The sequence below is a fragment of the Accipiter gentilis genome, chromosome 7 (assembly GCF_929443795.1).
Source record: "Accipiter gentilis chromosome 7, bAccGen1.1, whole genome shotgun sequence".
Classification (NCBI taxonomy): domain Eukaryota; kingdom Metazoa; phylum Chordata; class Aves; order Accipitriformes; family Accipitridae; genus Astur; species Astur gentilis.
Window position 1 is genome coordinate 12,278,089 of NC_064886.1, and position 60,948 is coordinate 12,339,036.

General features: G+C 43.5%; 4 protein-coding genes across 6 annotated transcripts in view; 1 reads left to right on the forward strand and 3 right to left on the reverse strand.

Annotated features, from left to right (window-relative positions):
- Positions 1–672, forward strand: part of LOC126040953 (beta-keratin-related protein-like) — a 1,329-nt gene extending 657 nt beyond the window's left edge. The window contains exon 2 of the mRNA XM_049806064.1: positions 1–672. This exon is cut by the window's left edge and continues 106 nt beyond it. Within this exon, the coding sequence (XP_049662021.1) occupies positions 1–277 (277 nt within the window). The 3' untranslated portion in view covers positions 278–672.
- Positions 673–32,179: 31,507 nt separating this feature from the next.
- Positions 32,180–35,271, reverse strand: LOC126041038 (claw keratin-like). The gene is made up of 2 exons (XM_049806243.1): positions 35,186–35,271; positions 32,180–32,713 (listed from the first exon to the last, which is right to left on the reverse strand). The coding sequence occupies exon 2, from the start codon at positions 32,690–32,692 to the stop codon at positions 32,180–32,182; it is 513 nt and encodes a 170-aa protein (XP_049662200.1). The 5' UTR covers positions 32,693–32,713; positions 35,186–35,271.
- A 14,272-nt stretch (positions 35,272–49,543) lies between these two features.
- LOC126041315 (uncharacterized) lies at positions 49,544–50,512 on the reverse strand. Its single transcript, XM_049806802.1, has one exon. It carries the CDS (start codon positions 50,510–50,512, stop codon positions 49,544–49,546), a length of 969 nt encoding a protein of 322 aa, XP_049662759.1.
- Positions 50,513–55,397: 4,885 nt separating this feature from the next.
- Positions 55,398–59,518, reverse strand: LOC126040794 (keratin-associated protein 10-4-like). Of its 3 annotated transcripts, none has more exons than XM_049805694.1 (3): positions 58,966–59,518; positions 56,757–57,799; positions 55,398–56,546 (listed from the first exon to the last, which is right to left on the reverse strand). In XM_049805694.1, exons 1-3 carry the CDS (start codon positions 59,029–59,031, stop codon positions 56,279–56,281), a joined length of 1,377 nt encoding a protein of 458 aa, XP_049661651.1. In that variant the 5' UTR covers positions 59,032–59,518; the 3' UTR covers positions 55,398–56,278. The 3 variants fall into 3 exon arrangements, with proteins under 3 accessions (XP_049661651.1, XP_049661650.1, XP_049661648.1); XM_049805693.1 differs by having other exon boundaries at positions 56,637–57,799; XM_049805691.1 differs by having other exon boundaries at positions 55,398–57,799.
- Between the last annotated feature and the right edge of the window lie 1,430 nt (positions 59,519–60,948).

The following is a 60,948-nucleotide window of genomic DNA, read 5'->3' on the forward strand; positions in this document are numbered from 1 at the left end:
CCAGCCCTGTGTCACCTCCTGCGGGGACTCCCGTGCCGTGGTCTACCCACCACCTGTGGCTATCGTCTTCCCGGGCCCCATCCTCAGCTCCTGCCCTCAGGAGAGCTTCGTGGGCACCTCAGCCCCACTGGAGATAGGCAGCTCCTTTGGCTATGGGAGCTCCTTGAATGCCCAGAGCTCCTTTGGTTCCGGTGCCTACCTGGGTGGCAGGTACTCCTACCCCTGCTATTCCCGCAAGTACACAACTTACCGTCGTGGGAGCTGTGGGCCCTGCTAAGCCCCACAGGGATTCCCTGGGGAGCTGGACCCAGCAACGACTAGAGCAAAGTCTCAGTCCACAAGTGAGGAGCGGGACATGGCTTTCAGAGGGATATCATATCAGGCTGCAGCGGGGTGCTCAACAGCTGGGCACACGCAGCTATCCTGAGAAACAAGCCCAGACACTGTATTTCCCTTCCTGTTGGATTAGGTATCTGCTAACAAAATCCCAACTCTTTGTTTGAGGGGCTGTTTCCTTGAGAAATATAGAAAATGTTTAGTTTAAATTCAAGTGGTTTATAGAAGCCTAAACATCAGTGCAAATTAGATCCTGTATATTCTGGCCTCTGATATGTACTGATGTCATGGCTTTTGAGGTATAGTGGAAAAACTTCCCAAAGCTCCAGTTTGATTGTAACATACTGCAAATGTACTCTGTACTCTCTGGATTGTTATATTCTGCTGCTATGAAGTCCTTGTCCTGTTTCAATTAAAGCTTACATTGCATCACAACATTTGCCTCCTGGTTTCTTTTTCTCTTCAGCTTAAAACTATTGGACAATGATGCTAAAATGATGTTTCTTTTGAGACCTGGGCTCCTCTGTGCGTTAATCAACAGCAAAGGCCAAGATCTGTGTTGTCCACTTATCCACAAGATGTGGACGTCCCTCAAATCCTTTGTAAGGATTCGTGGTGAAAGGAGTGGGATCGAACAATCATGCTAGACTGTTGGATCAGAGGTTATCTTCACCCTCCCTCTAGCTTACAAAGAGAAAGGAGTTGCCCTCAGTTATCTTTGCTACATTTTAAAAGTGTATTTGCTGCTTAAAGTCTTCTGCTAATTGCAAATGCCAGTACTAGGAATAGATTTCCATTTCTATCCAGGGAAAGTCCTGGCTTCATCTTCCGCATGGAGCTGGACCCAAACAGCGCAGAAGCAGTGGTGTGTGCAGTGTGCTGTGGGTATGTATGCAGCATGATTTTCTCTGGCTATTAAGAGCATTCTCTTTGTGCTGAAACTGAAGGGCCAAAACTCTTATTTCTAATGCAACCAACTCCTTGTGACTGACAGAAAACTGCCTTTTGGTGACTACTGGAAACTTACTGTATCATCTGGAAGAGAAATAAGGGAGCTCAGAAGGAAGAGAAGTCTTTTCATTGAAACACATGTAAGTGGAAAACTGAGGTGGAATGAACACCAGGTCAGTGTTATGCAATATGGCTTTTAATGGGCATGAGAAGCAGAGCTAACAGTTGCAATAACACAGAGAATAAAGACAGACACTTCAGGACCCTTTATATCACAAAGTTTGTGATATTAGATCATACATTTGGAATGAGAATTTCTGCTTTCCTTATTGCAGCTGTATAAGTTGAGTTGTATGTCCTATTTCTACCTCTTTACAATATATTCATTTTAAAGCAGAAATACTAAGGCAAATGAGGTATCCATTACTCTTTTATCATAGTGAAAGGCCACAAAACAAAGTACATATTCCTATGACACATTAAACTGAACATGGTTTAACCTCAAGGGTATTGAGGACACCTCAATACTTGCAGTGCACAGATTTTTTTTGTAGCTGAACATCCAGCCTATCCCCAGAAACAGTGCAATAAATACATAGGTGGGAAAGTATAAACAGAAGATGTCAAAAACCTAAAGTTTAAAAGGGAAAATAGTCTTATATGTTGAGCTGCTTATATTTTTCTAATAAATAGCAAATTTGTTTGTAGATGGAGCTTTAGGGCAATGAAAATCTTCAGCTAAAGTGGGGAGAAAAGAAGAGTTTTGAAAAGGAAAAGTGGTTTAAAACATTATGAACTGTTTGACATCTCTCTAAAAAGTTGCTTTTACTCTCTGCTTTAAAATTTAAAAGTTGAGATTTTGAAAGGAATTGTTTTCCAGGTAGATTATTTTTTTTTCTCCTTCTTCCTTGAAAAATTCTTTTTCTTTCCTGAACCCTGACTAAATTTTTTTTTTTTTTTTTTTTTTCATCTGCATGTGTGTGTGTGTGTAATTATACAGTTTGACCAGCTTTACCTGTATGCCTGTTTTTTGGGGCACTGCTGAGAGCTCACAGCTCCTGCTGGCTTCAATCAAAGCAGTGAGCTCTCAGCTCTGCTCTGGCTTAGATTCAGTTTCCCATTCATGATTTTCTGCTGTGTTTTCCACATCCTGGTTGCTCTGTGCAGTGAACTCCCATGAAGTATTTAGCATGGCCTACAGCTTCCTCAGCTGTAGGTGCTATACTGGCAGTAAGAATATGGGCTACAAATTTCCCTTCCCAGTGATAAGTATCCAGAATTGTAAGGTCTGCTGTAATTACATGCACCCCCATAACCATTTGAGGAGCCCCTTAAGCCAACACCATTTCTATAGCCCCTGTAACCAAGACAGCCCCCAGAACCAAATGGGCAGCCAATGCTGTGTTGTCCACAGCTGCCCATGATACTTTCCTGTGGGCAAGAGCTCAGAATCAGTCCCAGGAAAGTCAGGACAATGGGTGGTGAGTAGGTGACAGCTCTGGAGTCATCACAGGATGTCATGCACAGCTTGTTGCAGACATTAGCCAAGGGCTGAGGGTAGGTCACCTCACATGGGCTGCTGTACGGAATGCATAGGTCTCTGCAGTAAGACATCTCTCTGAAAAGCAGGTAAGTCTGAAACACAGGGAGGAGATCAGAATAACACCTGAACCCTTGCAATTGGTGCACAGCTCCTTGCAGTGAAGGCTGTCACCCACCAGCCCCTTCCTGCATCTGGGATGAACACAAGATATGAGTGACAGAGAAGTTTGGAGGGCAGCTGGGTGCTCTGCTAAGGCTTGTGGATAGATTGCTTTCTGTAAAAAGCCAGCCTAAAAAAACCCACAAGTTTTGTCGTAATTCCAAGCTAGACCTGATTCTTTCTGTTTTAAAATACTGTTAGAAATTCTGGCTACTTCAGAGCTCAGCAGAAGTACTAATAAGCAACAACTGTGTGACATTTCTGTGGCCATGCCTGCAGCCAGTGCAGAAGCAGAAGCCTGCCCTCAGGAGCTCTCTAATGGGATGTCCTGTATTTATTAGGTGAGTTCCTGAGTCCCTCAGGGCACTGATTGCAGTACATCTTCTTGCCTCAAGCCATAGATTAAATACAGAATAAGAAGCTTCTTTCACATAAATATGTGCAGTCAAGGAGCCCCCTATAGCAAATATTAGCACAAATACAGTGGTCAATGGCAACAGACAGGGTCTAGAGCTAAAATGTCTTGTTCTATAAAGAAGGGGAGCTGCTATTTGAGATTAGACCTCGGCTCAGCCTAGCTTACTGCTTTCTCACTTACAGACATTCTAGGTTTTTTTAATTTTCTGTAAAAAAAATATTTAGTGCTGGTGCACTCAATTATGGAGTTCTTTTGCTAGGACAAAGCTGTGCCCTATCCTGAAAGCAGGGGCTTTCTATGTATTTCTACCTGCCCGGACCTTAAACATGCACAGGAGACATGAATCTGTGTACACGTGAAAGGAGAAAAAGGGTTAAAATTTTAAACTTCCATAGCTGAATATGTAAGAATGAACATTTGGTTAGATGAGAATCTGGCTAAATAACCATCCTAAAAAATAACCTCCAGTATCAAAGTATTTCTATAATGAGACTGTACAAAGTAGAGGAGAGAATTTACACCCTCACCTACTCAATGCAAAGTGACTAAAACCCATATGGGTCTCTAAGTCCCACATCACTTCCCCAAATCCGCATCTGTCAAAGCCCACAATAGGCTGCTTGCAGTAGACACTTGTTTAGAGCAGACAGCTATAGCAATTCTGAGAGTAACAAAGCTTTACACCAAAGGCAAAACTAAAGATGTAACAGTCAAAAGAATAAGCCCTATCAGACTCACTTGATCTACTGATGAGAGAAAGTTAGGAGAAGTGGGTAAACCACCTTGAGCTGCAAGTGCTTTTATACAATTCCTCCAACTACCTGGAGGCTAGAAGACCTATTTGTCTGTGATTATCTCATTTACTTGCAAATCAGATGTTGTTGCTTGGATCATTCTTTCAAGTGCTGTAATTATCTTTCTTAGGATTAGCTGTTAGTTCTGAGCCCCATACAGTGACCCATCTGACAACTGACTGACGCAGGCTTCTTCATGACCACTAGTTGTAGCTGACAACGTTTCTTTTCAAAGAAAGTGTGCAAAATTCCTCATTAGATTTTGAAAACTTTGGCTAGAATTCCTTGGTCAATATGTTGAAGAAATCCAAATCCTCCAGCTGGAAGCAGAGCTGGAGACTAAATAAATCTGTGGTCTCTCCATTTCTATGGAGAATTATAACTTCTTTACACAATGAAATAACAAGCAAAGTTGTCACCGGAAAAGGAGGGCTTATATCATTTGTACTATATATGTTTAATTAGGAGACCTTAATTTAGCTCACTACAAGGCTGGTTTTCAAACTTTTTTTAAACAATGTAAGCCCAGATCTTATGTAGGGTAATCCTCTTAGGTATCTTTTCAATTGACAGAGCAAATTTACACCATATAAAGACCAGTGGGTTCATAAATTTAAGACTTTGGGTTTAGTATAGCAGAGGAAAAAATTGTCTTCTATGGCAAAGAAAATAACCTCTACCTGCAGAGCTATGAAGGGTCTGCTTTGAAGGATGATAAGATCATGTTTTAAAGTGAAACTATTGCTCATTATCAAGATCTAAAACTGCAGCAACATGTCATTAATATTATTACAGTAGAACTCTGTATCCACAACATGTTAATCACACAGAGGTGCTTTGAAGTCCTTTATTCTGTGGAAAAAATTAGAACAACCCAGATAAGTGTTGCCTAGAGCTTCGTCATAACCATCCCACATAATTTAATCATAACCTATGCCATAAAGGACAGGGCTTAAATTGTTAAGGGTGTAAACAAGCACAGGAGAGGAATTAATTGCATCAAGGCATGTTTCTGCTGCCCAGCCTACACGCAAGGCATTCTATTTCATCCTGCCAAACCAAATGGCAAAATCCCAACTCAGAAAGCTGTATTATCCCACCCATCAGGGTCAGCAGTGGAACTCACAGCCACCATGGCAATGGACCTTATCCAAAGGCTGGGAGAAAAAGACAGGAGAGTTTGTGTCTGGAGAATGGAAGGTCTCTGCCAAGACCTTCATAACCATGGTTATCACAACCAAAGCCTCTGTGAGCATGTCATTTTTGCAAACCAAGACAACTGTGGGTTTGTTATCACCCTTTATTCTTACGTCATGGGGATTCTGCCTTCAGTCAGCCCTAAAGTAGATAAGGATGGTGAGGTACCATGTGCTGTGCCGGGAGTGTGTTAACATCACCAATTACAAGCACCCAAGTTGACCAGCTGCTGCCCTGGGCTCATTCCTGTGGTGATCACCTGAGAAATTAAAAGAGAAGTAACAAAATCATCCACCACAGCAGGCAGAGATCTTTGCAAGGGCAGAAGCTTTGAAGGACCTGTGACTTGTAGACCTAAAACCTGCCAAGCTGGTTAAAAACCTGCCATTGCAGCCAGTGGAGAGAGTGGGACATTCCTCCAAAAATGCAGAAGAGCAGCCAGAGATTGGAGGTCCCAAAACCTCCTTGTCACTGGACTACAGAGGGAGTCTAGCTGTCTGGCTTAGCCCCAAATTAGGTGCTTAAAGCAAATCCCTCCTACATTTTGTCTCACTTAGCACAGAAAGACTTATTTGGGGGAGAGCTGAGTCTCTGTAAGCCTGAAACATGCAGTAAGGAGCTGTAATGATAAAACAGTAAAAATAATGGACAGGAGTGAGTGAATTCCTGACCACTCTTCAATATGGTTGACACCTTTCTGGGGAATCAGCAGAAAATTCCAGATTAGCACTTATGGATTTGTTACCTTATTATGTAGCCTGTAAATCCCAGTAACAGTTATATTGGACAACCTAAAGGGACAGATACTGCACAAATGCAGGCCATGAGACATTGCCTTTTCTGAGGGGTTTACTTCCTATAAGCATAAAATAATAGCATGCAAAATTACAGGAGACAGATTTATAGAACTAGTAGTGATAGTTATATTTAACAATTAATAGGTGCAAGAACAGCAGTGGCTGTTAAGAAACAGTGCTCATGCTAATCCTTTTAAAGCTGACTTTAACAGCATTAGCAGTGCCTTTACTAACATTTCCCTTCAACAGTCCTGCTTCCTCTGGTCAATGGTTTGGTCTCTAGCACTTATGAGTCAGCAGCAATAACAAATGAGTAATTTATAGCATGAAAATACAAATTTAGGGATGAGTTTCCAGTAGTTTTGATGATGGTTTGCTGACTGCTGCCAGGGGAAACTGAAGTTGGTTTTATAATGGGGAACATGTGCGTTGTCCTTCCATATCAGACCGAACCAGGTCCCCCTCCCTGACCCTCTGCATGCCTTGGAAAGGACAGGATGGTCACACTGGTGCATAGCCCCTGGCTCAGGACCAGAGGAATGTCCTGGCATACACCCACAGTTCAGGCTAGATGCTGCAATTGTGTGCAGCACCAAAGGCTTCTAAAGAAAGCCTAAGAGCCAGAACTGATGAACTCTGTAATAACATATTTATTGTCCTCCAAACACCCATCAATTAGAACCGAATAGAGTCACCACTGGGACAGATCCCAAGCTGTCATTATGGGGAGCCTTTAGCCTCTGATTGTCTCACAGCTCTTTCCCATTCCTCATCTCATTCCCAGGAAGCTAAATGGGATCCTAGCTGAGTTTCAGGAACACCACAGTGTCAGAGAAGCAAACACCCTGGCACACCCTCCCAAAGTGCTAGAGAAAAGCAAAGCACAACATTGAAGCATCCTCCAGGCAGCAGTGACATGCAGTGCAGCTTCTTCCACCCCAGTGCTGGCTCCTGGCCATAGCCACCCACTCAGCTGCATGCCTAGGTGAGGGCTTGGCCCATGGAGTTGAAAAAAAAGCCCCCAAAACAAAGTCAAAAAGTTTTGGTTTAACTGACAATGTGACCACCAATTCTAAGGCTTTCAGTCATAACCTCCTTGGGGAAACATCACTAGTGTTATGTTTTGAAGAGAAATGATTAGTCAACACTGGGTTGTCTTACTCCAGCAATTACCAGGATGGTAATAACCCCGCACGTCACCACAGTTAGAGAACCATCATTGTTAACATCTCCTGAAATGCCTGTTCTGAGTAAGCCCAAGACTTTCCCAGGCTGTTGCTCCAGGGATCTTTGTAGTGACTCATCATAATCTAGAGGTCGTTTTGATGCACTGGCAGCAAACTGGTCAACAAAGAGAAAAACAGGAGTGGATTAAGTGTAGAAACACAAATATTCTTTATGGCAAAGAGTGATGAGTAATTCCAGGGCAGAGCTCCATCCTGACCTTTTCCAATTAAGTGCATCCACCATCACAGTGAACTTTGTCACCATCCTGGCTTCTCCGTGTTAATTACACCGTCTTTTTCTCCATCCACAAATAGGGTTTGATCCACATGTACGGACCTTGTTGTGGTTAGATATGGTTTTGGGTGGTGCTCAGCTCCAGATGTGCATGTTTGAAAGAATATTTTCAAGTCAGGTCTCTCTTATTTGGCATACATCTATTGTTTATGCCACTTTAGAGCCTGGTAGTTGACTATTGTAGGCTGGCATAGAATTGTTACAGGGAGGGAATAGTAACTTGCATCATGGGAGGATCTACCTCTTATGCACTACCTTTGCAAAATAGTATCTTTCAGTTTATTAGCATGCCTTACTGACTCAGTCTTTGGGAATGAAAGAGTATTGCCTTGAAGATTTGCAGGGCTGATTCATGTGCAAAGATTAAATCTTGATGATGGATATGGCATTGTGAGCACTGTACTTGCCCAAATGTGTGGTGAAACATTCCTAACTGCTTTGAAAATGTTGTTTGCTCAGAATGGAATAATTGTTGATACTTGCCAATCTTTTTAATACATTCATAGTATTGGCCTTTGTATTGCATTTTATTGCAGCTGTTCTAAAGAATAAACATAGGCATGGGTAACCAAGTGCATTGCTCAGGGCCAGGTAACCTTGAAAAGGAGTAACATGAAGGTGAAGGCTTCTGTGCTCACCCCATGGGGCTTTTGTGGGGCCCCACACAGATCCACAGGGTCCAGACTTTCCAAAGATTTCATAATTAAAAAGCTGTTTTGAAAGTTTGTCACTTACTGAGCATCCCTACCTCAACTGTAAATTTGAATCAATTCTCCTCCCAACAATCTTTTTTTTCTTTACTTGTCTATTTTTTTCTTACTGCCAGGTCCAAACTGTCTGTTATTTCATTTATATCAGGGCAGACAAACATTAAAACGTAGCCATGGTGTTTAGGAAATACTATAATTCATATCAGACGTTTCAAAAGATAGCAACAGCTGAGTCTGATCCAAGCTTCTCCATGAAAGCAAGTCATTTAGCTTTAGGGCAGCAATTATCTTTTCTATAAAAAGTGACATAATGATTACTTACTTTCCCTAAAACATTAGCGATGCCAAAAAAGTGATGAAAAGCAAAACAGCTGGGAAAGTGATAGGCAGCAGACTTGGAACTGTCTCACGGTGTACACAGAAAAAGAGATTAAGTGAAGGGTCTGGCACAGGCTTATCACTGGGCTGATCTTCATCAACAGGCATTGACAAAGACTTTGCAGAGGCCATGGCATACCAGCAGCTCTCCTGGGATTGCGATTGGTAGCAAGGGCTCCAGACAACAACCCGGGCCACTTTAATGTCTGGTTCATGATGACCCTGGCCAGGAGCACATACCTAGACTGCCTGGAGCATGCACCTAGACTTGCAGATAGGTTTTGCAGTCCCTGCTGAGTTGCCTTCACATCAGGGTCTGAGTCAGCCTGAGCTGATTCCACAGGAGGGCAGCAGCCCTAGCACGGAGCTGGGCAACCAGACCTGCATCCCATCTGGGTTCTGCAGCCCCACAAACCTTGCCCCCATCCCCGCTGGAGAGACCAGCCTGCCCCAGAGCACCTCCCCCCAGGCTGGGAAGGGACTTGGGAATGAAGAGGAACCTCCAAATCCTCTGATGGAGACATTTATTAATTGCCCCATCAGACTTTCCCAGCCATGGAAAGATGGGTCCCTGGCTGTTGCCAAGTATCTTTGCAATGGTAGCTTTGGTGGTTTATCTAGACCTGGTTTATTGCTCAGGTGTGATGGGTTGACCCTGGATGGACGTCAGGTGCCCACCAAAGCTGTTCTATCACTCCCCCTCCTCAGCTGGACAGGGGAGAGAAAATATAACAAAGAGCTTGTGGGTCGAGATAAGGCCAGGAGAGATCACTCGCCAATTACCGTCACGGGCAAAACGGACTCAGCTTGGGGAAAATTAACTCAATTTATTACAAATCAACCAGAGTAGGGTAATGAGAAATAAAACCGAATCTCAGAACACCTTCCCTCCACCCCTCCCTTCTTCCTGGGCACAACTTCACTCCCGGATTCTCTACCAAACCCCACCAGCGGCACAGGGGACGGGGATGGGGTTTACGGTCATCACACATTATTTTCTGCTGCTTCATCCTCCTCAGGGGGAGGACTCATCACACTCTTCCCTTGCTCCAGCATGGGGTCCCACCCACAGGAGACAGTCCTCCACAAACTTCTCCAATGTGGGTCCTTTCCATGGGCTGCAGTTCTTCACAAACTGCTCCCACATGGGTCCTTTCCACAGTGTGCAGTCCTTCAGGAGCACACTGCTCCAGCGTGGGTCCCCCATGGGGTCACAAGTCCTGCCAGAAAACCTGCTCCATGGGCTCCTCTCTCCACAGATCCACAGGTCCTGCCAGGAGCCTGCTCCAGCGCGGGGTTCCCACGGGGTCACAGCCTCCTTCGAGAACCCACCTGCTCTGGCGTGGGGTCCTCCACGGACTGCAGGTGGAGATCTGCTCCACCGTGGACCTCCCTGGGCTGCAGGGGGACAGCCTGCCTCACCAGGGTCTTCACCACGGGCTGCAGGGGAATCTCCGCTCCGGCACCTGGAGCATCTCCTCCCCCTCCTTCTTCACTGACCTGGGTGTCTGCAGGGTTGTTTCTCTTACACGTTCTCACTCCTTGCTCCGGCAGCTGTTTCTCTGCATCCCAATTTTTTTTCCTTCTTAAAAATGTTATCACAGAGGTGTTACCACTATCGCTGATTGGCTCGGCCTTGGCTGGCGGTGGGTCCGTCTTAGAGCCGGCTGGTATTGGCTCTCTCTGGAACACAGGGGAAGTTTCCAGCAGCTTCTTACAGAAGCCACCCCTGTAACCCCACCCCTGCTACCAAAACCTTGCCTCACAAAGCCAATACATCAGGTTTTCCTGTTTTCCAGTGTTTACCGCTCTCCTCAAATACCCAATTTGTTTAACCTCTAGGATTAGTTGGGTTTGTGATGGGGAGCTGGGGAGACAAGGTTGCTAGTTGTGAACATGCAGCATTAAGTTTTTCTAGCCTGATAGCTTGGGGCTAGACATGGTTGCTATCTAAGTGGTTTCCCTAATAAAACACTTAGGCTGCTGGGTTTTTAGCTCTTTGAACTATCAAACTCTACTCAACAGAGGGATAAAAACTGGTTTGTTTAGGTGTTTTAAATGTTAAAAAAACAGCTTGTTTTAAAATGTGGTCACCTGGAGAGTGAACTTGCACTTCTGGAACTCCTGAGATGAGGGGTCCAAATGTATTTTGTAAGCCCCTCTCTTAACCTTGGGCTGATTGGAAACAGCCCTATGTCTTGATCTTTCAGATGTAAGGTATCATCGTAAAACAAAAGAAAAGCAACCTTATAGTGAAAATCATCAGTTTACTAGAAAAAAATATCCTGAGAAGATATGGAGATAAACATGTGTGAAAACATGACCTTTTTTTCCAAATGAGTTATTACAGAGTCTTGGGGAATGTAACCCAAGTAATATACTATTAACATTATATTAACATACCACTTTATATGTGTAATACATCAGTGCATGTTTGTGAAGCACCCTGACTCCCTTTATTCTGCGGAAGTCTTGGGATATTTCTGGGTGGCTATAATTGCAAGAATGACATGGTATTTCTTAGGCACAAAAAGACCATGAGTTAAATAAGCAAACATATGTACGTAGCCATTACGGAAGAATGAAATTAACATAATCTTTAGCATAAAAACAGCATCTGAAATTGCTTGGCATCAGCAGGACACACCTGATGTCCTAAATGGTGTCTGCCTAGAGGGATCCACTGCTGGCACCAGCCAGGGAGATGTAGGCACCTGGGGCTTTGACCAGGACATCCAGCAGCAAGTAAGAAACTGGTGCTCCAGGTCCACATGTGACTGTTAACACTTACATGTGAAAAAGAGTTCTTTGCAAAAGCAGGCTGGAAAAGTTTTGATGCAGAAATATGAAGAATATCTTGAACCTGTCTCAGTTCAGTTTGTTTATAGAAAAGAAGGCCTCCAAATAGGACTTGTTATGAGTTAGAACAGGATACTCTAAAAATATAAATTTTGCCATAATCTAGAGGTATATAACTAGAAAATGGAGAACCATGTTTCTCTGTGCATGGAGCTTCTGCTCACTGGTTTCCAGACTGCAACCTGGATTTTACAACTGACATACCGTTTTCACACAGGGGCCTGCAGAGCAGAACCAAATCCTTAATTTTACCTGAGCATGATGTTTTGAGTGGTCTAGGAAGAGTCTCCAAGCCATCTTCTGTTCCTCTATACAAGGCTGAGTGTCACCAAGAGACCATTGCAAATAAGTAGCAGAGGAAAAAGGAGATTCAGAAGGCCAATGGTTTGATGCAGCAGCATTTTAATGTAGATGCAAAGTGGAGTAAACATTTGCAGAAAGAATAATGCAGACTAGAAAGAGCGTATTTCTAGAGATAAAAAAAGCTAAAACCAATTACCCATTCCAGTGTGACACATTTCATCGACATGTTCACTTTCCTCACTCTTGCTGAGTCTGACCGTCAAATCCCTATGTGTGCTTTGTTTAGGTTTTTTAAATGTCAAAAAAACAGCTTGTTTTAAAACATGGTCAATGTCAAACTGGGTGGAGAAAGTTAAAAGCGTAGACATAAGATGCAAAGCCACAAGAATAAAGAAAGCATTAATCTAAGCTAAAGTGCTATATAGGAATTAAATGTAGGGTCCTGGTTTTCAGGGGTGCTTCCCTCTCCGGTAGCCATGCCTCTAAATCACATGCCATATTCTTTCACATCTTTGCTTGCTTGTTTCCCGTGACTATTCTTTGTTTTAAGCTGATTAGATCTTCTTACAGAAGCCCCTCTGGCAAGGATGCTTCCAGTGGGTGGAATAGGTGTAGGAGCACTCTGGCACACACTGGGGAGCACACGGGGGAGCACACTGGGCAGCACACTGAGGAACACACTGGGGCTCGCACTTTGTCGCGAGCTGCGGGGCACACCGATCGATGCAAGGCTCTATGCACTCAGCACCCTTCTGCGCCGAAGCAATCCCCACGGCCGACTCTAAGGAGCCAGCCAGCTCGGCTGACTCCGTGGAGCCCACAATAGTTTCCTGTGGGTAGGTGGTGAGGATGGGTCCTGGGAAGGTCACAACCACAGGAGGTGGGAATATAATCACGCGGGAATCTGGGCAGGTGATGACACAGGGCTCATTGCAGGCAGTGGCACGGGGCTCAGGGCATTTCACGTCACACGGGACAGAGCATGGCTCAGTGCACAGAGTTTTCTCGCAGGACATCTTTGAGCTGTGCTGTAGACCTGCAAGGTACAGGAAGCAGCAAATATAAAACCAAAGGACCCAGTAGGACAGGATCAACACTTGAGCTAAGCTAAGGAGAACCCTGAAGAGACTCAAGTTCTTAGATAGATTGACATCCATCCTGTTCTGCTTTGCTTTGCTCTTCTCCTCTGGGGCCTCTCAGAACCCAATTCCTTCCTGCAGACAGCAAACAACCTCTTTAGGGCTGCTGCTTATATATCATCTGCTTTCTTCTATGTAGTTTGAACTCCAGAGGTGGAATTCAGTAAAATTAGGGTAACACAGCACCAAGAGTTGTAGAAATGGAAAACACATGAGAGGCTTTACTCTATCAAATTTACATATTCTGTGGGCTAAGTAGACAAAGAGCAGAAAGAGGTATATAATCCCTATGTTGTACATGAGGGAGACGATTCCATAAGCATAACAAGTACTATGGTTTTTAGTGCAGTTTGTTTGTAGCAGGTGGCTTTAATACACCACATTTAGTATCAGGCTTACTTAGAAGATTCAACAATTAAGATCCTTTTGCAAGATCACAAGGAAAAAGCTGAAGCCCAGCAAAAACCTGAAAGCAGACCCCCTAAATTTAAATTTCAGAGGGAGTAAAACTGTTCATAAACCTGGACTGAATTCTACACCGTCTTCCTTTCTTTTGAAATAAATCGAAGAGTGGGAAGATAATTTGGAAAATGTCTTAAAACTACATTTCAGGATGTCATTCCAAACTTATCCAAATTCCAAATCAAAGCAACACATGAAGGAGCTAGTTAATCTGTTTTTCAAATTAAATGGAATATTTCAGTTTCAGACAAGGTGATTACTTATTTTTTGTCTAACTGAGCTACATATTAGAAAAGCCTGGGTGGGGCTCAGTTTGACTCAAGCAATTTTTCTTGGATATTTTTTTTTTTTCCTTGTTGTAGACACAATGCCAAAATACTCGTTATTCACCTGAACTTCTGACCTTAAACCCTAATCTAGACACTACCTTCAGGTTCCCACTCTTTCATTCTACTACATCAATTAATTCTATGTTCTTGACTTGATCTGCAAATCCCTCAGCAGAAATAAAGCCAGAGAAAATGGAGACCTGAAAAACAGACCTGAACACATAATGTGCAGTACAAAGCATTTATAGTGCATAATATATTCTTACACAGCCTGTGGAATGTTTGCATAAGATCACTGCTTTGCATAAAGAGAACAAAAACACCCAAAACAACTTCCCAAGGAATATGCACCTTAAGTAGACATTTTCTGGGTTCCCATTTCTTCTGCATAGCTGTACTGACAGACGATTTAGCAGAGCTCTGGCCATTCAGACTGATAGCGAGTGCCCAAGAGGGTCCCAGGTGGGGCATTTCCAAAGTCACACCAGGAACTCTGTAGGGCTACATCCAGAGACGTTGTGTCCTAATATCCGGCTCCAGTCCGAAAGGTGACTGCAGCTATCTCACCATCTCATTATTTATATGGCCTATCTCACTATTTATACATGATACCTCTGTCCAAGATTAGATAAAAATTGGAAGCCACAAGGTCAGAAAACCACTGCCAGATGTATACTGCTGGCTAAGATATTTTAAGGTTACCTAAAGGCTATGTGCATTAAATTTCCATAAAGTAATGGAAGTAGATGTTGTTAATATTATCTAGATTTCAAATGTATTTTTAAACCACAATCCATCAGTGCCTCTGAATGAATAATTAGCAAATGACTCTTTCATGAAAATAAACTCCTCAATATTGTAGAGAATTGAAGAATATTAATCCAAAATTCATCCCTGAGGTAAACACAAAGATTTCAAAAATGATACTTCTTTTTTTTTTTTAGGAAGAAGAAGTTATATCAGAATCCAACTTACTCAGTTCACCGAGGAGAAGTCAAGAGAACCTGCTGGAAGGTTTCTGAATCATGAATGGTTTTATATACCTTCCTGGACCACCAGGCTGATGCAAGAAAATAACGTCATATTTGTGCGTTAGGTTCCATTACTCCCCAAACAAAATTTGACATGTAATTACAGTAATTGTTTTGCTTACTGTTTGTGTTGATTACCCTATTCTCACCAGCACGTGACTTGCACAGTCCTGTCCCCGGATTCCTTTCATTTCATGGTTTTAAGCATCAAACCCTCTCTTGCAGCCCTGACGGTGCAAAGGCAGCCCTCAGGACTGAACTCAGGCTTGCACTGGAGCCCTGTCAGTGCTGCAGCTGGTCAGACGTTCTGCAGGACTCATCCATGCAGTTCCTTAGAAAACAGGAGTTTGTTTTCCTTGCTTAACATCATGACCTCCAAGAATGCATAAGAGCCTAACCTAGTATTAGAAGTAAGTGTGCTTGCTAGTTTAAAGCTTGTTAGGACATGTTTATAGAAACTGTAGTCACTGCATGACTGTAGTGTCAGGATTGCCTTGGAAAGACACTCCTAGCAGAGCACAGCATTGCCCGTGGTGGCCTGGCTCCTCATTTGATGTTCCAGTCTCTTCCAAGGCAAGAATATAGAACAGTGTGAGGGCTTGACCTGGCAGCCGTAGCCACAGTTTAGCATGAGAGGTCTCCTCCTCTGCAATATGATCCCTGGCCAAGCCCAGAAGGAAACATAGGGGGAGAAAGCTCATTTTGGTTAAAGTGGGATGGAGAGAGGGATCCGGGAATTGCTCAGTCTGGTTTGGAATAAATCACTCTATCCTGAGTCCCTTTCACAGTGGTTATGGTCACAGCTGCATCAGAAAAATACTTATGAGCGTGGAGAAGTGTGCTGTGGGAAACTCATGGTAAGTGAACAGTGCTCTGACAAAGCAAGCAAAGATGGTCATTTACTGTTTAACATACAAGTGGGCCAGGAAAAAGAGGAGCAACTGATTTATTTAAGATTGCTCAGGAGGGCTTCAGTGATACAGAGGATTGAGAGTTACAGTACCGATTTTTGCCCAACTTGACCTGCTGTCATGAAGCAGCAATTCATGCCATGTTTGTAGCACAGACCCAAACCCCTCAGGTGATAAGTATAATACTATCTAAATCAACAAATACGCCCTGATTTGGAAAAGTAAATATTTGGCCAACTTGTTTTAAATAGTGTGATCAGGATAATAAATGCAGACCTGGCTTTTAATCGAAAAAAACCCAAAGGGATCCAAATTCCCAAGGTGTTTATCATTGCCTGATTCAGAGAATCACATGGGTGGCCCTGACATGTATATTTTAAAGTGACGCTATGATTCAATACTGTGGAGTTTAATACTGGCAGCCTGTTATTAACATCATAGCGCCACAATACTTTGGATATATAAAACATTAATGGGTGTTTGCAAAACTACCTGAAAGCATTTCCTCAGAACATTTCCAGTGAGTGTTCTTGCCAAGAGGATCCTCCAAAATCACTCTGCTTCCAAGAGATAATTGATAGCACAGGAGTTGCAACAATAATAAGCAAAAAATGTTGTATATGCACAGAAATGAGGGAGGGGAAATGAACCCAGAAACTGTTCGATGTGTGCACGTACACATTGTTTGGGCTGGCAGGTCCCACAACCATGGTGATAACCAGAACTGCTACCCAGCCAGAGCTACACACCTAACTTTTACCCACTGTTCTGGAGCTATGCAGGGGAGATGAGACGTGCTGCTGAGAGCTGATTTGAATAGTATCTGTCAGGTGCTGTTCTTATAGGTGCAGCCCAACACATCAACCTCTAGCAGCTTTGGAAAAGTGTGGAGTGGCTGGCATTCATCTCCAGCTCCCTTCAGCAGTGCCAATCCTGCCAGGCAATTTTTGCCATGACTCCTCCTGCACTCTTGCTAACGTTCAGTTCTCATGACAGCATCCTCCCATAGCTTTTGCCCTGTATTTGGCTGTCTAAGAGGCATTTCCAGTTTCAGGTGTTCATTTTTTGCTATGTTTCTGACTCAGAGGCATTTCCCACAAAGCCCCATGGCAGGAGCAGGGCTGCAGGAGGACCCACTTTCACCCTCCTGGCATGAGCTCGCTTAGCCAGAGCAGATCCAGAGGAAGCTTTTGAGTGAGCCCAACTTTCACATGCATATATGTATTTATTCTCTTATACATATTTATTTATTTACATGTATAAAATCAGTGATAAGTAATTAATTGTACAATTGCTGTTGGTAAAAGATTTCAGACTTCAAACTGGTGAAGTAGCAAATGCTGTTGTGAACTGTTAAATGAAATTAATATGAATTGCTTTAGAAGGTGGAAATTCTTCAGAAACAGTGCTGAGCAATGCCAAAGACTTAAAAAAAATCATTTGGGAAAAAACAGAATTCTAGGAAATCATTGTGGAAGAGAATTGGTGAGGTTGCCCAACTTATAGACTCCTCTGAATTATTCCTGGAAAAAAAATGTCTAAGCTGTTCTTAAAAGTGTTCCAGTACTGGGATTCCATCATCTTACTTGCAAATCTGTCAGCACCTGGCTGCTCCTGCAATTGGAAAGTGGGGTGGATTTTTCCCTAAAACTAATCTCAGTCATCTTTATTGCAATTAAAGATGATGACTTCATCTCCTGTTCTTCCACTGAATAAAGGGGATTTTATTGCCGTTCTCCTTGAAGTAATGTTTTAAGATTTTAGATTCCTTCTTATTAGCCTCTCTAAGATAAACAAATCAAATGTGCTGGATAGTTTCTGTGAAATAAGACCAAGAAGACATTTAAACAAATGCAAGTAACTGCAAGGGTGGCAGGGGGAGATTTCTCTAATTAGGAAACACTGTAATTAGAGAAGGAAGAATGTGCAAGCATTTAATTATAACTATAATTAACTATAGGAATAATTTAGCAGATATGAGTGATTCCTTACTGACTTTAAATCAGAAGTGGGTGTTCAGTCAAAAGGTGTATGATAGTTTAAAGAGAAATTATGGAGTTAAGAGAAAGTACTGGGTAATATTTTCTGGTTCATATTGTCCAGAAGATCCCTCCTGGCCAAAAAATCTGTAGGCACGAAAATAAAAAATATCTATTGTGACTTAAAGTGCGATGTGGCACCAGCACCCAGTCTCAAAACTTGTCGCTTCTATGTTTTTATTCCAACTGATAGAATACCACAAATAGTGGCAAAAGATAACCTATGTGCACACATGCCAAGAGAAAAGAATGTATCACAAGGTTTCTGATTAAATTTAAAAAAAAATATTGAAGGCTATACAATTATGTAATAAACTGTACAGTTATGTCTATATTGACATTAAAATTTTGTCTACAATTCTTATAAACACAATAGACCTAGCTTCAAGTTAGCTAGTGTAGCTCCTTTTGGAATCAAAAGACTTTCTTTCCATGATCTCAAAATCTGTGCAGAGATCTGTGATCCACCTTCCTGCCACTGTTGCTTTCACTAGGCAGGTGAAGTCTGTAAGGACTCACTGCTTTTGCCTTGCTTTTCTCTCCATTGCCTTCCAGACCTTCATAGGCATAGAAGAGACAGCAGCAAATCATATGTCTTAATTTTGTATCTCCGTTTTTGTCTTTTCTCTTATTCCCATTAGGTTTTACACAGATGCCTCTATGTGCTTCATGTTAGTCAGCAGAGTAGACCAACAAGATTCATAAGGATGAGTCATGTTACAGGGAAGTATCTTCATCACAATTAAGAGGAGCAGCGAGCACTAAGAGAGAGCTGAAGGACATGTGTGCACACAAATGTAAATATTCAGTGTTTCTTTAAGAAAAATCTAAAAACCAGAGCCCTTCACATGAAAGAATTATGTTACAATTAATTAAAACTGATATTGTATGTTCCTGTTTTCAGGAGGAGCATGTCTGCCACTAGGTCATACTTCTAGGAAGGTGTCAGCTGACTTACCAGTTTGATTCTATGCCAGGTGACACTACCAGCAAATACTGAAGGATGTGGTGCAAAATTTATGTTCCCCCCATTAAACACAATGTGACAGTGTGATAAAGAGGCCAGATTCTCCACCAGGACACTAACAGATTTCACAGGGCTATTGCTGAATTACCCAAAAGATTACTTGAAAACAAGAGTTACAAGGAAAAAAAAAAAAGAAGTTTGAGTTTGAATGCAACATAGCTTTAATGACAGGGAAGCACAGAATACATGGTGAAGACAGTCACGCAGAGCACAAAGGACATTTCCCTGGGCTTTGGGAGGTGATGCAGCTCCACGCATGCCAGCAAAGTCGATCACTTGGCCATCACCGGGTTGCAGCTTCCCCTGCCAGGCTAGGACAGCCCAGGGCTGCTGGAGCAGGAGACGTTGCCCCTTCAGAAACAACTGGAGCTACAGCTTCCTCCGCCAAATCTCCTGTAACTAGAGTAGCCCCCACCACTCTGAGAGCTGCTCCCACCAAAGCACCGGCCTCCTCCCAAGGAGCCCCCACCATAGGAGCTGCCTCCTCCACAGGAGCCCCCAAAGCCCCCACCATAGGAGCTGGAGCCAAAGGATCTTCCGCCTCTGTATGAGCTCCCAAATGACCTGCTTCCTCCATACGAGCCCCCAGAGCCAAATGAACTACCCCCTCCGTACGAGCCCCCCATTCCTAGGGAACTGCCACCTCCGTACGAGCCCCCCATCCCCAGGGAACTGCCCCCACCATATGAGCCTCCCATCCCTAATGAACTGCTTCCTCCATATGAACCCCCAGAACCAAATGAGCCCCCTGATTCAACAGAGCCCATTGGCCCCGAAAACCCCCCAATGGGTGATGGGAACGAGGTGCCCACGAAGCTCTCCTGAGGGCAGGAGCTGAGGATGGGGCCTGGGAAGGTGATGACCACGGGCGGTGCGTAAACCACAGCACGAGAGTCCCCACAGGAAGTGACGCAGGGCTGGCTCCAGGCATTAGCGCATGGCTCTGGGCAGGTCACCTCGCAAGGTGAGGAGCATCTACTGCTCATGAGCTGGCCTCCTGAAGACATCTTTTGTGATGCAGACAAACCTGCAGCAGCAGATAAAGCATAAGTACAATGCCCAAACGCCAGAGGGAAAAAAACTTGCTCTAACGACTTTCATGAGCATGAAAAACAGGTGGAAGAAGAGCTTTCATCTCTTTCACGCGTTTTTCTGAACATGCATGCACTGACACCTGATACTTCCCAAAGTACTTTCTGCTGCTCTAGAAATACTGGCAATCATGGAGAGCAAAGCCAAACTCCATGTGTCTTGGGAAGCAGCTTATCTTCAAGATTTTTTTGGATTATAATCCATGGCTCTGGAGCTAACTGACATTATTGAATTGATCCAAGTTCCTGTGAATATCCAGTCTCATAATCAACTGTGTCTACAAAGGCATACATTTAAATGACTATAAAAATTAATGTATAACAAAAGGCAAAAGGCATTGCTTAGCAGAAAATGCTTACATTTTCTGCAGAAAAGTAAGTCCTCAGTTAAATACTGAAAATATTTTCCTAATTATTCATAAAGAGAGTGAAGGAGATCCAACTCACCAGGTCTGGAGAAGTGTAGATGAAGAGCTGTCGTTGATGAAATTGAAGCATTCAGAGCGCTCTTATATACCTCTTCAGACCACCAGTGGGACGTGAGCCATGCTTTGTGCAAGAGCTTCCTACGCGTTGCCAGACTATGTTTTGCTGTATGCATTAGTTCTTTAATTGTTCTAATTGTTCTCTTAGGTGATGTGATCACAACTTTATTCTTAATTCCAAGTCACGTTACAAGCATTACACACCTTGTGTTTTGTTTTATACTTTGACCCTGACAAAGTCACCTAGCAGCTGATATTGTCCCTGGCCCTCACTGGAGTTGAAACTGGAATGAGTATAGATGCATGTGGGGGTTATATCAAGCTGATAAACAGGTTTCATACACAATATTCCACCTTTCTTCTTCAAAATCTCTGTTGCAAACAGTTAGGTGGTTAATAGAAGTGCTACTGCTTGCCAGTGGTGCTGAAATGTGAGAAACAGCAACAGTGCCCAGGGTTCTTCGTGTAAATTGAAATTTCTCAACCCAACTGTAGGAAATGGGGAAGATTCACATTAATTTAGGAGTTAACGAAGAATTGCTGACTAGCAAAACTGTCAAATCAAGGGCTGCCCACTGATGCCTGACAGAACTCGTTTGCCTTCTGATGCAAGATCTTAACCATATAAGCTCCCTGTGTTCTATTTTCTAATTGGGCTTGAAAACACCAGAAATCTCGTGACATAATGATATAAACATGAAATAAACATTATAATGGTATAAACATTAAACATAGAATGATAAGTAGAACAGGCTGAAACCCCAACCATTTAGATTCTATAGACTGCAGTTGCTTTCCTCCCACAGCTATGACTGAGAGTCAAAATCTAGCATTACTTGAGTTTGCTTTGATATAGAAACAAAACATTTAAGTTGCGTGTTTGATATTACTGACACTAACCTGCATGATGTTTGTCTGTCATAACCGCACAAAAATATTGATCACATCTAGTGTTCTCACTACGATTCTGATTATTGATAAAGGAAATTTTGCTTAGAGATATCTCTTCCTATTTATGCACTCTTATCTCTGTCTCCTAATATCTGAGGCTTTTAAGTGCTAGTCCAGGAATACTGCTGTGGCTTTATTGATAAAAATAGTCCTTGCCATTCTTAAGATGCTTTTATTTTGTTTTAGGTTAAATCATCTTTATACACTCTACATGCATCCATTCCATATCCAAAAAGACTTTATTTTTTCTCAAATGATGCCTCCTGGACAACAGCAGCGTGTCTCGCTAGAATACCACAGGTCTCCTGAAATGTGACAAAAGGAGAAGGATGATAATAAAATTAGTCCATGTTCTCACATGGTGCTTCCTTGCACTTACTTGGATGACAGTGGGCATTTGATTAAGCACTTTGGTAAGCAGTTACTTGGGTGGATGTTAAACAGGAAGAAAAAATGACCTCTCCCATCTGAGGAACTATAAATCTGCAGTTTTCCCAACTCTGTGAAATTCTCAATTTAAATGGAATCTGCTGCAGAACAAAAAATATTTCTCCTGACAATGCCAAACTGATGTTTTCATCTTGCTTACAGGAAAGACTGATGCCTTTACCTGGCTAAGTAAATGGAGCTCAATTCACTACCACTGCAATTCAAATGAGGTCAGGAGATGGCACTAGTCATAAAATGGATATAAAAACTATTTAAGGATTAAAGTAAGACAAAGGGCGTGTTGCGCATGTTGTATGATGTGGAGCTGATTTACTAATCATTATCAGTTATCAAAACAATTATTACAATTAGAAGTAGCTTATTCAGCAAAATGTTTTGCTGGCTAACTATTATGCCCCATGTACAGAAGTGTGTTGCATATCGTGGTAGCAGTCTGAAGAGGTATATAAGAGCACTGCATTTCCTCCAGGTTCACCAACAACTTCTCTTCAGTCTGGTTTTCTCCGTGAGCCTGGTAAGTACTTTTTCTTTTAAGTTTCTTTATACTAACTGGGATGTTGCTATCAGTGTTTAACTGGGGAATGAAGTCTATGTCAGTACTCTGCAATGATCAGCAATATCAGTTTTGTTTTATTTCTTAAGCAGATAAGTTTTTTGTAGCCATTCAGCAGTAACCATTGGTAGATGCAGGTCTTAAAATGTGAGGCTGTGTTCTTCCAAACCACAAAAGGAAAGTGTCAATTAAATCCTGTTAGTTTAATAAGGAGGTTACAACTTAACAACATACAGCTTGGCATTTATTAAAATATGCGTGTATATACAGACACACACGCACATATACGGCAAGAACCACTGTGGATTTCTGTTTATAACTACAGGGTCTGTCAAACCTGTTTCCAAAAGAACCCAATAGCTGAGATGAATAAATTAGTGATTTGTCTGTAACAGAACTCGAGCTTAGTGGTGGAAGACAATAACATATGGTACCAGAATGAAGGCAGGCAAAGTATGCATTGGAAAGGTATATTCCTTACTGACTGCAAGAGAAGTTGTATCTGTGTCTATATTATTTAGCTTTAACCTCACAGAAGAACAGTATTTCAGACTGGAGTACGGTTAGATATCTCCACAAGAGTAGTTCTCATATTTATAAGAAAATAATCCCTTCTATCAAGAAACATACAGCTTGTACCATCAAGGAGATTGCATAAAGGCACAGAGCTGCATATACATTTTACTTTTACTCCTTAACCCATGCTGCAGGTTTATCTACATCACAAAAGATGTCTTCAGGAGGCCAGCTCATGAGCAGTAGATGCTCCTCACCTTGCGAGGTGACCTGCCCAGAGCCATGCGCTAACGCCTGGAGCCAGCCCTGCGTCACCTCCTGTGGGGACTCTCGTGCTGTGATCTACCCACCGCCCGTGGTCATCACCTTCCCAGGCCCCATCCTCAGCTCCTGCCCTCAGGAGAGCTTCGTGGGCACCTCGTTCCCATCACCCATTGGGGGGTTTTCGGGGCCAATGGGCTCTGTTGAATCAGGGGGCTCATTTGGTTCTGGGGGTTCATATGGAGGAAGCAGTTCATTAGGGATGGGAGGCTCATATGGTGGGGGCAGTTCCCTGGGGATGGGGGGCTCGTACGGAGGTGGCAGTTCCCTAGGACTGGGGGGCTCGTACGGAGGGGGTAGTTCATTTGGCTCTGGGGGCTCGTATGGAGGAAGCAGGTCATTTGGGAGCTCATACAGAGGCGGAAGATCCTTTGGCTCCAGCTCCTATGGTGGGGGCTTTGGGGGCTCCTGTGGAGGAGGCAGCTCCTATGGTGGGGGCTCCTTGGGAGGAGGCCGGTGCTTTGGTGGGAGCAGCTCTCAGAGTGGTGGGGGCTACTCTAGTTACAGGAGATTTGGCGGAGGAAGCTGTAGCTCCAGTTGTTTCTGAAGGGGCAACGTCTCCTGCTCCAGCAGCCCTGGGCTGTCCTAGCCTGGCAGGGGAAGCTGCAACCCGGTGATGGCCAAGTGATCGACTTTGCTGGCATGCGTGGAGCTGCATCACCTCCCAAAGCCCAGGGAAATGTCCTTTGTGCTCTGCGTGACTGTCTTCACCATGTATTCTGTGCTTCCCTGTCATTAAAGCTATGTTGCATCAGTATGTTTGCCTAATGTTTTCTTTTTCACATTTTCACCTATAAACTACTTTGATTATGAAACATGTTGCCAGGAAGCCAGCTGACAGCTGAAAACTTTCTGTCTTGTCTTTAAGAGACTGTCAGGCCCCTTTAGCTGCCAGCACGAATGTGGAGCAGTGGAAAACGTTGCACCTTGTGACATATTGCAGGATTCATGCCACTGAACTGGAACACTGCTTCCTGACCATGTGTTATTATCATACCTCCTACCTGTGGAGCTACATAATGATTGCAAACAAATTATCTAATTGTTTTCAAATTGAGCCTGTTTCTTCAGTCATATTAACATTTTGCTTGGAGCTGATGAGTTTCTTGTCTACAATCATTAAATAAATCACAGATTAAAATTCCTTAACTTCTTTAAACATGGGGAAACTTAATGAACTGCTTAATTGTGTGAGTATCCTCTAAATTCTGGGGTTTTTTTATCTCCAGAAAAGCTGTCAATTAAAACTTTTGTTATTGCCATTTTCACCTTAGTTTTAACAAAGAGATAAAAGTTAGATTTTTCAAAGTAGGACCAGGAATCTATGACAGGGACATTCTGTGTTCCGGCTCTATTAATAGTCCCTGTGCTTCAGTTCATCCTTTTTGACTTTCCAACCATGAACAATTCTGTAGTTCAACATGAAGCAAGGGAAAAAAAAATAAATAAATCTTTCTTTGGTTCCTGATCTCCCTCATGTGTTTTCCAAGTAACATCAAATGGAGTAGAGACAGGTTTTAACACATCTTTAGCATTCAATAGACTTGGAGACTCACCCATTGGTCTTTTTACATTTCTGCTCCCAGCAATAGCTACGGAAAACAACACAAGGCATTATTTCTGGTCTTGTGTCACTCATCACTTTTCTTGCACAACCTTGTGATATGAAAGCACATTATGCTGTCATATAAATGCAGTCCTTTGATGCGGCCACAGTCAAAAGAAATTCCTAAGTGTCTTCAGGTATTTAACACTGCGAGTTCAACGTGACAAATCTCAGAAATCAACTAAGGCTTATGTCGTTGATTTTCTTTGGTTACCATTCACAATCCCCAGAGAAATGTATTTTTATATTGGTTTGCATTCTTTAGGCAGTCTTGATAACATATTTAAGTTGCCTGAACCTTCAGACATCTCCAGGGAACCACGATAATTCCTATAAACTGATTCTAAATGAAATATGGTGACAGAATGGATGAACAGACTCCTTCAAAAGTAAAGAGTTGGGCTATACCACAGAGTGTAAAATAAAAAAACCTTATGAATTTCCAGTCTTCAGCTGACCATGTCTCATCCCTTACAATTCTTTTTTTCTACACTTTTCCCCATCAGCCAGAGAGAGATAATATTAAGCAGCCTGACCTCTTCTGAAAAGGTCTTATACATGTGGCATTTTAAATCTCATTCCTCATTTGACAGGAAATGGAACAGCTGCACTGATGAAAAATGCTTTATCTGAGGGTTGTCTGTGGCAAGTGACTTCTGTTTGCTATCTGTTTATACACCAGCACAAAGTACTGAGTCATCAGCTTCAGAAACCTCTGTGCCCTGTGGAGAAGCAATGCTGAACTGTTTTGTGTGCTTAAATTTTGAATGCTTCATTCAATTGTCCTTTTCACAACACCTCTATTACTTAAGCAATTACTATCATATTACCATAAAAACACATAATTGTTGCTCACTGGCTATGTAACCAACTCTAGGAGGCCTAATGAGCTAGTGCAAAGGATAGGACTAAAACAGTCTTGCAGAGAAAGAAAAGCTGAACAAAATTTGATGATGCAGGCGGATTTTAATAGAAACAAGAAATGGAATACACTGCAGAATGAGATGGCACACAAGATAAAGCAGACATTTCCTCAGTTCCAGGGAAGGGCACCTCATTCACTGCGTACGAAGCGTCCATTTTCCACCAGTTGTTCTTCTCCTGTCACAGTTTTATTGACAATCTCTGTGTCAAGACTTTCAAATTATTTTTTTTTTCTTACATTGGCACAATGAAAATAGGGATCTAGCATTGTGAGATGATTAACAGAAGTTGTCATTAATAATAGAGAAAGTGAAAAATGCAAGAAAGAGGTGTGGGCCCAGTTTTCGGAGGTACTGAGCTAGGGTGACTCCCATTGATGCAATGGGCTTTCGCCATCTCTGAAAGCCAGCCCTGGCTCTGGATCTGGCATTTTTATCTCCTAAGCTGTTGTGCGGGTATTCAGGCTGCCTTAGAATGAGCCACAGTTTCCAAGGCAGGAGCCACGGCAGCTGCTGTAGGACCTCCTGCTGTAACAGCCCCCCATCCCTGAGGACCCCCAGATCCAAAGGAACCCCCCATCCCTGACATGCCCCCAGAACCAAAGGAACCCCCCATCTCATAGTAGCTCCCAGAGCTGTACGGGGTCAAAGCACCATATGGCTGAGGAAACGATGTTCCCACAATGCTCTCCTGAGGGCTGCTGCTGAGAATTGGTCCCGGGAAGGTGAGGAAAACTGGTGGGGCATACACCACAGCTCTGGAGTCCCCACATGATACCACGCAGGGCTCAAGACTGCTGGCATAGGCACATGGCTGCGTGCATGTCACCTCACAGGCAGGCAAGCACCGGGAGCTGATGTTGCAGTACATTGTTCTCAGGGTTTGATGGGAAGCTGGGAAAGACAACATGTAGTCAGGAAACCACCACAGTCCGGTGCCAATGGGTGCCCATCACACGTGACAGCAGTGGGGTTATGTAGGCAGATTAGATCCTTGTTCATGCTTCCTATTCCTCCCTCAAGGCCTCCTGTCCTGTGATCCCTTTTCTTCCTCCCTTCCTACCCCTGTGGAGGATGCCTAATACTTTGTTTATTCAGTAGGGTTTAGCTTTATATTTGCATCTCAAGTTTTGAAACACATAAGAAAAATTAAAGTAACCCTTACATTTTTTTAAATGTAAAATTGATTCTTATCACTGTCTACAAGTTACTGCAGTGAGTTTTCTATGAAAAGTAAGATTTCACTGCGACATCTTACCTCATTGCCAAAATCACAAAATACAGACACAGGAAAGAGTCCTCATTTAAAACTACCACTACAGAGACATGACAGATACAAAATTATTAGCTTAAATCAAACTCACTTACAGCACCAATACAGGAAAGTGAGGAGAAATTTTTAGGAGACTCCTGAGGTGTTCCTGCTTTTATACCTTTTTGCAAGCAACTCTAGGGATGTGAAGCATCTCATAAAATCTCTAACACTTACCAAACTATGGGGTTTACTTTCTGGTTGACTCCTCTAATACCTGTAATTATTTTCATAGTTTCTAATTAGTAAATGATCCACAGACCTACACAATATGACTCTCGAATAATAAATTTGGGCTTTCTATTGTGTTGAAATTGTACAGCCAAATTCCTATGCAATATCACTCTGCTGACTCACTGGATTTACAATGGAAACTGATTGACCCCTGCTTACTATTTTTTGCTAATGATTTACCAAGAAGGGACCCCCAGAAAGATCAATCCTGCAAGTTTGCTTTCATGAATGGCCTGACCCTAATGCTGAGCAACATAAGATAATTTTGAAGTTCAACCTCACTTTTAAGTTTGAGATCCACCTTGGAGAAAAAAGAACTGGTGATCTTTGGTTATGCCCTTGCAGTGGCCCCGCTGGCATACGCATCACAAGACCCTAAGCATAACATCCTAAAGTGAATTTTGACACATACTTGGGTAAAACTACTCAGAGGGCTCAGAGCTTAAAGGAGATGTCATGTGTCACTTCAATCCCATTTACCTGTGTTTTGAAAGATTTTTTTTTGCAGGGCCTTGTCCTGGCCAGCGCTCAAGAATAATTTGCGAGGTCTGATTCAATCATGGTGGTGTATCATCCATTCAGTCAATAGATACAGGCGGGGTTGCAAAGAATGCTGACCCCCCCATCCAAGGTGGGTTGGATGATTCCTTTGGGGAGGCATTATACCTGAATCTAAGGCTTACAAATAAATTGTGGGACTGACACATCAGTAAGCCACCTTCCTTAAAGCCATTAAAGAGAAGTAAACAGAGAGATCAACTCCTGTTTCATTTGGAACCAGAATGATGCCAAAAGGATTTTTTTCCATTATATTTGAGACAAAAGGAAGCTGCTGCATGTTGGAGGCATGGCACTCAAAGTAGGGCTGTAAATGGATCACTAATTATGAATTGAAATGACAATTGCAAGGCTTAGAAGAGTACATTTTTCTTGGTGACAAGAATTTAGTGAATAATGGATGACCTCATATCCTTCCTGTTGTATAAGAAAGTCTATAAAAAGGTAGAGAACTAAGACATCTTCTATTCTTCCAGGTCCACTGACTTATTCCTACAAGACAACAGGGTAAGTCTAACTTCATTGCACTTCTTTGAAGCTATAGGATGCTTAAAACTTACTTTATCTTGCAAAATGCTAGCAATTTTAGAAAAGCTGAGGTAAAGAGAAAAGTAGATTTAGCAAGAATTCTTACAAAATCTGATGGAAAGGGAAGAACAGAGCAAGGAAGATTCTGTTACTTTCCTCTGGAGACTTTCTGAAGTTACAGACAAATCTTCCTGTAGGTCTACTTTGACAAGAGAATGAATGGGACTTTTCTGAACAAGTAATTGTATGAGGATCAGGTAATTTAGTCCCAGGGAAAAGAGCAATATCTTTTGAGAGATTCAGAAGAACAAGAGATATGGATGGTGCACAAATGAAAAAGAACTGAGAAGCATTAAAAGGGGTCAGGAAGGGAATAGCAGGGGAAAAGGAAACTGAGGGAGGGTTGAACTGGGAGTTGATGAGCAGCTGGAGAGGAAGGACAAGGTGCTTCTGGCTCATACTGGGAACCTGTTGGCACCTGACTGTGGTGGTTTCCTGACTGCATGTTGTCTTTCCCAGCTTCACCTCTGCTCCCCAAGAATGATGTTGAACAACATTAGCTCTGAGTGCTTGCCTGCCTGTAAGATGATGTGCACACAGCCATGTGTCTACAGCAGAAGCATTGACCCCTGTGTTGCATCGTGTGGGGACTCCAGAGCCATGGTGTACCCCCCACCAGTCATCCTTACCTTCCCAGGCCCGACTCTCAGCAGCTGCTCTCAGGAGAGCATTGTGGGAACATTGTTTCCCCAGCCATATGGTGCTTTGACCCCATACAGCTCTGAGGACTTCTATGGGATGGAAGGTTCCTTTGGTTCTGGGGGCATGTCAGGGATGGGGGGCTGTTACAGCAGGAGGTCCTACAGCAGCAGCCGTGGCTCCTGCCTTGGAAACTGTGGCTCATTCTAAGGCAGCCTGAATACCCGCACAACAGCTTAGGAGATAAAAATGCCAGATCCAGATCCGGAGCCAGGGCTGGCTTTCAGAGATGGCGAAAGCCCATTGCATCAATGGGAGTCACCCTAGCTCAGTACCTCCAAAAACTGGGCCCACACCTCTTTCTTCCACGTTATGCCTCATCATTGATCAATAGCAGTTTCATATGATGGCTTCTGTCCTTACATTCTTATTAGTCTTGTACTACGTCCTTTCTGGTGGAATGGAAATGCTTCAGAATTTGCAAGCTGGACTTTGCTGCAAAGATTTCAGCTTTACCTTGTAACGTGCAGTGCCTTTTATCATTGACACGATGGTCTGGCTGCCTTGGGACTACAGAATAGACCATCAACGAACTGCACCATTCTATACCGTAGCACTTATTTCATGTCATATTAAAATCTTGTTGAATCATATTACTAGCTTTCTGGTTTTTCTTTTCTTCCATTCTGCTTTACAAACTAGTTGTAGTGAAATTGAACTCAGTGGGAGTCAAAATAGGAGGTGGCGCTCCATGTACGTAAAGGGAAGTAGAATTCAATACCCTCATGCGTGGCTGCATGAAAGCACCAGTCTCACTGTTCTTTCTGTGTAGGGAAGACACACTTTAGTGGCCCTTTTGTCATTCCTGAATACTCATTTCAGTTTGAGAACATTTTGGATAATGTGGTTTGCAGAGGATGAGTGGTAATTGTACCTACATTCAGCTTCATGCAGTTGCACTCACACAGTATTAAGAGGACCACAGTCAGCGATTTTGAGGCTGAGCCAGGAATGTCTATATAAACTACTATACACACACGTGACTTCAATGAAGGTGATGCCTCACAATTTACAAAGGAGAGTTACATCCACACACAGTTCTTACTCAATAGACTGAGGAATGAAACATTGAGTAATGAGAGTGAAAATTGCTGGGGCATTGCTACCACAATCTTATCTGCAGTACGCTAGAGCAAAGTCAGATATTCCTGAGCTGAGACTAAAACTAGAGTCATAACAGCTAAGTAATTCCTTTGTACTTTAGGACCTCAGTGTGTACACACACATCTCTGCACATGTCTTCAAGTGGCTGAGATTACCAATTCTGCACTAGGAGAAAGGATTTATACGCAAATAAAAGCAATCCTGCTTTTTTTAACAATCAAAATATATATTATTACTTAAGTCTGTAGATTATGATCCAACTAGCAGAACATCATTACTTTGCTTGATAGGCTTCTTGTAAAGTAATGCCATTACCACTGGGTGATATAATACAAGTAATTTTCTGTTAATGTGGTGCAGCACACTGCATGCATAAACCCACAATATGACTAGAGCTATTTGAATATTTCACCTAAGATTTTCTGACTGAAAATCCTGTTTCATCAATGGGCTTGCAGACATATTATCTTAGAGTCTGTGTAAGAGATATCAATTTAAAAAAATATTTCAAACCACATACAAAGTTGTGGTGGAAAAATCTGTTTCTCAGGCAGGTCTGGCACTGATTGTGCCAGATCCTTAATTCTGAGAGCTCACAAGGGCATCCATCTAGCTTTTGCCCAAGGGATCACATGGTGATGCTTAACAAGCTCAGATCATTTACTGCATAAATGCTTCAATTAAGTTAACAAACCACAAGGATTAAGATAATCAAAGGAAGGAAATTAATGTTATGCTTGGCACAGCAGCATTTGCTCAGCCTACACACGAGCCCTCTCTTGTCACAAACAGCAACACAATGGAAATGGCTCCTAAAGAAAAATATTGATACAGCTGCTGGGGTGAATTTCTTAGCTTACTTCCAGGCACATCACAGAATGCAAGACTTGCAGTCTGATTCTCAGCTGCATACAAATAACTTCTTCCCATTCCTCTTGGCCCTGCCTCCCCACAGTAGTCAGATCTAGCTTAACCCATTGCCCTTTGCAGTCTGTAATCCGATAAACTATTTTACCAACAAGACTAGATAAATCATAGCACAACTTTGCCTTCTGATGGAGTCAGGACCTGTGCAGTCATTTCAAATCCTACTGAGGGTTAAAACAATTTCCTCAGGGATATTCAGGGAATGACTGGTAATGACCCCAAGTAACTGACCTAGCTTCAAGGTTACCTTGGTTTTGAGTAGGAGCTGTACCAGACCATCTCTGAGGTTGTTCCAACCTAAATTATTCTATGATTCTGTTCTATTTATTAGTATGTATACCATGGTATATATAAGAAAGGGGAAAAAAATACTTTATTCAAGAATTTCTGACAAATTGCACTGGCCATACAGAGGAATTAATTCTTCTCTGATGATAGCCCTCAATTAATGTATAAGGACTGATGCACAAAGTTAACTTCTTTCAGACTGGTTTGTAACTATTAAACTGCAGTGAAATGAGAGCCAGAAGATGGTGCTATGATGCAACAGGGCTTTAATACAAACAAAAAGTGGAATACATTCTTGCAGAATGAGGCAATGCAGAGACAAAGAATGTAATTTCCATTTCAACAAGGACTACAATCAATCAGTCATTCAGAGGAGCACAGGGCTCACAAGATGTTCTTCTTCAGCTGGACACTTTCACAGTCAAGTCCCATTACTTGTTTTACTCTCTTTAGGTTCAGAAAAAACAAAACGTAACATGAGCAAATGACAAAGTGAGGCAACATTGGGATCATAAGCTTAGAAAAAGCGCAACAAGATCCCAAGCAACCCCAGCTCCTACTGACATCAGCTGGAGCAGAGGCTGCTTGGCATGTCTGATTTCCAAGTCCATATGTCAACTACTAGTTTGTATTTTATTGTTCCTTCAGTCATTACTCTTTCTTGAAGATTTAAAATGGCCCATAGTTTCCATAGCGATACCTATAATAACCTCTGGAAAAAAAGGGGAGATAATTTCTACCAAAGCCTGAAAAATATGAGTTTCGGTAAAAGCTTCCCAAACGGCAGATTCCACCACCACACGAGCCCTCTCCACCATATGAGCCCCCTCCCATGCCACCATAAGAACCACCTGAACCATGGGACCCCATCCCATAGGAGCTGCCTCCTCCACAGGAACTGCCAGAGCCCATTCCTCCACCTCCGGAGCCCATCTCTCCACCTCCAGAGCCCATCTGACCCTCAATTTCAGGTATGGCAGTTCCCACAAAACTTTCCTGAGGGCACGAGCTGATAATGGGTCCCGGGAAAGTCACAACAACAGGTGGCGCGTACACAATTGCTCTTGAATCTCCGCATGATGTGATACAGGGTTCATTCCAACAGTCAATAGGTGGTTGCGAGCATCTCACTTCACATGGCGGAGCACAGCGGGAGCTAAGCATCTGTCCATAGGAAGACATCTTTCCAGAAGGCAAGTCAACCTGAAAGGCAGACAGTGCACTAGCCTGGTAGTTATCGCCAGAGGAGTGAAAGAACAAACTGTTATAGTAACGTGGGTTGTGTAGATGTGTTGAATGGTATTCATCTGAACAGATGCAGATACATATGTTTGAGTCATCTACACTAAACTTGAGAGTTAGTGATTAAAAAAAATAAAAAATAAAAAATAATCATTTCTAAGGCACAATCCTTTCTACTCTAAAGTAGACATACGCATTACAGATGTCACCAATCAAGTGAGATGAATCGCTGGGTTGAGGCTTCTAAGTCTACTCCCACTCCTCTCTAGTGCTCCATTACCCTGTAGCTTATTCCCAAAATGAGTTCTGGGAAGAATCTCTCTCTGACCTTTTCTCACATCATTGCCTTTGCTGTCTGGGAGTCAGTCCTATCCTGATAATGTTTTTGGAGTGTCCTGACTTCATAGATAGGTGCTCAATTCGTAGGAATTGCTACCATCCACATTTTTGAAACTCCCATCCATTTTTTCCCTCCACACATGGCAATGCCTATATCCACCCTATTTGCAAGTTAGAGTTTCCAAGTAAAATGTTTTTAGAGAATAAGGTCCTACCCTAAAATAGGGTAGGATATATGACCTCATATTAACACTACCTATAAATCCACATCTATAATTATTAAATGATTTAGTTAAATCAGACTTACCCAGTCACCAAGAAGAATAAGTCAGCAGAGGCAGCTACAGAGACCTGAGTTATGAGCACTTTTATATGCTGTCATAAAGAATAGAAATTGGGAGATACCTTTACGCAACCATTCTCTACATCTTGTGAAACAGAATGTTTTCCCCTGGTGATGCCTGCCTTTATTGCAACTGGTTTGATAACAGCTTATGATTATTAGATAATTTCCAATCCCACACAGCATGATGCGTGCACTTCACCCATTTTGTCTTTTTGCTGAAAATCTCACAATAAATTGAGGTTGGTTTTCCCTTAAATACTTGCTAATACTTGTGAAGGTAGCTCAGAGATGGATAAACTACATGCTGCTAGTAAGCATAGGATTCCAGTTTATCATTTGTCATCTCAGATAGTAATAACCAGTGGCTTTGGGGATTTTTCCTCTTTAAAGGTAGGAAATCTTTTTACATTAAATAGCCATTAGTGTCCATGACCATTGTGTACTCACTCTGGGGGCTTTGGGACTGGAGTTTATGGCTTGGGACTGTCCTTTGGACAGATGTTCTCCTACATGACTATACCACGTCCCAGGTAAGTAGAAAGTAAGAGATACCAAAGCAGTTCATGGGCTTTCCTGTGAGCACTAGGATCAGGTACAATAATCCAATTAGAAATTCAGCTAAGGAGAGGCACCTGTCCAAGCTTTTACAATTTATCATCAGTTCCTCATTTCAAGGAATCATCCCCTTCCAAGGTGCCTTCAGAATAAACACCAAAAAATTACTAATAACTAGGAAAATTCAATTTCTTCATTTCTGAGTGTGCTTATTGGAGGCCAATACAAGGAGAGGAACACTATACACTACCTGTGGGACTACAGGATTCAGAGGAAAGGTTACCTGAAGAACAGGTCAATAACCTCAGCTAGAATAAGTTCACAAGGCCTGACAGATGCCTATACTGTGGTGCACATAATCACATTTACATAGGAAAAAACCCTCTGAACTATGTTCTTATGCAAAATTATTAAAACTAAAGCAAAAAAAATACACATTATTTTGTGTACATTTCATGACCATGAAATCAATACAATGACCAGAGGAACATATGCAGACAACAGAGATACAACAGCAAGCCGCACAGAATAGTATGACTCACATAATCTGTGGGCACAAGAAGTAAGTAATAATTACAGCAATTGACAGCTGAAGCAATTTAAAGGAGTTACCAAACCAAATATTTTTTAAAAGTTAGTAAGGACCATATTGTTTTTGAGGTTTTCCGATGTATAGAAAACTTGTTCAAAACACAGCTTCTTAACAGACACTACAGAAAATCACACTGGCTTAACCATCCACAGAGTTTGCTTTCTGTAACTGGTGCTTTTCCCTAGCAGCTTTAAGTAAGGGGAACTCATGTTTTACATAAGGTAGAAAGCCATAAGAGCAGATACAGTTTTTCAAGCCCAAGCTGTAGTCAGCTCTCATACTCTACAGATATCTTTTTTAAAATGTAAGATAAAAAATGCAAAAAAGTAATTGGCAATGGTCCAACATCCCTTTTCACAACACCTGAACCTCAGCTACCTTACATCAAAGAATTCTTTTAAAGATAGAGAAATAGATACCCTCCCTTACCAGCTGAAAGCTAAATACTTTGGAAATACGAATAAAAAACACCAGAGATTTTGTGGTTTTCTCTAAAGAATTTGTTACTTCATATACAGAGCAACACACTTACATAAACCAGCAATCTGGCCTGGATGAGGAATCCCAGACTTGGTGCTTACAGCTTTAGATTTAAACTCACCTTACATAAAGCAATTCTTTCTTATTTGAAAGATTCCTCATCTTGTTTTTTCTAGCATCATGTTGTTGTTGTTGGCTTTATTGATTTCCTAGTTTTAGAAATCCCAGTACTATGCTCTACTCCTTACACAGCTGCTTTGCATACTAAGATTAAATCTTAAAGAGGAAGCTGGTTTAATTGTTATTGCTCTCACCTGTGCCATGCTATAATTTTCTAAATTGGTCTTAAAGCTCTCTTGTCTGAAAGGAAATAGCCTATATTATTATCACAGATTGTAGCAAAACATTATCCTTAACCTTTTTTTTTTCCACAGATTTTATCATAGCAATTCCAGGCAGATAGTGCTTGTAAGAGAATAGCAAACACCACCATGCAGCAAAACAAATAGGTTAAAATATAGGAATCATAGTGCAAGAGTGTAAATTTAAGGCTCCTTTGGATCCTGGATATCCACATTTTGGCATAGGTTTCCAATGTGGTCTAAGACCTGTCAGCTGGAAACCTATTTCCAAAACTGTTCAAACTGGAGGGTCAATATTGCTGAGTGCTTTTTCATTGCCTAATTGCAAGACTGGAGATGGAATAAGGAACTAAAGAACTAGATCACCACTGTCTGCTCTTCCATTATTTGTATATTCAGTGTTGTTATATTGTTCAAACCACAGCAGTATCTCAGTTTTGTATTTTTATGTTCATTTTAAGTTGTGCATTACATTTACTTGATTCCCTTTATTGACCCCTGTTGAAAAATAATATTTTTTTTGTTGTTGTTGGCAGCATACTCTTCTCCCTGTATTTGGAGCTGTTGGAGATGATTTACTCAGATTATGCTATTTTAAGTATAGGATACCTCATGACTGTGGGCTGAGCACAGCACAAGGCAACAGAAAAAAAATAAGAAAAACATTCTAGATTGATGATAGTATCGTAGTTTTCTGGAAAAACTGATGCTTCCACCAGTTCCCGAAATCAAAGGAACTTCATTTCTTCTTAAAATCACACCCACATCTGCCTTCCATGTCTCAGGCTTTATCTTATATTTATAACAATCTTCTCCAGTAACCATTTCTTAGAACCTAAAACCACTGCTTGCCTGTCCTGTCAGACACTCATGTTTCTCGAAATGAGCATTTGGTGATGGAGTTAAGTATTCTTTATTGCAGCGCTGGAAGCATGGGGGATCGCTCCTCCAAACGTGCTTGCCGGCTGGGACTAATTGTATAGGTTAAATACATCTCTTACATACATATTTATAGAATTTCCGAGAAACTATATACATATTCATTAACTTTCCGAGAAATCATTAGCATATGTAAATGTCCTTTACGCAAGCGCATTGGAGGTCTTCAGTGGTCTTCTGGAGTCCTCTGGTGGTCTTCCATAGTCTTCCTCACTTGTCCGCTGTTTGACCCTTGTTGTATGAGTTTGCGCAGTACGATCCCTTTCTGGGCCCCACAAACAACTTCTCTGCTTATCACCTAGCTTTTGGCTCAGTCATCACAAGAGACAGAACATGTTTTCTTATCAAATAGAATACCTCCTCAAACAGGACATGTTATCTTGTCGTATATTACAGTCACAGGAATCTTGTGCTTTATGTCCTTGGCTTGTCTACATAAATCAACTTATGGAGAGAGTCATTAACCTTCTAACAAATTCCTGAGTCTTTTATTTGGCAATACACTGAGTCTAAATATACGTTCTATTTCTACATCTACTAGGCCTAGTGTCAGTCTCTGCATCAATTCCCCCCTTTTCTTTATGCTTAGGCGGATTCTTCCGCCTATCACACTCAGTAAAGCTAAACAAGTCATTGTGCCTGAAAGTTGGGCTTGTTTGTGTAACTATGTGGTTGGCACAGGAGAAAGGAGGACATAGGGGTTAGATGCAGTTCCAGATTGAGATAGCTACACTTGGGTGTCTGAAAATGCATATCTGAGTTTCTCTTACAGTCAGCAAACACATTTGATGGAGCCTGGCAATCTATCCATTCATTTACCTTTCCATAAGGTAAATGAAGGCTTGCATTTCCTCAATTGAGCCGTTCTGCCATCTTTTCGAAGTACCGTTTAGCTGTCCCTTGAGGACACTGGAAGTTTAGAAACTCAACTGATATGGACACCCTGTATTTAGCCACCACTGTGTGTTCCTGTTGCCATTGGCACCAAGATGACTTTCTTCAATTTTTTTGCCTTTTCACATTTCTCACTTAATGCCCTTTCAGCAAAATTCACCCTGATCCCAAAGGGAATTTGTAGTCAGTGACCTCAGTCTACTCATGTCCTATTTGCATCCCAAATACCTACTCTCTAAGTATTTAATGGCAAAATGCATCTCTCTCTTTATATGGATTTCCTCTCTTATGGGTAGGTTTGGTTACATTTTCTAGCTATAGTGCAGCAAAAAGGTGGTGATTAAATAATTATACACACAAATAATTCTGAAGCTGAAGAATTCTCCCCCACCACTGAATGAGATTTGCTTGGAGCTCAGGAATAATTACACTACTGCAACCTTACCAGGCATCTTTCATCTTAAAAAAACAAAACAGAACTAATGCTCTTTAATATGAGTGCTGCTCCCCTCAATAAAACCTGAGGGTATGTGAAATTGCAGCCCAAGCTGTAACTACATCTTTCATGTCTGTGTATAATTTCACTTTGTATAAAAGCTGGCCAATGTATACCTCTCAGACTGCACGCAACATACCCATTACCCAAACACGTTTTCCAGGTCAGAGGCACCTTGCTTGACTAGCAGCAGGGCTGTAGAACTCTGAAGGCTATTGGGTCATCTGAAGTCCCCAGGTGTGGGACAAGCTGATACAGCAGTATTGATAAGGCTGCTGGGTTGCTCCGTAAATCAGCCCAGCCCAGCTCTGCCCCACCCCACCTCACCCCATAAGAACCAGGATCTGAGGAGAAGAACTGTACCTTCTTCTCTATATCTGAATTACTGCAAAGCGAGGTGAAGGACCTCAGTAAGAACCAAGAGGTTTGTAGAGGTGAGAAGGATGTAGGTGTGTACATTTGCTGGAGTAGCAATTGTGTATTCAGACAAAGACAGCCTGGAATAATGCTTTTGTCCTGTGACAAAAGGAGAGGAAGGGATGTGGGGTTAGCTACATCTTCTTAAAATGCAAATGTGGTAGAGATGTGTATAGACCACTTTCTTAGTAAGATGGGTGCTTGTGAGTCCAAGTTTGGGGTTATTTAGAGTGGAGAGCTTTGGAAGTTCCACCCTTGCAAATAATGCATTTTTAATACTTTGTTAGCATTCATGGTATGTGCTGATACTGCTAGAGTGGATTCATATTCCTGTATCACCTCATGGCTCACAGAGGTGTGGTGCTAATATCCAATTTAATAATCTATTAATTATAAAGCTATTAATTAAATCTTCATTCTGGTTTATTACTTAAGCCTGCTAATCTCAGCAAGAAAAACTGGCAGCTGGCTTTCAGTTCCCTCAAGGCTATTAGACTAAAAGGGTGCTGATCTGGTAGTACAGAACCCTGTTAAGTGAATTTATAGTTGAGCTTAGAGACAGGGAAGGCTCTTCTCACAAAAGGAAAAGCAGAATTCTGCTATCCAGAGGAAATATCTGAATTATGGTGCTAGTTCCTCTTCTGCTGCAAATACCTGTATAGCACTGCTTCTTCCAACTCGGGTCAACAAAGTTAAAACTTCAGCTTGAGTAGAAAGCTGCCACAAAGGCCAGCGTACTCCTACCTTGCTCCCAGTAACTTGTGTCATGATTTGAAAAGGGATTTAAACAGTAAAAGCAGCCCTGCACCAGCACCTTTTCTGGGCATCTTATGCAGGATTCACTCTGCCCCTTCTCCTGTGTCTGTCCCATGTCTTGGTCTCCCTGGTCCCATCATAAATTTGGCTAGCATGCAATATTGGCATTATAATGACAGGTTATAAGTAATAAGACTAATAATAATTGGGTGTGTCTAAGTCTTAGATCCACCCTTATGTACAGAGTGTCCTTAGACAGGTTAGGTGGCTTTTGGGCATCAGTTATCCTGTAATAAGATGATAAATGTCTGTGCCATGCAGGTGTTAAGAGAAAGAAGGTCCGCAAGAAGCAGTGAGAAGACTATGTGGGGTGTTATGATGATAATGAAATGTGGCATCCTTTATAATGATTGAAACGGCAAGGGTAGAGGAACAGCTGGGCTCCCACATGCAAGGCAGTCTGGGTGGAAAGCACTGAAACAACCAGTGTAAGAGAAACAGGTGAAATGTGTTTGTGGGAGATTGTTAAATGGCAGGCAAAGGAGGAAAGACTAAGAGTGAAGGCCAGATTGGTAGAAAGATGCAGTATTATCAGAAACACTGGGGGTTTTGATAGGCTGTTAATGCAGTGTCTGAAGATATGGCTTGGGCAGATGAGTAGAGAATATTGAGGGTTCTTTGAAAATGCGATGTGTCAATACACGCTGAATGGATCCAAATGACAAGCCTGCACCTCAGACAGCAGAGCACTATGGTGCACAGTATGGATATTATACACAAATTTCCCTGAAAGGGATCAAGCTCCAAGTTCCTAGGCTGGAAGGCTAATGGCTCTTCCCTGAAAAGCCTCACCAAGGCTCTTGGAGAATGGACCATCTTGTGCAAGCTGCTTCATTCTCAAGAAGAACCAAGTTAGTGGTTTTCAGACATGAATTTTTATTTTTTTTTAATAAAAGGAGTAATTTGCAAGTCATCTTCAGCAGGTGAAAAAAATCACTTCCTTAATCCCCTTGTGCAACTAGATTATTGTTAAACTCCTTGAACTGCTGGACTGGGGTAGATAATGAGTCAAGACTGGGTCTTTTGGACTGGAGGTTCCTGACAGCTCCACCCTGCTGATGACCTTATTACTAGATTTTTCACAAAAACTTTTGTGTGAGCCAGGCAGTCAACAAAGCTTCTATCTCTGCCCTGCCTCCCAGCTTATCTAGGGTGTGACACCCAGACACAGTTCACAAGCTAATCTTCTAAAGTATAGTAATTACATCTTCATATTGGATTAATAAAGTAGGGCACATGCTAATGTCTGCAAGATAAACAAGCAGATTTACATGAGTTCTCATCCTGTAAAGGGAAAAATTTAAATATATTTACACCAAATATTTGAGGGGCTCATTTTAGAAAGAGCAGATTTACAGGGGGCAGGGAGCATGTATAGGCTGCTCATCTCACAGGCAGATGTCCCGGTGAGCTGGCCGAGCAGACAGCAAATCACAGTGAAGGTGAGAGCCTGGGGGGGCTGCAGCAGGCAAGCGGGCAAACTGTCTTCTCAGAGGCTGGCAGCTTTCCAGGGAGACTGGCAGGAGTCCAGGCTGCTTAGCATGTTTTTGTAGGATGTTTTAACATTCTTGTAAAGTTTTCTGTAATCCCTCTTCTCTTTGAAGACGTCTCTGGGAAAACAGCTGCATCTGGATGGGGCTGCATGGGCTGCTTGCAGAATAAGGGGCACAACCTGATGTTCATGGGCATCTGCTTCCACAGGTGAGGGCAAATGGATAAATAGCAGTTCTCAAGACTCAGCAGCCCAGCAATGGGCAATTAGAGTTTAGCCAGCTTTCACATTTCAGATTTAGGGACAAGTTTACCTATGAATTTTATTTTACTTCTGTTGAACTGGGCTTTTAGCTTGCAAAGGGTGCCCAATCATAACTGCAGAAATATTCTTCTTGGTACCAAAAGGACAATGCTTGCACTTAAAATGTGTGGAAATCTTTAGAGGAATAGAAGCTTAGAATTTGAGAGTGGGGAGGAGGGGAGCAGGCAATAGCTGGAGGGGGGGGGGGGGGGGGGTCATTCCTTTTCATCAACTTGCTGCTTTTCAGCTGACACATCAAGCCATGAACTCTCAAAACCACAAGCTGTACTTAACAGGATGAGGAACAAGTGAAAGCTGTGAGATGAAAGTGAAAATAAAACTGTCTTGTGCAAAGGCATGTGAACAGAGCTGAGGAGTGCAAGAGGGAGTTCTTTATTTTCTCGCTTCATGGGTGAGCAGGACTGACAGATTTGGGTTTGATCTTTTCCATTTGAATTTCATTAGGAGGTAACCTGAAAATCAAGAGTAGAAGAGAAAGAAAATGAGAAAACCACCATGATAATGCAGAATAATTTTAATGGGAAGGGAAAGGACAGGGCAAGACTGCTAGAATAAATAACAGCTTAAAGTGCACAGTTCCAGACGTGGATTTTGTCACTCATATACTGCCTTAACTTCTATATGCAAGTAATACATTTAATCATATACTTTTTTCCCTTTTCTTAAATAAAATCAAGTATAAAGAGAGGATGAGTTTCTTCTTCCCCCAGACTTCCTTCCTGCAGTGAAACTGAAAGCCAGAAACAAATGACGTGTGTGTGTGTGTGTATATATAGTTATCAAAAGTAAAGGTGAATTTCCTGGAGACTAATTCTTTTAAATGCTAAGGCCAGTCTAATTAGGTCTAGCAGTGAAAGGCTTGTCATGTCTCAGTTGACCACATTTGTGGTGTTATTGAAACAGCTGCTGCTTCTATTTTTCTGGAAAGCAATGGAAAAAGAACAAATTGTTCTTGAGAATCAGACGCTGTGTGTTTCAGAGGTCAGGTTAACACAAATTAGGATGGGGGCATTTTATTACTCTAATCACCTGACGGAGAATGTACATGAGGAAAAAACCTGTGAACTTAAGGTAAAGCATAAAGATGACATAGGTAAGTCTGGTTTAGAGAGGCAGTAGGACTCTATAACGCCTTTGGACTTGGTCACTGGGATTGGTATCACTATGTTATGCTTCCGAGATCTCTTTGTCCTCATTTGCTGTATTTTCAGTTTCTGGCTTCTCTTTCTCTGGAGCATGCTCTTCCCTCTCACTCTCAGATGGTTGATAGCGTCTGTAGCTGGGTCTACTGCAAGGATGCATCCAGTGGGAAGAAAACACATAGGAGCACCGTGGTTTTGGGACAAATCTCTCTGCAGGTGGCTCTGAGCACAGGACTTCTGCTCTCAAAGATGTCAGTGGGGCTGGTGCACCTTCCTCCAGGACTGCAGAACTTCCGACTACTGTCTCCTGTGGCCACGTGCTGAGGATCGGCCCTGGGAATGTCACAATGACAGGAGTGGGGTATATAATGACCCTGGAGGCACCACAGGATATAACACACGGGTCATTGCAGCTGGCAGCAAGAGGCTGGGGGCACTGCACATTGCATGAGTAGAAACACCATCCTGCATCCCGCTCCTCACCGAAGGACATCTGGCAGAAAAGGTGGCGAACCTGCAGCACATAAGAGACCACAGGCATGTTTCTCAAAGCATTTGCAACCCACACCCTGCCTTTCATCCCGCCGACCCTTGCACCTTGGGGGGGACTCCTGCTCTTCTCTCCTGTTATCCTTGTAGGGAGGGTGAGGCATGTGCCACAGCTGGGGATATGTTGTGGTGGAGAAGAAGGTGCAACCAGATAAGAGTGCAGCTCAGGTGTTTTAGTTATAGGGGCTGTGCAGATAATGTAGATGCTGTAGCAGAGGCAATGTGAGCCTGTGACTTCATGAAATGAAGCTCACAGGTCAGTACAGGCTTGTCCCCTTGCTCCACTCACCCCATCACCCTGAGTCCTTCTCACCCTGCCTCCACCATCCCAAAAAGGACCCTTAGGCCTCTGAGTTTAACCAACCTCCATCCCATTTTATCACTGCTATCCATTGCCCATGGGCCATTTCTACCTCTGCCCCGATGCAGTACCTCTTCTCACTCTCCCAGTTACAGATCCTGTCTGAGCAGCCACCAAGGACAACTGGAGAGGTACTGCAGCTGTGGCCAGTGACTTCAACATAGCCACTGCTGGTGCCATAAGGCCACTGGTCATACAGGAATGGGTATTTTATATGCCTGTATTGGAGAATGGCCTTGCCCGGGATTGTTTGTTTGTCTCGGTGATAGAGAATGCCCAGTCCTTGTTAGAGTAATTATGCATAATAGGATTCCTATGCCTCTGATGAGATTGTGCTGAGCACTGTATCAGTGTCGTGAGAGGTTTGTGCAGACTAACAAGTCCATGTCAGGCAGGACTGGGAGGAATAAACATTATCGCAGCTGTGCAAGCTGCAGACTGCTGTGCAGGAGGTGGAAGGACCCAATTTTGGTGCTGTTCTCCATTGCTAGTCCCTGAGATCCTAGGAAAATCTTGCCTCCAGGTACCTCTAGATGGTTTTCAGAGACCATTTGTGGCAGAGCCAAGAACGTCATAGAGATTTTTGGTGCCTACCTTTTTGCCTAGACCCTGAATCCATCTTTTAGGTCATTCAACTGGAACTAATTACAAAAATATATTGTGGGATTTATCTGTCAAAGTTAAAAACTGCGTGATGATTACCATAAAGTAGCCACTTTATTTTTGTCCCTGGAGAAAAACAGGCACTTTCAGAGTGCAGTCAAGCTCATTCAGAGGTAGGTGTTTAAATAATACATGTGAAATACCTGTTTCTGTCCACTGATTATGATGGAAAGGTTAAGGGGGATCCCATTACTTGTCTAGCTTTTTATGTCTGTCAATACTCAGCATCGGATGCTCTCATCAGAAAAATCATGAAATAATTTAGTGTGAAAACAATTCTCCTTGCAGAATTTTTTCTTCCTAATAGTGCTATGATAAAGGTGTCTTAACCCAAAGAGAGAGGCTTCAGCCATGAACAGACTCGTATGAATGACCAATTGAAAATTGGGAACACATAATTTAGTGAAATGAAGTCTTTGTTCTAGCTGTGGTTTGGATGCAAACATGATCATTCTGGCAGGAAAGGAAGGAGGCAAGAAGATTTTAGTCCTTTTTTCTCCCTTTGTTAACTAAACTTGCTGATTTATGAATAAAAACTTTCGGAAAATTAATTTGAACATCTCAGGTCTTCTCCAATTTTTTAATGAAAAAATACTAATATTAATGTTACTGAGCAACCTGATCAAGTGGGAGGTGTCCTTGCTCATTGCAGGGGGATTGGACTAGATGACCTTTAAAGGTGCCTTCCAACCCAAACCATTCTGTGGTAATGTTATCTAAACTCTACCTGAATAGAGCTTAAAATGCCTTTTATGTTGGATACCATACAGTAAATAGATAAAAACAGAATTGTACTACCTTTTTTAATAAGAATGCCAGTCCCCACAGATATATTTTTAAGGCTACACATGGTCCAAGTATACAACTAAATAATTTATAGCAGACTTTTTGAGAAACAATCTCATTAACATTTTTAGAAACTGCAGAGTGGCTTGCTGTTAAACCCCACCTTATGTAAAAGCAATGTTTTACTCACTATAATTAGACTGAGGTGAATGGAACTTACCAGCCGTCCAGGAAGAATTCAAGAGAAATAGCCAGAGGAGCCCTAAATCCTTTGAGTTTTATATGCTTTCTTGAACTTCCAGGAAGATGAGACAACCTTTGTGCATGACGTCTTAATTATTTTCCAAACAATTTTTCCCGCATGTGTAACACTTATAATTACTATAATTATTTTAACATTGTTTACTAGCATTATTCAATTCTCTGTGGTACATACTGTTACATGCTGTGGGGTTCCCTTTGTATTATATTTTTATGGTATAAAAAACCTGTATAATTGCTGATGTGACTCTACCACTTCTGTCTCTATTAACATGGGGATGCAACTCACTCCAGTTTGTTCAGCTTTGACTTGAACATTGACCATGTGAGCAGTGGTTCACAGACAGCAACCAATGTATTGCAGACATATTGGCTATATCTGCTGCTAGGTGTGGGATTTTAATTCATTCCCTTAAATCCATTGTACATTTAGCTGGAGGGACCACGGGGTTCATCCTTGTAAGTGGTTTGGAGGAGGGAGGAGTGGAGAATAGAATTTTGCAGACCACACATACCCCATTTTTGTTCACAATGAAACTGATTTCATTATTTGCTTCCTGCCCTTTGTTTCACTGACTGTTGTCACAGCTCCAGCTGGAGGATGTCATTCTGCTTGGGGATCCCCATTCCTACTCTAGGTACTGACCAGCTGCCAACTGGCTTCAATCACCATGCATGATCAGAAGGCTAACAAAGATAACCTCTGAAGGATGCCCACTTACGAAGACAAGACTAGAAGGAGATAAAGTAATAGTTTCTGCACATAAAAGGTAGATGTCAAGGTGGAAGAATTTAGCTGCCATTTACACCTGCTGAGGACAACAGAGGCAATCATGGGCTAAAAGTGCATCAAGGGAAACTTAACTATGGCAAAATTTTTTTAATCACGTGGCTACTGATGTACGGGAATTGCCGAATTTTGTGGAGCCTCACTGATTTCCCAAGGATTCAGGTGGATTCTCAGAATTAAAAGTCACGTGCTCAACTCTCACAGGCTCAGCCGAAGCGGCCTTTTAACTCACTTTGACATGATTGCTTTTGAATGCAAACAGAAATGCATTGTTTAATGAAAATGCAAAATGCCTTGAGTTGTCAAAGCTTGAAAACAATATCCTGTTTGTGAGAACAACTAAGACACTTCCATCAAGAAATGCATATTCTAAAGTTGTTATTAGCCCTAAGGTGTTTGTTTCAAATAACATACTATTAATATTATAATGATAAAACACTTTGCATGCACAAACCAGTAATGAATATTTTTGAAATGTTTTGACATTCTCTGTTGTGTGGAAACCTCACCTCACCAGTCTCTAATTGTTAGGATTATTTTTCCCATCCTCCCACAAAAGGCAATGAAAAGTTCACACAAAGTTATCCAAAAAGTCAGGCCCAAAATTCATAGCTCATGATGGAGGCTAACCTCACTGAGCTCTGTTACTAGAGATTGCTGACATTTTACGTTAAAAATTGTATTTCATGTTCTTTGACAATTTCAGGGAGCTTATGGACCTGTTGGTGACTTCTGAACCAAATACTGATCATACCCTTCTTCCTTAAAAATGAGAAGTGTCTGTAAAAATGGAAAATCCTGTTTCTATGCCACTTTACCTGCAGAGCATCCAAATACCCCAAACCGGAAACTCATTTACACCTCCCAGTCTTCCTTGTAGGAAGAAAAGACACCAAGGTTGCCATTTAATTTCTAGAAATTATGACACCTTCTGCAAAAAAACCACCTTTGGAAATGGGAGTAGAAACACAACCCCAAACAACTTATGCCTCTTAATAACATGGGCAATGTGGAGTTTGTCCGGCTGGGGAATTCTGTACCAGAACCACTTTGGACAGCAGTTGCTTGGAAAGGCTCTGCAAAGTAAGCCCAAAAAAAGAAAAAGCTGCTTTGCAGCCCACCCTGTCACTGTCCACCTCGGAGTGGAGATCATCTTTGATCTAAACACTCGTTTGGTGGGTGAAGGCAGTGAAAAACTGTCCCTTCAGTGTTTTCTTCTCCAGGGTAAATATACCCAGCTCTTCTAGCCTCCCTCTTCTTGCACCCAGCACACTGACTATCCTGCAGCCTCCATCAGACTCGCTCCTGGCTGTCCATGGCTCTTGTGCTGAGCACCCAGAACCGGACATGGAGGTCTGGATGTGGCCTCCTGAATGCCAGCTGGAGGGCAATCAGCACTTTTCTCCTGCCACTGGCTATGCTCTGGTTCAGGCAGCCCAGCCTGCGGTTGGCTTTCACCGCCACAAGGATGCAGCACTGCCTCACATCACCTTTTGGGCCACCAGGTTCTTTTTTTTATTTTTTTTTCTTCTCTCCAGGAACAGATCCCACCTACTAATCCATTCGATGAGGGAGAGCAGGGTCTGCTGCCAGAGCAGGTAGCAGGAGGAGAGAGGGAACAAGAGAGCATAAAAACCATCCTCATGCAGAGAGCCAGTAAAAGTTCAGGCACCATTTAGTGGTTGCTTTGAGATATCAGGTTTTTATATCCTCATGTCAGTATAACTGCTTTATCAGGAGCAAAACCACAGAAACAGAAGCTCAGATTTTTAAAAGGAAACCCTTTTCTGCTGATCAGTGCCATCTTCCCCATGCCAGCTGAAGGGGAGTATGGATCCTTTAGGGACCAATAGCAACTGAGATCAGCAGAGCCTTTTAAACCATGCGAGTGGGATAAATGCATGTGGGAGAGCTTCCCCTGGGCCTTGGCTGTGCCACCTTCATGCCTTAATTGTGAACCTCCATCTCCCTCTAATGGCTGCAGACCTCCAGACCTCACTGCCTGTCCTGACCATGCTGGTGCCTAGGGTGAGCAGGGGTAGAGAGGAGCTAGTTTTTTAATAGACCTGGTATCAAAAAGTGATTGATCCCATGGGATGTAGTCAGGAGGGAGCTACTTGCTTAGGTCTTTCCTCTCTTTTTCATTTAATTCCCCAGGGTTAGTGATTTACCAGAAGTTAAAATGAATTCTCTCTCTGCATGGGGAGCAAGACTCCTCCTAATCCTGGAGGACAGCTGGTAACATCTGTCGCTGGTTTTTACAGGTGTTGTGGTTTAACCCCAGCCAGCAACTATGCACCACGCAGCTGCTCACTCACTCTCCCACACACAGTGGGATGGGGGAGAAAATCGGGGAAAAAAAGTAAAACTCATAGGTTGAGATAAGAACAGTTGAATAGAACAGAAAAGAAGAAACTAATAATGATAACAACAATAAAATTACAATAATAATAATAAAAGGATTGGAATATACAAGTGACGCACAGTGCAATTGCTCACCACCCACCAACCAATGCCTAGTTAGTCCCTGAGTGGCAATCCCCCCCAGCCCCAACTCCCCCCAGTTTATATACTGGGCATGACATCACATGGTATGAAATACTTTGTTGGCCAGTTTGGGTCAGCTGTCCTGGCTGTGTCCCCTCCCAACTTCTTGTGCCCCCCCCAGCCTTCTTGCTGGCTGGGCATGAGAAGCTGAAAAATCCTTGACTTCAGACTAAACATTACTTAGCAACAACTGAAAACATCAGTGTGTAATCAACATTCTTCTCATACCAGACTCAAAACACAGCACTATACCAGCTACTAGGAAGACAATTAACTCTATCACAGCTGAAACCAGGACACAGACAAATCTATCACTTTATTAGAAAAAAGAGTCTACAGAGATTCCGTTTGGTCTGTTTGGGGCGCTGGAGAGGAAGCCGAGGAGAAAGGAGGGGATTTTCTTGCTGGGATTTGCCCAGGGAGCTGGCTGAGCAGAGCAAGGCAGAGAAGCAGTGATGGGAAGAGCTGCCAGGTCTCTCACTGCGCCTCTGGATGGTGGTAGAGATCTTCTGCTTCCCTGGTGCTTCCCCAGGAGCACCTCCTGGGAGATACTGTGGTGTAGGTCAGGTGTGCCAAGACATGTGCTTTGGGACTTTGCCCCTTACATAAATATCCTAGAAAAACAAAATATTGGTCAAGCACGACTTCCTGCTATCTACAAAAATGCTATTGTCAAGGAACAGCTGGAATTGAAAGTTAGTTTTCTCTCTGGCTGCAATTTTATAACCACAAACTATTGATGCTGATCACCCATCCAGTGCAGGCAGGGCCAGCTCAGGGTCACAGTATCACAAGAGACCTTCCGCAGCATCCTCTCTCCCTCCTGCTATGCCAGGGACTATCCCACGCAACCCATTTCATAATCTGCTCAGCTGTGGTTTGTCCAGTGAAAAAATTGCAGAGCATGGGACACCTGGGGGAAGCTTGCCCTGGTCCTGAGGTGCAGGACTGAAAGCTCCTGTGTGACCCATATGCAAACGGGCTGTTCAGCCCTGCGATGCTGGTGCGACCAAGCTAAGCCTGGATAGACAGTAAACTCCTGCCTGAGAGCTGCTAATGAGTCTCATAACTTAAATCAAGCCTTCTTCTAAATACCACCCTGCGCTGCTTCTGTTACTATGTCTCTGGATAACTTTTCGACACCAAGATCTGTTCCCACAGATGGTAAACCTAGTCCTAAAAGCGTGGTTACTGCCATTATTTTACACAAAAGACTGGTATAACAACAGGGAATAGTTTTTTCCAGTAGTAGGTATTAGAAACAGTTTTAAAAAATGGAAAATAAGTCAGACAGAGAGCAGGAATCCATCTGCAACCTCAGTTTAATATGACCAGTACAACCGGTGAATATAATTGATCCAGTAACAGTAAAAACCTCTCGGGGTGCGAACACTGTAGTTCAAAGCCTGAGCACCTGCTCAGTTAGTTAACTTCTCACTAACATCTTTTCTGTTGCAGGAATAACTGAAGTGTGGTCAAAAAAGAGAGGCAATGCACTCTATGAGTTTAACATGCGTACAATAAGGGGTAAAATAAGGCCAAAGCTTCTCTGGGGGTTAGGAATGGGAACAGGGGCAGAAAAATAACCTCAGACCTCAGCTACACAGCTTGCTGGTTTCATGACTACTTCTTTATCTCCTTCACCACAGCCATTTTGAAGCACAGCGACTCTTCTTGGAGTGGCTTGAACGTTTCACTCCCCCTGCATGATGCTGGTTTGAGTGCTGGGTGGCCCGTGGGTAGAGGCACTTGGACTTGTTGAGGTGTTGTGTGGATGAGCCCTTGTGCTTGACTCCCTCCTGCAGCAGCGAGCATTTAGCTGTGTGTTGCTGCAAGGAGCGCTCCTTTATTTCCTGCCCAGGGAGACACTTGGGCACATGTGGCTGTGGCGGGCACTTGCTTACACATTGCTGCGAGGAGTAAGTGGTGACGCACTCCTGCATCGGGTAGCCCTTCATGCACTTCTGCTGGGGGAAACTGCTCTTGTACTCCTGCAGGAAAGACTGCGTTATGCACTGCTGCGGGGGGCACTCGGTGACTCCCTGCAGTGGCAGGGAATAGCCGCTGGTCATCCCCTGCAGGGACCGGAGCTCCGTGCCGTACCGCTGCGACGAGCATTTGGATATCTTCTGCGACCTGCATTCGTCCTTGCACGAGGACGAGTACTTGATCCCACATGGTGGGAACTTGAGTTTGCTCGGCTCTGGGCACCTGGGTGCGCATGGTGGGAGGCTCTTGGCCATACGCTTTTTCTCAGGGCGGCTGGTCTCACAGGGCTGGAAATTCTGCATCGTGCTCAGCTTCAGGCTGGGCTTCCTGCAGGGCAGAAGGCGAGTAGTCTCACAAGGCTCAGGGTACAGCAGGATGCACTGTTGTACATTGGGCTGACAAGACAGCAGAGACATCTGGCTTACGCTTGGCTGTGGGCACACGTAAGTGAAAGGTTGCGTGTAGCTTTGCCATCTCGGCATTGGGCTCTTGATCACGCTCACAGGGTGGCATGTGGTACTGCATGCATCAGACTGGGGTGTGCACTGCTGGATGCTTTCAGTGATATAGCTCGATCCCGGTAGGTACAGGTGTTTATACTGCTCCCCATAATAGTGCATGGTCATGCAAGGTGCTTATGCCTAAAAGAAGCAGGAAAAAGACAGTTCACATAGGCATTGGCTGGTTTTTTGTGATGCAGGCCTCAGAGTTTCCCCGCAGGCATCTCAATATGGCAAGCCTGCACCCGAGCCCTCCTGAAGGTCAGAGGCTCTCGGTGACTCAAGACCAGGCTGTGATCACCCAAGTGAGGAGAGGAGAGTCTGTTCTCCGCTCATGCCCCCACACCCTTCTCTTAAGAGCCCAGAAGCAACCAGGGATTGGAGGCAGACAAAACAGGGAGTTTTTATGCCACTCTTCAAAGACCAGCTAAGTGTCCAACAAAGCATTTCACCAAGGAGAAGTGACATTATGACCTGCTGTCTTACTTCCTGGAAAACTCCTGTGTCCCCACTGGGACATCCTTTCAAGTTTATATCCTGCAACTCCCAAGCACCAGAGATGAAAGGCAAGCCAAAATTAAAGGTGTGTCCATGGTGTAATACTCAGGCGTGGCTGCAGTATTACAGGGGCAAACCCAAGCTGAGGTTAAATTAGCTAGCTGAAGGTAAGGATAGGTTCATGACAGCACGGAGCTCAGCATATATGACCTGCCTGCCTGCCGATTCACAGTCCCACAGGGGTCTGCTGAGCTGGCAGCGTGCAATTACAGGCTCTGAGCTTGCCACCATAGCATCAGCTTCGCTGCCTCTGCAAGCCTTGCAGTCCTAGCTTCATACTATTGTGTAGGCATCCTCAAGAAAAGAAAAGAAGAAATACAACAGTGTTGTGTCTAAGTATTTGGTGACACCATAGCAGGAAAGGAGAAGCTGTCAAGGCAAGATCTCAGCTGGTGTTAACTGGTCAATTTTCACTGAGTTGAGAGAATTACACCCATTTAAAGCAGCCTCCAGTCCTGCACTACAGTCATACCAAACCATAGTGTCCTGGGTTTGTTATGGTAACCCAAAGACCCACTGTCAAAATGTCTGGCATACCAGCTCTGATGGATACTGAAACTTCATCCTGGCAGCCCCTGTGCAAGCAGCATGAAGGGGAGTCTAGGCGAGAGGTCCACGTTTTCCTCCTGAAACCACTGTGAAATGTGGCCAACTTTGCCTTGGCCCTGGGACTTGTATGAGAAACCATCCCGCTTCATTCCCCACTCCAGAAAACACCGGTTTCAGGGAATTTTCTGAATTTTTTACTGGATTATTTTGAGCACCACAGGTACTGGAACAACTGACACATGAAAGGTACTCTGATCAAATATGTTCTTTTTCATTTCAACATTGTTTGGAGATTAAGACATAATTAAATGAATGTAAAGAAACTGCATTTTCTGAACACTCCTACTTCTGTCTATAATTATGCAAGGCATTTTATCTTCCAAAAGCCTATCACTGGGTGATTATTAGCAGTAACAATGCTGTGTGTTACTATCATTAGGAAAACTTATTATCACTACAATTATAATAATCATTGACTAATAAAAACAACCCATTGAAAAACAATGATAGCAATTGCTACTACTACATGTACAATGCTAAAGCATCTAGTGATGGTCATCAAGATAAAAAGCTTCTAAAGTAGGGGGGATTATTTGCTTCCAGGGGGTTGTTTACATCTCAGACTTATTATTGTCATTGTTACCCTAGATAGAAATTTTAACATGTTCAGACTTAGCTAGAGTCTTTCTGCTGACTTTCACATTGGCACTGAAGTTGGTCAGCTTCTTACTATTATCTGAAAAGTTGTTTTGTTTAAATTCCATAAATGGCAGCAAATTTCTCCATGCCACTTCCTTTAGAGGTGTTGCAAGGTCATATGTGACTCCTGCCAGCATCGAGCCCTTTATGTAGTCAATAGCCTCCTTTGGACTAGAACTAACAGAAAGCGTAGAAAAGCCCACAAATCCCACTCCTGACTTCATAGTCCATCTGGAAGTGCTCTCCCAATATTCTTCAGTTTAGCATGGAGGAGATGCTCCAGCTGTTAGGGCTGCGCTTGCCGGTGCTGATGGCAGCATCCCCCAGAGGATGCTTCTCTGCGAGTACACAGGCAGGACCTCTGCCTGCTCCAGCCACCCAGGAATAAAACAGCATTTCAGGAGCTCCATTAAAAGCCAGACTTACCCACTTCATCAGTGAGAACAACCGGAGAGAAGTGCCTAGGAGAGCCCTGCGATGACCGAGCTTTTATACAGTGAATAAGTGCCCTAGGGGAGTAAGGCGGTTTGGCTGGGTGATGCTCTAATTGCCTGCCAGTCCTGGCCAAGCCACGTGCATCTTCGTGCTGGTGGGAATGGCTGTTCTTGCTCTGTGGGGCTGCCATCACCTCCCAGCACTGCTGGGGCATCTGGATTATCTGTGAAACCTCCTGATCCAACATGCTGAACGAGCAAAGGCCCTGGCAGGCCAAGGATACCCTGTGCAGGGGCTGCTTATGGCCCTCATGCTACAAATCCCCATGCACAGTGCCAAAGCATCCCTGCCTGCCCATTGCAAATCCAGACCAGCTAAAACACACCTTTCCACCCAGAAGACTGCAGCTGAGACCACCAAAGGGACCGCTCAAGGGACTCCTCATTTCCATGGGAGCTGAATGCATAAGCCCCTTCTGTGCCTTTGAAAACACCATCCAGGAAGGACTCTTGGCAACTTTTTGCAGACCATAATTACTGTGGCATGCAGACTTCCTTCACTTACGCAGGGAACCCAGAGAAGAGACAGATGATTGGCACTGAGAAAGCCTTGGGCTAAGGGCAAGACGGCTACTAAAAAGGACTTGCCACAAAGTGAATAACGTGCTGAAAGAGGTGACGCTTTTCCGGCACAACAAAGGGGAGAAGGGACAAGCAGGAGCACTGGGTCGGCCCGGGGAAAGGCGGCTGAATCAAACCGGGCTCATGTCCTGAAAACACAAATCACATTTCCTGCTCTGCTGCACCATCTCTGCACCAGTCATCCCTCCCTTTGTTCCCTGTTTATGCCACGAATAAACCCAAGGGAAAATTAACAGTGGCATGAGCGTAAGTGCCGACAGGGAATGCATTTTTATGTAGTCATATCTGCATAAGCGAAGGCCCTGGCATTTTTTTTTTCCTTTAATGTGAATCTGACACCTGTGAATTGGGTTCCAGCACGTTCGTGAGATCCCACACATTGAAATAAAAAGAGTTGAAATAAGTTCATTTTTAATGGAGTAGGTGGAAAATTTCTCACCGATATGAAGCACCGGGGATGGTGCTGGGTTGCCATCCCTGGAGGTATTTAAAAGACATGTGGACGTGGCACTTAGGGACATGGTTTCTTGGTGGACTTGGCAGTGTTACATTTACAGTTGGACTCGATGATCTTAAGGGTCTTTTCTAACTTAAATTATCTATGATTTGAAGCAGAATATTGATCTTCAGCTTATGAACAATTGAGTAAATTTTCTGTTTCTATTTTCACCAGAAAATCCAGAAGCCTGAAGGTAGGTTTGTTATTTACATTTCTGATTTTCCAACAAAAAAAACTCCCTCAGTTTCATAGAAAAAAAAACACAGACAAAGCGCATGTTTTCCCAGTTGATGCCGACATTTCAAGAGCTACAAAAACCAAAGGGAAGAATGCTTTCTTCAGGCTTATCTTCTTTTTTTGCAGTTGAAGATAAAAGCACTGAATCCAGCCTGGATTTCTCCAGCTTTCATTGCATTTCACACCTCTGGACTACAACGCCCTTTTTAATGTTAAATGATCTGACCCAAGATTTTAGGAATCAAGCTGGCGTCAGAGAGCATGTAAGCAGATTAATACAATTTTTATAAGCTCCATAAATCCAGTTCCTGAGCAAGCTCCAGATCAAGTAGCCTTCAAGTAATGCTAATACTCAGTTTAGTGTTTCCAGTGCAGGTACCAAAATATTAACCCAATGATAACATCGTGCCCTGTCATCCAAATGTTCTTAATTAGTATCTGTAAAGTCCTTTCATCCCAGAAAGACACACAGTGCCATATGGGACATTGTTGTGGGGGCTATTATTATTCCATTATTCCCAATTAAGCACAAGGGAAACTGAGGCACGTTGCACTGTGGTCACTTGGCAGCGCAGCGTGAGTCAGAGCCAGGGTCAGAACCAGACTCCATCACAACTGCCTCCAAAACAAGCCCTGTGCTCCGGTAGCCACTCCACCCCTGTGACATGAGGTCCTGCACCACCTGGCCACCCACAACCCAGGTAGATTTTCCTAAAGATCCCCTGGGCTCTGGCTCCTATGGGAAAGTGACAATGATGTGACAACTCCTCAGAAGGCTACACCATTGCTCATCTCAGTTTTAAAGGGGACACAAAACATTGGGTTGTGAGAGCCTCCCTGGCTCTGCAAGGTGGAAGGAGGGCCACGGTCACTGCTGCTCTTGCATGCTGCCTTGCTGGGCCAAAGCATCATCACTGGACATTCAGGAGAAGGTGTGAAAAGGGTCTGCTCCTCCATGACCCACTGAGCACCCTGGGGAAGCAGCCAGATGCCACCTCGACACTGCTAGATACTCAAGTGTTGGACACATCCTTGCCTTCAGAGGGCAGCCTGTGGTGGCACCCCAAGGTCACCGAGCAAGGGTGGAGCAGGGCAGGATGCAGGGCAGCATCCCAGCCCCAGTCACACCCTCCTCTTTGTCTTGCGACACTTGTTTTTGCCCTCCAAATAGGTATGATGTACTTAGTGTGAGCTACTACTCATTTTCCTAATGATAGGGCATATTACAGGATTTTTGTATTTTTCAGACAGCATTTCACTATATTTAATAAAGACAAAGCACCACAGGGAAAAAAAAAACAAGATATTTAATCTCAGGTCAGAGAACTATATTTATTTAAGTATATATATGTATAATATAAGCATACATATATATATATGGTTTGTTTTCAGTACAGTGTAGAGTACACATCTTCAGGCAGCATAAAGAATATAGTTAATTGCTTTTATAGCTCAAACACTTATAAAATAGTCGTGCTACAACTTTCAGTGTTATTTCAAATACTTTCTCTAGTTTCAAGTCATATTTTCAACATTAATTAAAGCAACCAAGTGAATAAAAACTTTCACGTATAAAATCTCAGCAAGGACCAACTTCACCAAGCCAGAAATCCTGTCTTGTCTGGAGACTCTACCGAAGTCAGCGCAGAGTCAGTGGTTTAAAGCAGCAGGGATTTCTGGCCACCTTCCGAAATGAAGGCCATTAGAGTAAGGTTTGTATACAGTTTGCTTAGCAAATTTACGTTTGGCTTCCAAATCTGTGAGTGAAAACAGCTGTTTCGGAGAACTGGCAGCTTCATGGAATCCAGGTTAGCCTGAACATTGTCTGCCAGTGCCAGGACTAAACCCAGAGCCAGGCACAGGCCAGACCTCTGCCGGCCGCACTGCCAATCCTTTTGATTCTGTCATGATTTGGACTCCTTAGACATTTCTATTTCTTCTTTTTTTTAAAATTTTTTTTTTTTTAAATCACTATTCATTTCAACTAGGTGAGAAATTAATAGCATCCCACTAAACTATGCCTTGTAGCAGATTAAGCCTACTCCAGGTAGGCTTACAAGCCATAGGTACCTGGAGTGCAGCCATGGAAATAGTATTGCACCCTGGCCCAAAACAGAGCTGAGCTACAGGGGAAATACTGGCAAACAGAGACAAAGCAGACTTAAGCAATAGGAACTAGTTGGCAGGTGGTATGAGGAGATAAATAACGCCTGCCCCAAAGCTGTACTTCGCTCTTTTTCTGTGGACCATCTTTTCCCCCATTCCTTTTTACCAGGGCCATTTGGACACAGAACAGTACTTTTTAGAGTGACTTGAAATTTTTACTCCACCTGACTGACATTGCTGCAGAACACATTTGGTTGCACGTGGCTGCTGTGGGACACACTTGGTGGCACACTGCTGCTGTGGGACACCCTTGGTCACACACTGCTGCTGTGGGACACCGTTGGTCGAACACTGCTGCTGTGGGACACATTTGGTCACACACTGCTGCTGTGGGACACCCTTGGTCGAACACTGCTGCTGTGGGACACATCTGGTCACACACTGCTGCTGTGGGACACCCTTGGTCGAACACTGCTGCTGTGGGACACCCTTGGTCACACACTGCTGCTGTGGGACACACTTGGTCGCACCCTGCTGCTGTGGGACACATTTGGTCGCACACTGCTGCTGTGGGACACCCTTGGTCACACACTGCTGCTGCGGGACACATTTGGTCACACACTGCTGCTGTGGGACACACTTGGTCACACACTGCTGTGGGACACCCTTGGTCGCACACTGCTGCTGTGGAACACCCTTGCTCACACACTGCTGCTGTGGGACACATTTGGTCACACACTGCTGCTGTGGGACGCACTTGGTCACACACTGCTGTGGGACACCCTTGGTTGCACACTGCTGCTGTGGGACACGCTGGGTGGCACACTGCTGCTGCGGGACACAAGTTGTCTCACACTGCTGTGGAACACAAATGGTAGCACCCTTGGCGTCACACTGCTGCGGGACACACTTGGTCACACACCTGTTCGCACACTGCTGTGGGACGTACATGGTGGCACACTGCTGCGGGGCACAAGAGGTCACAAACTGGTGCGAGACATGCTTGGTCGCACACTGCTGTGGGACACACGTGGTGACACACCTGGTCGCACACTGCTGCTGCGGGGTGTACGTGGTCACACGCTGCTGTGGGATGCACTTGGTCGCACACTGCTGCTGTGGGATGCCCTTGGCCAGGTACAGCTGCTGTGGCACACACGTGGTCACGCACCTGGTCGCATACTGCTGCTGTGGGATGCATTTGGTCACGCTCTGCTGCTGGGGGGCATAGGCGGTCATGCACTTGGTTGCACACTGTTGCGGCACACCTTTGGTTGCACACTGCTGCTGCAGCACACACTTCATCACACAAGGCTGCTGCGACACACCCTTGGTCGCACACTGTTGCTGTGGCACGCAAGTTGTCACGCACCGAGTTTCACATGGCTGCTTTAGGATGCACTGGGTCACACACTGCTGCTGCGGCACACACTTGGTTGCATACTGCTGCCGTGGTACACACTGGGTCACACACTGCTGTTGGGAGAAGCTGGAGGACATAATCCGCTGCTGGGGGACACAGGGGGTTACATACTGTGGGCTGCACAGCGTCGAGTGCCAGGTAGGCACTGGCAGGCATCTGGCAGCGTACATCGGCGGGCACTTGATGGGGATGGGTTCCTGGTAGACCAGAGGAAGGCACTGATGTAGGTAGCACGACATCTTGGTGAGGCTTTGGCAGGACTGGAACAACACGTGAGAAAGCAGAGTCTTTAGACAGACACCCAGCTGATTTTTTCACAGTCCTGCTGCTGCCCATGTAGCAGGACTGGCTCACTTCACTGGGTGATGGAGACACATCCCGCCTATGCCACAGTCTCAAAACCATGCCAGCAGCAGCCGAGGACCCAAACCATTATTTTTAACCCTGAAACATGGCACTAAGTCAAACAGTGGGGAAAATCACAGACACGTAGCACTAAATATCTCCCCAGACTGCAATTCCCTCCCCATCACCTGGACCTCCACTGGGGGAGAACTGATCTTGGAGGTCAGCAGAGGAAGGGCTGATCTCAGAGCTGCCTTTCAATCATTAAATCCAGTTTTCCCCTCCTGCTTTTGGTTGGTGACTGCCTCTGACCTCTTGCTGATGCATTAAGAAAAAGGCCCAACCCAGAAACAAGCTCTGAACCTCTGGCCACATCTGCCATAGCAGGAGAGGCAAAGATCACCCAAGGCACCGCTGCTTGGTGATCCCATCACACCGCAGGCAGGCAGAGGTTCACAGCTCAGTCCCAGCATCACAAAGTTCATGCTCATTAGAGAACCAAACCAATTAAAGTGTAACGATACCACAACTGAACACAAACCTGCTTACAGCTCTTCTAGCATTATGTTCCCTGATGCACCAAAGCTGCTCTGATTGTTGTCAGGCACCCCCAAAATCAAACAATAGCAGCACCGCAATTACTTCTAACAAGGTTTCCTCACATTTTTCAGGAGTGTCTCTTGGACTCAGATGCCCAGCTGCAGACATTGAGAGCGCACTCCCACTCCAACACAGCAATTCAAACGAACTAGTTTTAAAAACTTTTCCCATAGAGCATTTTTTATATGTAAAAAAGCAGAAATAAATCTGCATTTCAGCAGCTACAGAGGCTCAGCACAAACCAGACTTACCCAGCTTCCTGGCGAGAACAGCTTTGTGATGTGACCAGTGAGTCCTAATAGAAGGAGAGCTTTTATATAGCCACTAAACATGCCTTGAAGGTATGAGGTACCCATGACATAGCCTATTAGCTCCTATGCAAAAGCTGTTCTGTGTTCAACATTCATAGTGACTAGCATCAGTGTACTCATCCCTGAGGATGAGTAGTTGAATGTCGGCTCCCCATTGTAAGAGTAATTACCTTTTGTATAATCCTTCCTGGCATGGTAAGACTGAATGGTATTTGGAGAGGCAGCAGCAGTGACATCCCCTGCTTCAGGGGTTTTGCAAGGCAGAAGTGCACCAAATAACATGCAGTACTGTCTTTCCAGAGGTCTCACTGAAGCCAGGCTTCGCAGTCCCTGGAAATGTCCTGGTGGTCCCGCAGAAATGGGGCCATCCCATCACTCAGCCTCTTTTGGCACACACGTGGCATTGGCTTTATGCCATGAGAGCTGCACTGACTGCTCCATGTCCTTCTCTAACTTTAGTCCCTGGTCAGAGCTGGCAGCACTTCTCATCTGCCCCATAATGCCCAGCAGCCAGGGTTGGTTTTGGGTGCAGGCTGGACACTGGCTCCTCAGGAAAAACAGGAGGTCCTAGTAAAGTTCAAATCACCCTCTTGGGTGGGTGCAGTTCATCATCCATAGAGAACTTCATTTTTAGTTCACATAGCTCTGGAGAGCCCCTGGCTGTTGTTGTCTTGATGCTCCCATGATCCCAATGCAATCACCTGTTAGAACAATGGGAATACACCGTCCAGTGACTCTCAGATGAGCAGAAAAGATGAGCTACAGTCACATTTGATTGCAGCCCTTGCACAACAAGCTCAGCTGTCAAAGCTGTGACCGGCAGCATGACAGTCTACAAAAAGTATCAGGAGCAGATAAACTTCCTCCAGTCCTGCGGTTACTTTCTCAGTGAGTCAACTTCTTATCACACACTGCACCCAGAAAAAAACTAGTTAGAAAACTGGGAGATTAATTTTTTGAAGTCACTGAAGTTCTAATCAATGCTTTCATGTATATGTTGTCACATGAAATATCCCCCCCAAAGTGACAATTTCTTCCTGCTGACTATGAGAAGAGCTGAGGGGGACCAATGCAGAGGAGTGCTCTGCCCCACCGACATCTAGCACTGGCTTAGATGAAACCCACCCCAAGGGACCGGTTCCTGAGTACGCTTATTAAAAACTGCAGTTTCTTGTGAAGTAGAGAAATGGCTCTGCCCATGTGGTTTTGGAGGCAAAGAGAAAGGTCCATAAATAATTTTGTAGTGAAACTGAATAATAAAGTTTAGGAATTCTTGGACAACTATGACCCACACCAGGCAAGAATCACAGGGGGTGAAATGCTCCCTTTACTATAGGCTTCTCCAGCAAGAACAAATCCTAACCCTTGCTGGTCAGCACTGAGTGTGTTCATCTTTGCCTGAACCACAAGAAATGTGGCTTTGTTGTGGCATCTCTCCTGCAGAAATTGGTTCTTTGATCCAAAGCCATAACTCTTCATTGCTTTTTAGCTCCAAAGGTTGTAGGTATGATCCTCCTTGTTAATCGAAGTGAGCCCTTCACTTTTATATTATTTTTATTCTAGTCTGGATGCAGGCACTGCCCCAACCTTCAAAAAAATCTTTATTTCATTCTGTACTTGACTGAAACCCCATGTGTACTTGCCTAACTTACTGAAAGCCCAGATGAACTTTAATTTTTTGATCACAACATTTCATTTACTTGTCTTTCATGTTAATACCCAGTAATGTCTGTAAGACTATGTGTCTAAGCCCTCTTAAAAAGTTGTTGTGGCTTAACCTCAGCTGGCAGCTAAGCACCTTGCAGCTGCTTACTCACCCCCTGCCAAGTGGGATGGGGGAGAGAATCGGGGGGGGGGGGGGAGGGAGGGGAAGTAAAACTTGTGGGTTGAGATAAAGGCAGTTTAATAGGACAGAAAAGGAAGGCAAAATAATAATTACAATAATAATAATGATAATAATAGAATATATAAAACAAGTGATGCACAATACAATTGCTCACCACCCACTGACCGATGCCCAGCCAAACCCCGAGGTGCGGTGCCCCCCGGCCAACTCCCCCCAGTTTAAATACTGGGCATGATGTAATACCGTATGGAATACCCCATTTGGCTCATTTGGGTCAACTGTCCCAGCTGTGTCCCCTCCCATTTTC

Coding starts and splice junctions, on each gene's coding strand:
- LOC126041038 (XM_049806243.1), bottom strand. CDS start 32,692: ATGTCTTCCTATGGACAGATGCTTAGCTCCCGCTGTGCTCCGCCATGT.
- LOC126041315 (XM_049806802.1), bottom strand. CDS start 50,512: ATGCACTATTATGGGGAGCAGTATAAACACCTGTACCTACCGGGATCG.
- LOC126040794 (XM_049805691.1), bottom strand. CDS start 59,031: ATGTCACTGCTGCTGCCTCTCCAAATACCATTCAGTCTTACCATGCCA. Junction 57,800..58,965: donor CAGGAAGGATTATACAAAAG/GTAATTACTCTT, acceptor GTGTTGTTCCAG/TCCTGCCAAAGCCTCACCAA.